The 72,089-nt window shown below is 46.0% G+C and overlaps 1 protein-coding gene across 1 annotated transcript; it reads right to left on the bottom strand.

Moving 5' to 3' along the window:
- Window positions 1-10,973: 10,973 nt before the first annotated feature.
- Window positions 10,974-33,900, bottom strand: ZNF532 (zinc finger protein 532). Its single transcript, XM_044283450.1, has 9 exons — window positions 33,813-33,900; window positions 26,482-28,823; window positions 23,607-23,788; window positions 23,146-23,322; window positions 20,291-20,453; window positions 19,229-19,513; window positions 13,983-14,095; window positions 12,678-12,825; window positions 10,974-11,548 (listed from the first exon to the last, which is right to left on the bottom strand). Exons 1-9 carry the CDS (start codon window positions 33,898-33,900, stop codon window positions 11,054-11,056), a joined length of 3,993 nt encoding a protein of 1,330 aa, XP_044139385.1. The 3' UTR covers window positions 10,974-11,053.
- Window positions 33,901-72,089: the final 38,189 nt, after the last annotated feature.

The following is a 72,089-nucleotide window of genomic DNA, read 5'->3' on the forward strand; positions in this document are numbered from 1 at the left end:
CGCTACCTGGTCCTGGTGGTCAGGGATGAGGACTGTGTTTCCCAAGGACCATTTTCTACTGGGAAATACAAGGCACAGTATAATACACTAGAATCTATATAATATAAATATATTAGCACTACCCCTGAATGATAATACAATTAGGTGGTCATTTATTATATAGAAATATATGTTAGGCATATTTCTGACACAGATTGTGGTGCAAAGGTCCTTAGAACCGCAATCTGCATATTGTTCCCGCTCATGCCAGGTCTAGAAAAGGATGGCGTGGGCAGGGAAAGGGATACAGTTATGGCCATCCAGTTATTGGATACCACGACATACATTGACAGGATAACACCTCTGTACAGTGACAGGATAACAGCGCCATACCGTGACCGGAAAACAGCGCCATACCGTGACCGGATAAAAGGGTATAGGAGGGCACAGTACAGGGAATGACTAGGGGCACTGCACAGGGTGTGGTAAGAGGGCACAATGCAGGGTATAAGGGGGCACAGTACGGGGTGAGGGGCACAGTACGGGGTGGGCGACACAGTCACATGACCCTGTGACATTAAAAGGTCCTTATGGTGAATGCGGATCATAAGCCACCATAATGAGAGGCAGAGGAGTGAGACAGGGGTGTGATTATGTGGCTAGAGATAAAAAAAAAAATGTAACTGTCGGCCAGTACAGGCCACAAAAATGAGGCAATAGGCATTCACCTTACAGCAATGAACTTTGGATTCTGTGGCTGGAGGTACATTAGGCGGTCACAAGATAAATATGTAACTGTAAGCCAGTACAGGCCCCCAAAATTGGCCAATAGGCATTCACCTTACAGCAATGAACTTTGGATTCTGTGGCTGGCGGTGCATTAGGTGGTCACAGGATAAATATGTAACTGTCGGCCAGTATAGGCCCCAAAAACTAGGCATTCACCTAACATAAAAGGCCTTTTATGCCGCTGTATATACATAAGGCAAGGACCATTTTTTGTTCTGGGTGGTGGCGGATAGGTGGGACCTGGCATAAGGAAATTCAATTACATGTGGTCATCACAGGTGTTGAATTCCTCCGAAATCCACGCCTCATTCAATTAAAAAATCTGAGGTAGTCCACACTGTCGTGAGCTAGGCGAGTGCTCTTATCGGTCACGATCCCCCCCCTGCTGCGGACAGGACACTCGACGAGGGGCAAGCCAAGAGTTCAATGGCAAATTTTGCCAGCTCTGGCCACAGGTCAAGCCTGCACACCCAGTAGTCGAGGGGTTCCTCGCTTCTCAGAGTGTCCACATCGGCCATTAACCCGATGTAGTCGGACACCTGTCGGTCTAGGCGTTCCCTGAGGCTGGATCCAGATGGCGGCTGTCGATGGGTTGGCTGCAAGAATTATCTCATATCCGAAGTGACCAACACATATTCATACTGCCCTCTTTTGCACTAGGCAAAGGCCCCCATTTCCACTAAATTGGAAGCGTTGGTGCGCCCTGGCTCCTACTCATCACCCAGGAGAATATCGTCTTCGGTCTCCCCCCCCCGCCACAGACAACACCAGGGATCCCCGAAAGGTTTAAAGCCTGCTCTTCTTGCTCCTCCTCCTCCTACCCCAGCCACCATCCTCCTCTGACTTCTCTTCAGACTCCTGCTGAGTTGTCTCAGATGGAGTAGCCCCCCCTGGGAATTCATTCAGCATTGCGACTTCCTCATCTTCCAGCTCCTGCTCCTCGACGGCTTGATCAATGACACAACACAATGCACAGTCCAGAAAGAAGGCGTAAAGGTACGATGTCACTGATGGCACCCTGGCTGCGACTGACCAGTTTGGTGATCTCATCAAATGGCCGCAGAAGTCTGCATGCGTCATGCATGAGCAGCCACTGGCACAGAGAAAAAAACCAAACTCCCCAGAACCTGTCCTGCCGCAGAGTTTGTACAGGTAGTCATTAAAGGCACGTTTCTGCTGGAGCAGCCTATCAAGCATATACAAATTGGAGTTCCAGCGCGTCGGGCAGTCACAAATCAGACGTCTGACGGGCAAGTGGTGTTGCCGCTGAACGTCAGCCAGGCGAGCCATGGCCATGTAAAATCTTCTAAAATGGCCAGAAATTTTCCTGGCCTGCTGCAAGATGTCCTGGACCCTGGGGTATTTGGCAATGAATCGCTGCACAAATAAGTTCAGGACATGTGCCATGTGTGTAATTTCTCCCTGTTTCAGTACTCTCAGCAGATTGGCACCGTTGTCGCACACCACTTTACCAACTGTCAAATTGAGCGGGGTTAGCCACTGATCGGCCTGTGACCGCAGAGTTGAAAGCAGTGCAGGACCTGTGTGGCTCTTGGCTTCCAGGCACAACAACCGCAGCACAGCATGGCAACGTCTCACCTGGCCCGTCGAATATGTTCTGGGGAGCTTGGGGGATGCAGCGGAACTGGCGGTAGCAGTGGAAAAGGAGGAGTCAGCCAAGGAGGAGACGGAGGATGGAGTAGGAGGAGGAGAAGAAGAGGCAGGCCTGCATGCAATCCGTGGCGGTAACACCAAATCCACATGGGTGCCATGGGTTACATGCTTGACGGCCGTCAGAAGGTTCACCCAGTGGGCAGTAAAAGTTATGTACCTTTCCTGCCCGTGTTTGCTAAACCACGTGTCTGTGGTCAGATGTATCTTGGCACCGACACTGTGTGCCAGAGATATAATAACTTGCCGCTGAACGTGGCCATAAAGTTCAGGGATGCCTTTCTGGGAGAAATATTTCCTTCTGGGGACCTTCCATTGCGGTGTGCCAATGGCCACAAATGTTCTAAAGGCCTCCGAGTCCACAAATTTATATGGCAGTAGTTGGCGGGCTAGCAGTTCCGACAAGCCAGTGGTCAGCCGTTGGGCAAGAGGATTATCCAGCGTCATCATTTTTTACGTTTGAACATTTTGGCTACGGAAGCCTGCCTTTTGCCAGATGAACGCGACAACGTTCTGGTGGAAGGTGGAGTGGAGGACAAATGGGAGAAGAGAGGAGAAGGACTAGAGGCAGGATGTGAGGCTTTGTGGGTTCTGACGTCGTTTCTGCCACTGGGCTCAGTGATGGGAGGCCCAGTCATCCCTAGGTGAGTGTTGGGCTTACCACGACTTATGCATTGATAGCACATGCTGCAGATGGCAACACTATTCTCAGCAGCCGACACGTTAAAAAAAAAGCCCACACTGCGGAGCCTTGTGCCGGCGTCCTAGGAGCGCAAGATGTGACCGTGCGTGGATGGCTCGCTTCAGATACATTTGCAGTCTGCTTTTTGCCTCCTGTGCACTGCGAGTTCTGCCTTCTTCTCCTCCCTATCTGTTGCTCTGTCTCTCCCTCTGAACCCCCCTCCTCTTCCTCTCTTGTGGGCACCCACTTAACGTCCATTGACACGTCATCATCTTCACCTTCACCACCACTGACATTAGTGATCTCAGAGTAGGCAGCAACAGCGGGGACCACCCTCCTTGGGCTGATCTGGGTACTGTCGGTAGACCGCTGGGTGGTCGCCGTTGCTACCTCCTCTTCCTCATCCGATGCCAAGAATGGCTGCGCATCGGTAAGGTCTGGGAATGGATGGGAAAATAATTTCTCTGTCTCGAGTGGAGGGTCTATGGTGGTGGTGTCTTTGGGGGTGCACACAGCAGAGAGTGAGGAGGGCGCAGATTCAGAGGATGAGGAGGGTGCAGAAGCGGAAGGCTGAGTGAGCCACTCAACCAACTCTGGTGCGCTCTTTGAAGTTATCACACGCGCCTTCTCCAACTTCCCACTTAGGCTCCGGCCTGGTGCACCTGCCTGGCCCCTACCATCCCTGCGGAACGGTCTGCCTCTTCCTCTGCCTGTCATTTTCTAAATGACCCTCTGCCTAACTCCGTAGAGAAGAGCAGTATTTGTGGAAGAAGGTATATTGCAGCCCTCAATCAGTATTTGGTGGAAGAAAGTATATGGCACCCCTCAATCAGTATTTGGCGGAAACAGGTACCTTGTAGCTGGCCAGCTAAGACCTGTCCTAGGTTGCTAATATAGCTTATATGTTTATACAGCTAGACCTGCCAATAACCTTAATACAGTTCCTATGTTTGTGTGTTAAACACAAGAGCAGAGTTATTTACAGTGACTTCTTGTCTGGATGTCATATAACAGTTATATATATTGTGTTCACAGAAGCAGAAAAGATAATATGCCTTTAAGATTCATTATATGAATGTGAGGTCATCTCAATCACACAGCAGAAACAACAGAAAGCATAGAGTTAAACTGTTTTTGCTGGGCAGGAGTCACGACCAATCACAGCCAGCCTCACACATAGCAGGAGTTTTGACCAATCACAGGCAGCCTCACACACAGCCTGTGTGGGAAATTCCTCTAGCAGGAGCTGCTAGAATCATTACACCAGAGGAGAGAAGCTGAACAGACATTCACTCCACTAAGAGCTGTGTATTATGGAAGCAGAGAGGCCAAAATAGGTATTTAAACAGTTATATAATGTTCCTACTGTTAATATAGTGATTAGAACTGTATACTGAACCAGTTATACTGTATGTGTGTGTTTACTTACAGTTCCACCAATTGCAAACTACAAAGTTCACAATCCAAATTCAGGGCTAATTAGGAGATTTCTGACCTCAGACATCATGAGCACTGGTCACTTGTGTCCTTATGCCATCAAACATTTGGACTTTTACGCCACACAACTGAGGTTGTCCTGAATACTTCTGAATATGGTAAGATCGTTTCTTTTATACCAAAATATTGCAACCTCAGGATGTGGTGTTTTTGATTGTTTACTCACTGCCTTGTTAGTTGTCTACCTTTTAATTAATGAAAGTAAAAGTTACGTTTTAGTAGTATACCCGGCTCACATTGTTTTTTTAGATATATTGGGGTGAGACATTATACCTCTGCACGATTATCCCTATTGCATTGAGGTACTTTGGTCTTTTCCACTGGAATGACCAGGCGGAAGAGGCTTTTTCCGCGTTGAAGTCAGTCCTGTGCGGGTCACCGGTTTTGGCGACGCCCGACTTCAAGTGGGAGTTTGTGGTACAGACCGATGCCTCTGAAGTCGGCCTCGGAGCTGTACTCTCTCAGGAAATCAATGGGGAGGAACATCCCGTTGTTTTCCCGAGTCACAAACTCACCCCAGCCGAGACTAGGTACAGTATATTAGAGGTAGAGTGCTTGGCCATCAAGTGGGCATTCGAGTCTCTCCACTATTATCTGTTGGGGAGAAAGTTCTGTCTGGGGAGAAAGTTCCGTCTGGTGACCGACCACTCCCCTCTCAAGTGAATGAGCCAGGCCAAAGAGATGAATGCTTGGGTCATCAGATGGTTCTTGTCATTACAGAACTTCAAGTTTTCAGTGGAACACAGGGCAGGCCGCTTGCAGGGAAACGCTTTAGGGTTAAACAAAAGGGGGGGGTATGTAGGAAGGCGCAAAGGTCCGTCGTTGACGGAAGGTTTGTGTCACCGAGGTTCCTGGCCTCGGTGGATTAAGAGCTAGTTTTCATGTGTCAGCAGCAGTTGCTGTTTGACACCTTGCTATTTAGTATAGCTGTATAGCTGATCCGGGACGGCTCTTACTGGGAGTAGTCAAAGTGCTGGGTGGGTGACTACTGCCCACGTTCCAGGCCGGGTCTTGGCAGGCTTAAAAAAACCTGCCAGCACTGTCAGGTAGTGTGGATTACCTCCCTCTGACAGTGGAGCTCTGGAGATCTCTGTGAATTGACACCCAGGATACCAGGTGAACTTTGTTTTTCTGTGTGTGAACAAGCACCAAGCCTGAAAAGTGACTGTTAAGTGTGAATAAACACTGAAGATTGATTTACAACCTGGTCCTTTGCCTCTATACTGCATCCGCTAACCTGCCTACTAGAGCGAATGCCCACACTATATAATCATACCGACCCGCAGAATAAAGTCATCATGTTATCTTTACCGCATAGTGAATGCCGCAAAAACAAAACCCAATCCATAATGTCGGAACTTCATTTTTCTCTCTTTTTCACCCCCCACATTTTATTTTTGCAGTCTCGCAATACATTGTGTAGAAGACTAAATGGTCCCATTAGAAAGCACAACTGCACCTGCAAAAAACAGGCCCTCATAATGCTGTGTCAATGGAAACATTTAAAAAAAAATTAAAAAAAGTTACAGCTCTTAGGGTCCATTCACACGTCCGCAACTGTTTTGCAGTCCGCAAATTGCGGATCTGCAGAACACGGACACCAGCCGCCACTATAATAGAAATGCCTTTTCTTGTCCGTGGCTGCGGACAATAGGACATATATATTTTTTTGCGGGGCCGCAGAACGGAAGTGTGGATGCGGACAGCACACAGTGTGCTGTCTGCATCTTTTGCGGCCCCTATAAAAAATGAATGGGATGCGGACCCATTTTGCAGACGTGTGAATGGACCCTTCCAGGGTTGCGAGAAAAAATTTGAAACCAATGTTTTCAAAACTAGCCTGTTTCTAAATGGGTTAACATCTGTGTGAACACGGAGAAAGCAAGCAGTGGTACTTACTGAGCATGGCATAAGTTTTGGGCTCCTTAGAATTCAGGTCTGACAAGTAGTCCATGGTGTCTTGTAAACATTTGGCTGACAGATTCGCTGGAGCAGAGGAGACGGCAGCCAGGCTGAAAAGAAATGCAAGTATCCCGTCCGTCCACATGGCGCAGAGTGCGGCAAATCGTCAGAATCCGGCTTTTATACAGGACATCGACAAATCACAGGAAAATTCACAGCTGTGGAGCGTAAGCTAAAATCATTATGCATAAAAAATCAATTACCACCCCAGCTTTACCTGTGAATAGGCAGCGTCTCGTGTTTCCCGTCCCCTATGGAGTCTGAGCTGGCCGGACCATCCGTATGACGCAAATTCAGCATCGTACAAAGGGTTACGATATAAAGCGCATAAAAACCTCCTTCACCAGGTCACCGGCCGCACCTCCCCTCCAATAAAAATACAACATCACCGCGTCAAATACTCCATGTTTATTTACAGGTGAAATATTTTCAATACATTTATAAAGACACCGAGTGTATTAGGCGGAGGACAGCAGCAAGACTGGACGACCACGGAACGGACTCGTGCACCTTCAATATATACACAAAATACAGAGATAGAAAATGAATACAAAATAATACAGAAATACAGAAACAGGTAGAAAAATAATACGAATAATGGAAAGGAAGAGTCCCTAGAACGGTTCTGAAAAGGACTATACTGCACATATTAGTGCCCCCCCACTCTGATAATTACACCTTAAAATAACTTAGAGCAACTTCACAAGTAACTGTGCAAATGAGAAAAGAGACCTGCTTGGGGTGGGACACCGCTACGGTGCGCTCTTTGCTGGCGACGTGGTCCTTGTGCATCGTCACAACGAGGTCTTATTGAAAAAGGCAGATCGTTTTGCAGTGCTGGCTACAGAGATGATGAACTGGGGATTTAAAGGGTTATTCCGAAAACACTTAAAAAGTGCCCCTTAATGATGAAAGGATCATTCATGAATATTCTGGTTCTCCCGCTTTAAATAGTAATAGTATTTTACTAGTTTAGAGCAGCAGTTTGGCCTTCAGAGCTTCTCTTCTTAATACTAGGTCAGCCATTTTGAAGTTGTGAGGTTGAGTCCTCTGGTCACATCTACGCTAGACTCTGCTTTCTGATGGCATGTCCATCTTCTATGTCTGTTAGCTGAACCCTCTTTTGACCGATAGCTATTCCTTCTGACCCCCCATAAATAGGCACGCTACGCTTGGTTGAGCCTGCATGTGTTCTCAGAGGGGAGTGGGCCGCTGCCAGACGTCTCTGGTGGCCCGGCCTGCATGTGTTCTCAGAGGGGAGTGGGCCGCTGCCAGACGTCTCTGGTGGCCCGGCCTGCATGTGTTCTCAGAGGGGAGTGGGCCGCTGCCAGACGTCTCTGGTGGCCCGGCCTGCATGTGTTCTCAGAGGGGAGTGGGCCGCTGCCAGACGTCTCTGGTGGCCCGGCCTGCATGTGTTCTCAGAGGGGAGTGGGCCGCTGCCAGACGTCTCTGGTGGCCCGGCCTGCATGTGTTCTCAGAGGGGAGTGGGCCGTTACCAGACGTCTCTGGTGGCCCGGCCTGCATGTGTTCTCAGAGGGGAGTGGGCCGTTACCAGACGTCTCTGGTGGCCCGGCCTGCATGTGTTCTCAGAGGGGAGTGGGCCGCTGCCAGACGTCTCTGGTGGCCCGGCCTGCATGTGTTCTCAGAGGGGAGTGGGCCGCTGGATCAGGCATATTAATAATTGAACATGCTTGACCCTTCTCTCACAATTTTATATTATTTTTAGAGATGAGGATGTGCCCTTTAAATATTTTCGGAATAACTCTTTAACATTTCGGAAAACATTTTTTTTTTACATAAAAGTAAAAAATAAAAACACAGAAAGGTTATAAAACAGTCCTCCAGACATCTCCTATGTACATACGGGGCTATTCTACGGTTCCCATGTGTCATTATTCTGACTCATCCCGCACTCTGGAGCCCATATCCGACAACTAAAGTAAAAGAAAAAAGGCAGATCGGCAAACATCACAGATTTATGAGGTATTTCACTGTGTGAACATTCAACATGGACATCAGACGATGCATATCGGACGTTAAAGGGTGTGAATAATTTTGCTAACTTTTTTGCACCAATGCATCTACAATAAAAGAAGGAAGTAACTAGTGTTGATTATAATCTACTGTTTATGCAGACCTGTGTGTCTCCATGGTTACAGACTACAAACAATCCTGGAGTCATACTTCTTTCTGACTGTAAAAGGCAGCATGGAACAGACTGACTGCAGGATCAGACTACACAGGGTATGTTTGTAGTCTGTTACCATGGAGACACCTAGGTTTCAGAATGGTAGAAGGTTTTCAATCAAGACAACTTGCAAAGTTGCTTTAGATGCATTGGAGAAACAAATGGTGGATGCAAAAGTGGACATACCCTTTAAGGACAGCTTTAGCTACAATTTTCCTTTTAAACAAGGCTGAGATACACTGGTCAGGACTGATCGATGGACTAAAATGGGATCAATATAAAAAATTAAAAGTATAAAAAAAAATATCATTAAAAAATCCCATACAACCAATTCTTGGTTCTAATCGGCTTTGCAGCCACAAACATGGTGGTCACCTGTTGGGATGATTATCATCCAGCTTTGCCAGAGTCCTGAACAGCTAGTTATGTAGTTCTAGGTGCCCGGCCCCTGACCTGGTCCACAAGTTGAAAATAAAATACTGCCATTTGGTAGTCTCGGAAATTTTGGGTGGCCACCAATAGGGCTATATAACATCTCCCACACTTGATTTCAAAGATTGCTGTTCAGAACTGTGGGAAAGCTGGATTGTCACCGAGCTGTTGTAAGAAAAGATAATTCCAATAAGAGTTTTAGTGACTAGACAGGATAAGGCGGCTTCTGGAGTTACATTTACTAGGGATTGATTATTAGAAGGAAATTGGGTGGAAATGATAGAATACGCCATTCAGTATTACTGAAACCGCACTTCATGGAAAGGAGAGGGGCCTTTTAAAGCAAATACCACCCTCTCTGTCCCCCCCCCCCCCAAAAAAAAAAAGGAAAATCATGCATTTTCCAAAAGCAACCAATCAGATTACACGTCATAATAAGGTTAAACAAACAGCAGTGATCTGATTGGCTGCTGTGGGCAACTAATACATTTAAACTGGTTTTAGCTTTAGGCTGAGGTCACATCAGCGTTGAGCCTTTCAGTTCTCCTGCTCCGTCACAGGAGCAGGATAACTGAGCCGAACGGAGCCTATGGACCCCATAGACTATAATGGGGTCTGATAGGTTTACACTCAGAAGATGATTTTGGAGCAGAGACAAAAGTCCTGCATGCACTACTTTTGTCTCCGCTCCAAAATCATCTTCTAAGCGTAAACCTAACGGACCCCATTATAGTCTATGGGGTCTGTAGGCTTCGTTCAGCTCAGTTATGTGCCGAATCTGTCCTTTCTGTTCTTCTGCTCCTATAACGGAGCAGGAGAACGGAAAGGCTGAACGCTGATGTGAACTCAGCCTTAGGAAGAGATTGATTTTGGAGCAGAGACATAAGTAGTGCATGCAGGACTTTTGGTTGACCGCCTTTATGAATAACAGAGAAGCAATCCTTGGGGCGAGGAAAGATTTCTGCAACTACTTCGATATAATTTTTAGGGGCACCAACATTTTTGCATCTTCTTTCATACATTTTCTTGGGGGGGGAGCAGTACGTTGATATATTTTTTAATGCTCTCATAAATTTTTGGGGAGGTGGGGTAGAAATAAGTTGTTGTTTTTTAAGACAGGTGCCGAGATTTTTGGAACTATTTTTATACATTTCTTTCGGGGGTGGGGAAAGATTTTTTTGCAACCGCTTTCAGACATTTTTTGGAAAGTGCCAAGATATTTGCAGCTAAATTTAACAAAATTTTGCTAACAAAACTCTACATCCAGAATAGTATTAAAATTAGAGAAATATGACCCAAAGCACCAAAGAGCAGCACATTAACTGGATGAGATATTTATACTGGTTCAAAGCTGCACTGGAAAAGTGACAGCTCCGTCTGACTATGGTTACAGCCATGTCTTCCGTTGATGCGATTATCCATATACTTTCCCCTGTATCTCTAGTCCTGGTATATATCTATACGTCCGTTCTATATTCTTTCTGAAGCATTCAGAAATAGCCTCGGCAGCACATACCTGTACTACCGTTACACTGCCAATATTCATCTATCATGGAAAGCAGACTGGCAGGGGTTAAATATCCTTCTCGTCTAGGAGATATCACATATATAAAAAAAAAACAAAAAAAAAATACATCGATACAGTCACAGAGTATCAAAAACTCTTAGATATTTACATCTGCTTTACAGGAATACTGCTTAGTCGCGGGGTGTGACGGTATTAACATACAACTAAATATTGCCACAAATTTTTGTTTTCCTGTCTTTCGGTCCTTTTTTTAAAGTGACACCCTAAGAACTTGTAGCCTGGATCACCGAAAGTTCACCATGGTCAGCCTGGAGTGGTGATCCTGTCACTTCTCGGTAGAGGTCATTCTTTTAGACTTGATAAAAGCCATCCCGTGAGTCCTCATGTGGGTGTTTAATGCAGCTTCGGTTTCAAAGGTCTTAGAGCAGACTTTACACGTCTTGTCTGACGACACGTTATCTGCTGCCTCGTTCCCAATGCTTGGTTTGTTCTCCTGTTGACTGTCCTCTCCTGAACCATTCTGCTTGGAGGGTGCTTGAGGTTCCTTGAGCTTATGAACGATGAAGAGGTGTCTCGAAAGGGAGACGTGGGAGGTGTAGCACAGGCCGCATTCTTGGCACTGGTAAGAGGAGCCGTCAGACTTGTGTTGGGGGATGTGTTCATGGAACTGGAGTAGGTTTTCAGTGGTGAAGCCACAGACTGCACACTTGTGGACCTTGAAGACATTGATCTTGAGTTTCTTCAGGGGTTGAGTAATGGTGCCTCTTGAGGATCGGAACTCCAAAACTGGTTCTTCCAACTTCCGTTTTGGGGTAGGCTCCTAGTGAAAGGAACAACCAATATAAGCTTAAAATGTTTCCCATTAAATATGGTGAGAATATATTCAGCAGTGCTGTAGACAGATTATAATCACTCACACTCAGCAAAAGGAGGTGAGGAAAGAAAGGAAAGGCAAGACAGGTAAAGGAAGTGAGGGAAAGGAAAGCAAGAAGGGCGAGAAAAGGAGGAATGAAAAGAAAAAGGAGTACAGGGAAAAAAGGAAAGGAAGGGAGAAAAATGAAGAAAGGAGTGAAGGAAAAGGGAGTTTAAAAAGGTAGTGACGGAAAAAGGAAGAAAGGAAAATAAAGGAGTGACTGAAAATATATCAAAGGACGAAAGGGAAAAGAATCAAAAAAAGATGTTAAGAAAAATATATGGAAGGAAGGGAAAAAAGGAACAACTGGACATACATCAAAGGAAAGAAGGAAATGGAAGGAAAGAACAGAAAGGAGCAAAGGAACATAAGTGGAAGGAGGAAATGGAAAAATGGAAAGAAAAGAAAGGTGTGAAGGAAAATAAATGGAAAGAAGGTAAAAGGGAGAGAAAGAAAAGGAAGGAAGTATGGGGGAGAAAGGAGGAAGAAAGGAATGGAAAAAAAGTTAAAAGGGAATGAAGGAAGAAAGGAAGGAAGGACTGAAGGAAAAGGAAAAATGTATGTAAAAGATAGGAGTGAGGTAAAATAAAAGGAAGGGAAAAAAGGGAAAGAAGAAGGAAGGTGCAAGTGTTACATATTGGATTTCGCATGTACCATGCATATATTAATAAGGTTACCTCCACTTTTCTAGGTGTCTAAGGCTTTGTTCACATGTGAGTCACAGATTCTGTTAAAAATGCCAGACTAAATAATACAACATGCTGCACTATTTTGTTCAGTAATATAATGGACACCATGTTAGAAACCTGATAGATCCCATTATAGTCCATGGAATCCGTCAGGCTTGGTGGGTGTCCATCATGCCACAGACCCATCTTTGGCCTGCACCCTGTTTCTCAGTTTCTAACAGAAGAATGTAATGCTTTTGATGTAGCTGTGAACAGAAGACTTCTACAGGTGCTGCGTATCCCCTGCTGATCCAGCGTCTGTGCAGATCATTGCTGTGCGATATCAAGTATGCTTTTGTAAATCCTACCTGTGGGTCTTCTTCGACTTCCGACATCTCCTCAGTCTTTATTTCTCCTCCAACTTTCCCTTCAGGTTCTTGCATTCCATGCATGAGCTGGATATGTTTTTCTAGCATTAGGCGTTTAGTGAAAACCCGCTTGGAATCTGGACAGTGCCTATGTGGAGAAACATGCACTTAGGTCACCCAACAATAAAGACAGGTCCGTTTATACGTAGGACTGTGCTTTTTCATCATTTTAATGTTAATGATAGCTATTGACTCTAATTGGAGTTGTACAAGTCTGCAGTGAGCTCCCTCTAGTGGTGGCTGCAAGCAGCAAGAACTGTGAGTAGGAATATCGAACTAACTTATCTGCGCTTATATAGAGAGGAGGCAACAAATACAACTAATATAGCTAACTCCAGCATAACTGTTAAGTTTGATATTGATCACTAACATCTGAATGGACATGTTATGATAACCAACATGGGGCAACACATGGGAATGATCCCCAATGCATATTAAGTGATCTTCATATTCCTAAACTTACTGGAGATTAAATAATATAATCTGAAAATAATAGGTAACATCAGCTGATATCATTGTGATAACATTCTAATGCGAGAGATACCACTCAGTGTTGCATAAAGAGACATTTTAAGACATATTATATACCCACTTGAATATGGATTTATGCTGCGCAGAATACACCTTGGATACTGTGTAAATTGGATGGACTTTCTGGAATCTATTGCATTATTGTCGTTTCTATTTATACTTGTAGACTTTTTATTGTTGTGCTCTATCGACTTTTATTGATTTTTAGCTTAAGTTTTTCCCGTGGATTCTTTTATGTTGTTATTTATATGAATTATTATGTACTCCGCTTAAATAAATTGATTCTCGGAGTGATTCTGAAATTGGAGTGCCGATCCTCAATTTTATTTACAAGAATTGTATCATGTAGCTCTATGATCAGGTGAGGGACAGCAGGAGATTTCTATATTATATATATATATATATATATATATATATATATATATATATATATATATGTGCAGGTGCATTGATATACATGAGAGTTTCTGTATTTATGCATTAAGCCACAGCTGATGGGAGTAGTGTTCCATACAAATTCTGTAAGGGGCCCGATGATTACTTGTTATGCCCCTGTCACATGCAGTCAACCTATTAAGGCAGATTTTCCATGTGGCTTAAATACTGTACAGAGAGATATCACATATACAAGTAATATCCTAAAAGGCTTATTTCATCTCCATGTGGTCACCACAATAAGATGAGTCACTTGGAAGCCAGTGGCACGATACTCACGGGCAGGTGTAAACTTTGCGGATGCCCTTGTGTTTGATGCGGTTGTGTCGACACAGACTGTGAGATGAACTGAAGGACTTGTCACACTGCCGACACGGGTGTTTCTTCATGTGCTGTGCAAGAGAAAGACAGCAAAAGAGACTGGTCAGAACCGTAAAAGCAGAAGCCAAAAAGATGCCACAAGAGGGGGCCATCGGTGACCGTCACCCTATCGGAGCAGTGGTCTACTTTACCACTTTGCAAACCAAGCAAATGCTTGGGCCCCAGAGGTTAGTGCATACCATCTTTAAGTATGGTTCAGCTGTACAGGGGCCCGCGGGCACTTCCTAGCTGTTATGCAGTAGCAAAAGTGCCCAGACTAGTCCGAAAATGGGGCTTAGAGGCATTGTGGAGCTTTAGTGGTGTTATAGCGACCCCCAGACAAAACTGTTCTTGGAACCCCAGAAGTGCCAAATCTGCCCTTCTATGGAGTGCATTTGTGGCATACAGTGGCAGGAGCCATATGGCGGCATCTGTGGCAGACAATGTATGTGGACATTGGTGAGACACACTGGATCAGGACATCTGTAGTAGGCACTATATGCAGGCATTTGTGGCAGGCACTAAATGAGGTCATCTGAGGCACGGTAACACTTTACATTGACTATTTTTGAATTTTGGAGGGTATCTATATGCTCTAGAGCAGGAGACATCAACCTCCGGCACTCCAGCTGTTGTGAACCTACAACTCCCAGCATGCACACTTGCTTGGCTGTTCTTAGAACCCCTGCAAGTGTGAATAGAGCATGCTGGGAGTTATAGGTTCACAAGTGCTGAAGTGTTGGAGGTTGTTGACTCCTGTTTTAGTGTATAGTTTCCATACTCTGTGTCGATTAGACAAGTTCATTTGATGTCATTGGAAGACGTGGGGACAGTTTTTCCATTGGGGCGCTGAAGCTTCCCTGAACCTGAATATATCTACATCGAATGAAGACACATATTAAAGCTGAAAGAAGAGAATGTGGAAATTTTACACACATGGTTCCACTTTTCTTCACTTAATGGCTTCTGTCCTCAGCTGAACTGTCTGATTTTTTTTCTACCTAAGCCCTGTTTCCATGTTTAAGCCCTGGTAGGGGGTTCTGCAATGGAGAATTGGCAACTTTAGATGATACATGATGCATCTCATTAATTCCGTTCCTGTCTGGCCTGGTAAGATGTAGGTCAGACTCTACCGTCTTCCCACAGGCTCCTTTATAGCCTATAAACCAACCGCCCCCCTCTGAGTATCACGCTGCTTTCCTGTGTTCAGGACTAGAAACAGAATCATGGCTGTACTTTCCTTGCAAGCTGCGAGCCTCCGATTGAAGTTACCCTGTACAACCGGAGACTTAGAAGACGCAATTGGAGACTCTGCTTTGTAGCTCGACAACGGGCTCATCTCTCCCCTCTCTCGCTTACCCGCCGCCGGTTAGATCTACATTGACTTTCTCTCAGCTTTTAGAGAGGGAATAAAGTATTTCATAAAAGATTAAGAAGCACTTTAGCGATGCAGCTGTTCAATCCCGCGTGAAAGCTCGAAACTCGCGGGGCAACATGTAAATCCTTTTTTTTTTTTTCAAGGCAAATTTATTTCTGCTTGTTTGCTCATTAACACCACCAATTCCAAATCAAATACAGCCAACCTTTCCGAAAAAAGTAACATTTTTAAATGAAATTCCTTTTAACTATAACATTTAATTTAATTTGTTTTAACTTTAACATTTACTTTTGGAAAATCTATTGGATTAAATCAAGGACTTGCAAAAAAAAAAAAATAGCAATTCCTTAAAGGGGTCGTTGAGCTTTTTGGACTTTATTATTATTTTTTTTAACTGTCAACCCCAAAATCATAGTTACCTGCTCCATTCTGGCTCCTTGGCTCGCTTCACTGGTCTTCTAGTTTCCATCTTGTAAACTTCCTGCACGGATTGGGTCACGTGCACCGATGCAGCCAATAACTGGCCTCAGTGTCCCCAAGCTGCTTCTCAGTGCTAGGACACATGCTGTCTGGGGACACTTCACCAGTAAGCCCAGTCATTGGCTGCAGCAGCACATGTGACCCCCATCCGCGCAGGAAGTTTACAGAACAGGGACCAGAAGACCACTGAAGGGAACCAGGGAGCTAATGGAGCGGTAGGGAGCAGGTGAGTGTGCAATTTTTGCAAACGAATACTATAGACTGGGGTTTATAAAAAAAAAAATCCAAACAGCTGGACGACCTCTCTAAGTGGGTAATCCCATCTTAAAAAGTAATGCTAGATTGCCAGGATATGCCATCACTTTTCGACTGACAGAGTGCCGTCGATGAAGAAAGAGGAGGGAGAGCGCTCCATAATGCAGGAGGTGCGGAGTTGGTGCAGAGCGGCTTACGGTACATCAACAGGTTGTGCAGAAGGCACACCACTTTGAAGAGCAGAAGGAAGATGATAATCCCATGGGCTTGCTGCGCGTCCAGTCACAAGTGCGGGCTGACTTGAAACTTGAGTAACGGAGAAGAACAAAAAGAGAGAAAAAGTTCAGTGTGCTTCTCGTGGTAGGAAGGTCTGTGGGACAAGATAGAGTGTATAGAAGTTCTTTTATTAGGACGTCAGATAACGCATTTCGGAGCCGAACAGGCTCCTTTAGATCACATCCAAAATCTTGGATGTGACCTGAAGAAGGAGCATGTTCGGCTCCGAAACGCGTTCTGACATCCTAATAAAAGAACTTCTATACACTATCTTGTCCCATGGACCTTCCTACCATGAGAAGCACGCAGACATTTTTCTCTCTTTATTTCTTCTCTGTTTTTTGAGAGTGCTGTCGATGTCAGTCCCATATAAGTGAATGGATCGGTGGCCTGACATGCACACTACCGCTCTATTCAGAAAGGGGATTCGGAGACCGTTCAATTCTTAAGAATGATCCAACAGTTATCACCCATCCGGTGGAGCAGCACAGTCACAGAGTCACCCAGGTTTGATAGAAATGCATAGCCCCAGCGTTCTCCTCTCTGTCGTTGTTTGCAGCAGCACTGATTTAACAGAAGGGTCCCCTGTATTTAACTTCATGTGTCCTAATAGGGAATACATAGAAAAGTTTGTTCTACAAGGAGACGATTTTGGTGATAGGGACCCAGTTATCACATATTCTTACACAAAGCAGAATACTATGCACTGTGACATCTGAGGACATTACAGAAGTTAAGGAGAGTCTTTTATTCTCCATAAAAGATTAAGGAGTCGGGAATGCACAGAAAGAACACTATAGGGGGGGGGGGGGGTGTAGTCTGTCATATTCAGGAATACGGCTTTGACAGGTTGCTCTGTATTCTTCTTCATCTAGGGCACAGACTGGTGAGGGGGGCACAGATCAAAGCTATACAATACAATTAATCATTATAATCTACTAAAGAGAAGCATTAAAGGGGAACTCTTCCCTCCCATATGTCATGACAGGTTAGGAAATGATTGAGGGCCAGAAGCAGGGACAATCCATACTGTCCACTGTATTCTGTTCTGCATCTCCAGTCCACTGGTACTGTCCGGAGATTTCCTTCATGCCATCCCTCGCTCTCCTCGTCACTCCTGAAATGACGTCAAGTTACAGGGCGCGATGACATTAGACTAGACCCACTGCTAACAGGATCCCCAAATACATACCCCAGACCAGCCATTTATACAGACACCACTGGTAATAGACCTCCTGTATGCAGACCCCAGACCAGAACCAACTTTTCACAGACACCCTGTATAAAGATCCCAGTCCAGACCCCTATATATAAACCCCTGACCAGTTATTTCTACAGACATTCGACCAGATGCCACTGGTAATAGATCCCCTGTATACAGACCTCAGATCAGAACCCCCCATTACATACCCCAGACCAGACCCCCTGTAAACAGACCTCAGACAAGAACCCCTTATTATATTACCCAGGCCAGATTACACAGTTAACAGACCCCTGTATACAGACCCCAGATCAGAACCAACTGTTACATTACCCAGGCAAGACGGCACTGTTAACAGACCCCTGTATACATTGTGTTAGGACCGATATTACGTCCAACACACATACCTATAATGGCCAAGTCCTAAATAAGGACACATATAAGCTGCCAAATAGGGACACACATAAGCTTTCCCAGAGACCCCTGAGAAAGCTGTTGATATGGAGATACGCGTAGGGCGTTATACCTTTACACCATGCCTGCCTATTTCTACATTTGATGAGTATTTACACTATTTTGATGTCATATTTATTCCATATCATGATTTTGTACTCTTTTGGCGGCTTATATGTGTCCCTATTTAGGACTTGGTGATTATAGGTATGTGTGTTGGACATATTGTTGGTCCTAACACAATGTTGTAATTGTATACAATGTTTTTAATTTTTGCTTTGTGTTTCTAAATGAATTTTAGATTTTAATATCAAGATGTGCAGCCTTTGTATGCGGTTTTGCTTTTTCTCACTTTATATAGTTCTATATTAATACCGCGCCTTGCACTCTGAGGCTTCCATTTGGTGTGCCCCCTGACAATATCTTTTGCCTTATAGACTCCTGTATACAGACTCCAGGCCAGACAGCACTGTTAACAGACCCCCTGTATACAGACCCCAGATCAGCCATTTATGCAGACTTTAGACCATAGCCAATCCACACTGTCAGCAGACCCCCTGTACACTGACCCCAGACGAGAACCAACTGTTAACAGACTCCCTGTATATAGACCATAGGCCAGCGATTTATACACAGTTTAAACCAGACCCCACTGTTAACCGACCTCAGACCAGACCCTCTCCCATTTACAGTACCAAACTAGACTCCAAAACTTTGCCTTTGCAACGTTCAGACTAGATGTTCAGCTTCTCAGCTTTGCCCGTTTCTGTACTTCACTCAAGTGAGGCGAGACAATAGCAAGTAATTGTGCACCCAGGAGTGGAGGGAAGCGCAGGAAAAGGAAGAGGCGAGTATGTGGGGCACCTTGGAAATGTGTTGGCTCTTCCTGAGAGTGCAGGATATATCCTTTTATCCTGAGGAGATTTGTACAGCAATGAGGAGAGCCTGGAGAGTGGCCGGAATATCCCTGGAGGGATCAGGGGTCCTCAACTTCCAGTTGTGTAACTACAACTCCCATAGACATGTCTATAGGCACTACTATATCACATACATCTCCAGTGCTCAGGATATGTGGGCATTACATCAGCAGCTCATGCTGTTAACTGGTGAGGACGATCTTACCTTCCCATGCTCCTTCCTCATGTGTAATATATAGACGTCTCTCTGGTTGAATAGCTGCTCACACTCCCAGCAGGTCCAGCCTGGGTTTCCACTCTTCTTGACCAACTGGTTTGTCTTCTTCTCTGTGATGACGGCTTTTTTTTCAGGTTTCTCGGTTCCATTGACAGGCTTGGTTTCTTCCTTGCTGGCGCTTTTGGAGTTCTGGGTGGTAGGCTTGGTGCTCAGAGGTAAATTGGAAACGAGTTTTGGGGGACCCTCTATGCTCTTCAATGTCCCATGCATGGACTACAAGGAGAATGAAACCAGGTTTAGAAGTTCAGGAGTGAAGCAAACAAGCTATTGATTCATATAACAGTGGGAATCCTCCACTTATGGGCAGGCTGGTGGCTAGAAATGCACTGGTGACATCCCCGTCGAAAAGACCATGTAGGGAGTGTATCCTCAACAACCAGACTGTCATACAAACCTGGACTTGAACTGTGCCGACAGCAAAGGAAAGGAACAAAACTTTGGAAGTAGTCAAGTCATGCCCTTTTCCATTTACGGCTGCTTTATTAATTCGATTTTTCTAAATTTGGATGTAGCGTAAAGAGTTTTTCCACCATAGACATTTATGGCATACCTACATGTGTCTGAACAGTTTTCATTGTAATTATTTTAATTCAGGTTTTCGTCAGACTTCCTAATTAATCATTATTTCACCCCAACATTTGCTAAGCAGCCGATGTGTTTGGACCAGACCACAGAAATGTCAACCGTGGGCTGCAGGTGACAGACAGACCTTGTCAAAAGCAGAGAGATCTATCAATGTAATTCATAGTCACTGAACGTGGTGGTATTGATACATATATATCAGAACTTTCTTATCATAAACAGAATGCCAGACGTGCAGAAAGAACTGACACAGGCCAAGCAGTAAAAGATCCTAGGAAAGCAAATCTTATTATGCCATTTGGGATTAGTAGAAAGTTGAGAGACAGTGTTCTGTATGGGCAGCCTAATGGCTGACATCTTTGCGTCAGCATCTGAAATTAATATGTAGTTCTTTGGCCTTTTTCATACCTTGATGTGATCCATCATAAGCTGCTTCTGTGCATACAGGAGGGAGCAGTCCGGACACTTAAATACGGACACTTTCTGGTGCTCGAGATGCTGGTCAAAGTGACGATAGAGCAGCGGCTGCATCGTGAATACGGTGTCACACATGGAACATTTGTAAATAATTCTGGAAAAAAACAGAAAGAACTTTCTAAATCAGTACAGACATCCTCTACAGCTAGCAATTCTCAAGTCAGGCCTTTCTCTATCCCTCACTGCCTTATTAATCAGATTTTTGCCATATTGGGAATATGTGGGTCGGTAAAAGGTCTGAGGAATTGAGGCTGGATGTCATGCAGCTGTTATGGGGCCCATTTAAGATTGCAGAAAAATTAAGGTTTGAGAAAAAGGTCAAAGCTTATTAGCAATACTCAAGCAAAACTCATTGTTTTATTAATCAGATTTTTGCCATACTGGGAATACATGGGTCAGTAAAAGGTCTGAGGAATGGAGGCTGGATGTCATGCAGCTGTTATGGGGCCCAGTATAGATTGCAGAAAAATGAAGGTTTGAGAAAAAGCCTATTAGCAATACTCAAGCCAGGTCTTTCTCGATCCTTCGCTGCCCTATTAAATCAGATTTTTGCCATATTGGGAATATATGGGTCAGTAAAAGGTCTGAGGAATGGAGGCTGGATGTCATGCAGCTGTTATGGGGCCCAGTATAGAGTGCAGAAAAATAAAGGTTTGAGAAAAAAGTTAAAGCTTATTAGCAATACTCAAGCTAGGTCTCTCTCTATTCCTCATCATTTATTAATCAGATTTTTGCCATACTGGGAATACATGGGTCAGTAAAAAGTCTGAGGAATGGAGGCTGGATGTCATGCAGCTGTTATGGGGCCTAGTATAGAGTGCAGAAAAATCAAGGTTTGAGAAAAAGCCAAAGCCTATTAGCAATACTTAAGTTAGTTCTTTCTCTATCTGACTGCCCTATTAATCAGATTTTTGCAAATTGTTAAAATAAGCCATCAATATTTAATCTGAGGTCTGATTACAGCACACCCATTCCCCCAATCAGATAAACGAAGTAGCTTTGTTGCTCCAGCTCAATTCAACTGATCAACAGAGGTGCTGTAGTTTGGACCCCCCCTTCCCTCAATTAAATATTAAAAGTCCCTTGTTACAAGTTATGTCCTATCCGCAAGACAGGGCATAACTATTAGATCGGTGCAGGTTCAGCCTCTGGAACCCTCGCTGATCATGAGAATGGAGACCCCCTCGGGGCCCCCTAAAATGAATGGAGGCTGAGCATCCATACTGCTGCTCCATTCATTTCTACTGGATTTTCAGAGACAGACAGCTATTTCCGGAACTCCTATGGAGATGAATGGAGCAGCAATGCGCATCCCTGACCTGCTGCTCCATTCGTTCAGGGGTCCCCAATGGGTACAGGGTCTCCATTCTTGTAACCAGTGGTAGGACCCCTGCCGATCTAATAGTTATTCCTTTATCCTGTGAATAAGGGATAACTTGTCACGACTGTATTGAATGTATCCCTTTACAACCTCTTTAAACTAGAAGACCCCTTTAAAAATAGTTTGCCTAGTAAAGCTGCAAAGTTCCTCCATTTCCCGGTGAACTCAAGCGCGACTGAGGTTGTAAAAATATTGTAATTACAGCGAAACGCCGAATCGATACCTATTTTACATGCCTGTTAAAAGCAGAACAGTGTTTTCACCTCTTACGGTAAGCAATATGCTTTTTCTTATTAAATTGACTTGTGTTCCTTCCCATTTTCTTAAAAGTTTTGCATTTTTTATAAAGGAGAGAGAAATAATTAATGACGGGTGAGGCCTCCCCCACAGCCCCTCATATAACCTGGCTTTAGGAACACAATGATCAAGCGGCGGGAAAGTCTACAAAGTCCTCCCGACCCTGATGTCTGCAGCCTGGGTAAATGCCACGGGGTATTCTAATTAGGTGGGGAAATCACTAAATTTCACCTTAAGAATACCAAAAACTCGCTGTCGCTCGGCGGTCGTGGCGGACAAATAATGAAACTTACAAAAAAACTTTTCCTATGATTTTAGCTGCTTGATATTTTCTGTGATCTGAATATCAAACTAAATGTAATGTTTTCACTAATGAGCCCCCCTAAGCTGGCTATACTCACGAGATACCAGACTATCTCCCCCGACAACCCCCATACACATGCACGCTCAGCTTGTCTGAGCATGCATGTGTTCCGATCGGCGAGAGTGAAGTAAGCTGTTGCACCGGAGGAGAAGTGGATCGGTTTGGCCAATACACATCTAATGCCTGATCCTTTTGTGCTCGGCGATATAAACCGCCATCAATAGGGTTGGCAGCAGCTTTTGTCCCTCAATCTGCCGAACTGAGCATGCATGTGTATGGGGGGAAATAGCGGTTGACTGAATGAGCATTAAGCCAATAACTATCTAGAACCTTAGAACTGGGATGTGTAGATGCTATAGTATAAAGAGCAGGGGGCAGTAGGGAAAACTGGGGGAACCGCACCTGTTTCCCATCATATAACCGTTCACTGGTTGACTCGACTTGTCAACGGAAATCAGCCCAGGGGTCACTGATCAATTTGGCTCATCTTCAGAAGCATGCTGCAGGCCACACACCTGCCATACTACCACAGAAGCCCCCTTCGTCGGCGACCCTCCAATTTGGCTCATACTGTACATGGGGGGGGGGGGGGGGTCCCGACTCATGGGCGTATAAAAATGTACCTGTGCAGGTGAACCCAAGTAACCAAAAGAATAAGTTGCATGCCAAATTCAGCTCTGCTACATCAATACCCATGAATACGTCAGAGAGAAAAAAAAAAGATAAAAGATGCACAATACATACTTGGGTTCTCCAATCTTCACCCCTGGGTGCTGGGTGTACGCGTGAGTGTGGGTGCTGGGGGCAGATTTAAATGCCATCGGACAGATAGGACATTTGTAGAACACTTCACAATGGGAGCCTTGAATGTGACACTTCAGAGCAGCGATTTCGGAATACACCACATTGCAATGAATGCACCTGAAAAGTAAAAAAAAAAAAAAAAAAAATGTATAAAATCTCTATGTATGCTTTTATTTTTTTTTTTTACTAAAAGGATTTTCTAAGACTTTTCTACTGATAACCTTTCATCTAGATATGTCATGTGATAGGCGGGGGTCCACCGATCAGATACTGATGATCTATCCAGAGTACAGGTAATCTAAACAAAATAAGGCCATCATAGAAGCACCCCCACCCCCATTATCTACAATGGAAAGATGATGTTCTCCCGCTACATTTTCTAGAAACAACGGTAGACTTACCGGAAGCCGATCCTGCGGGTGTAGTGCAGGCAGTTCTTGGTGATGTGATTCTGGAAATGTGCCGACCTACAGATGGCGCCACACTCGGGGCAGGTGAAGGGGGACTTGTGTTGATGGACGCGCTGATGACATGCAAAGCTGCACTGGTTCGGTAGCAGCATCATACAGACGCTACACGTCTTCTGCAAGACAAAACCCCAAGGAATCGCCATTATGGGGAATCCACCACCAGAAACCGACCTGTTACTCAGATTTTATTTCACATATATTTTGTGTTTTTATTTAAAAAAATCCTAAGGGGGTCATCACATGCTTCTATTCAGGACCGGTCAGTTCTCCGTCCTGACGTGTCTGTTTTAGAAAACACTTGCAATCTTCATGAAAGAACAATCCTGGAGCATCTTTTTCTTACACCTCGAAGCTGTGCCGTTCCTCCGTTTTTCTTCCTGAAAATTTATGAATAAACTGCAATGGGTGTTACCACTAGAGGGTGTGTCCTTGCATACTCAAACTGTCTAATCAGAGATGACAGTGTCAGGCCACGTAGGGAAACACCCCCTTGACAGGAGGCATCTAAAAACCTAGTTGGGTTGATTCAGAAGTTTGGGCATGCACCAGGGACAGGTGTAGTTCTGACCCCGTTCACAGTGGAACTTCAAGTGACGTCTCGTCAATAGCCCAGGCTGGAAACCTGGTAAAGGACGTGTCGTCTGTGGAAGCTGGATCTTCAGAAGAAAAGTCTAACATGTCTGGGAGTCCTGGACAGGGGTGCACCTACCCATTCTGCTGCCTGAGGCGAAAACTGAAACGGCGCCCTCCACCCATGCCAATTTCTTAACCTAACCCCTTTGCCACAATGAAAGCGCTCAATGCCCATGGCCCTTCTGTTTCCCCCCTCTTCCCCCTTCCTGGTGCTGCCTGAGGCGTTCGGATCGCCTCACCTGGCCTTATTGGTGGAGCACCCCTGGCCCTGGAGGTCAACCCACTCAAGTTCGGAAAGGTAGGTGTAAACCTTTTCCTACAGTTTGGTCCTGGATAACCCCTTTAATATTGTGGTTACAAGGGAAGAATTTACGCTACACCCTTATTACTTCCCTAGTTCTTGTCATCCGGCGTAATTGTTAAAATCATTGTAACGTGAAAAGTTCAGCATTTTTTAAAGATTGTTTACATGTCAATTCACTGCCATTTTTTAGATCTTTTTTGCTGTCATTGAATAGAAGCATTCTCATTTGCATCTTTCTAGAGGCCAAAATGCTGTCCTGATAATGTCTGATACAGGTGCACTGCCCATTACCAGTTGCAATTCAAATGAATGTAACTGTACTATCGCTTGTGGCCAGCAGGTGGTGCAATTCCCATTCATATCTATTTTAATATTGTAGGGCTGTAGCTTCCTCATAGCTATTGAATGTGTGTTACTGAATAATTTATTACTTTCCAGGATTATATAAACCCAGGGTCGGTTCTCTGATACTCTATATATTTGTTTGTGGAGATGCATTAATAATTTTATTACATGCTGCACCAACAAGGAAACAGGCGACTGCTATAGATTTAAAGGGGTTGTCTCATCACAGACGATGGGAACAAATCGCTAGGATATGCCCCCATTGTCTTATAGGTGTGGGTCCGCACCTATGTTGAGAACGGAGCCCTGAAAGTGGTGGAGAGCGTACTGCGCATGCGCTGCCGCCCCCCCCCCCCCCCCATCCCATTCATTTTCTATGGGGCTGCTGAAAATAGCCGAGCACTGGCTCAGCTATTTCCGTCGGGTCCATAGAAGTGAATGGGAGCAGGGGCCGGTCATGCGCTTCAATTCATTACTATGGGGAGAGCGCTTGGTGGTGGCCAGACCAGAGTCCTCCAGCCACCACCTTGCGGGGTTCCGTTCCCGATATAGGTGCGGGTCCCAGCCCTGCACCTATCAGACAATGGGGGCATATCCTAGCAATATGCCCCCGTTGTCTGAGATGAGACAACCCCTTTAAGTCGTTATCAGAGGGCAGGCATGCAGTTCTGTTCATTTAAAACGGGCATCCTCAAACTGCGGCCCTCCAGCTGTTGCAAAACTACAACTCCCAGCATGCCCGAACAGCCTACAGGTCTCAGCCTACAGCAGGGCATTTTGGGAGTTGTAGTTTTACAACAGCTGGAGGGCCGCAGTTTGGGTATGCCTGATTTAAAAAGTCCTCAGTATATCCTTCTGGGAAATACTTCTGGACAAAACTATGTCAGCCATGCTGACCTCAGACACAGAGGTCATGTGTCATATAATAATAATAATAATAATAATAATAATAATAATAATCTTCCTGATTAATAATCCAGTTTTTTTTTCTTCTGGAGTATAAAATACTTAACTTTCTAGTTATTGTTGACCAATGTGTATATAAGAGGATTATATGACACTAATATAGCCTGCCTCACATGATGCCCTCCCAAGTGCCTGCTTCAGATGATGCCCTCCTAAACGCCTACCTCACATAACGCCCTTCTAAGCATCTACTTCACATGATGCCCTCCCAAGCGCCTGCCTCAGATGTTGCCCTCCTAAGCGTCTACGTCACATGACGCCCTCCCAAGCGCCTGCCTCAGATGTTGCCCTCCTAAGCTTCTTCCTAAAATTATGTCCTCCTAAGCATCTGCCTAAGCTGTTGCTCTTCTACATGTCAACCTCAGATGATGCCTTCCCTGTCAAAGTGACAACTAAGCTCCTCCCCATAAAAAATGGCAGCTGAAAATAAAGCATCATCTGACGCACAAATACATTTCCTTTCTACAATGGTCAAACCGGCTCATCACTGGTGTCCTATGGGAAGCAATGTAAAATGAAATAACGACAGGAGTATACATTAGTATACATGGTACGTACTTGCCCACTTGAGTCCACCATTTGCTGAAAGTGCGTTGCTAGGGAAGTTTCATCTGGAAAAGCTTCATTGCATTCCAAACACTTCAGACTATGCCGGCCCAACTTGGATGAATCTTCATCTAAAGGCATAGCGGGCCTGACCTGGGCACTGATGGGAGCCGATATCACTGGGCTGGAAGCTCCAGCCGCCACCTTTGCTACTGTATGTGCCACCACTGCAGCAGGGCTTTGTCGAGGAGCTGGCGTCATTGAAGTGGAAACACTATTCTGGGGTGAGGAGATCATCTGATCGACTGGGACCGGCTTTAGGATAAGGTGTGAACACTGCATGACCACTCCTTTTTCTTTATGTCCACGTGCATGTGAAAGAAGACTGCATTTATTATAAAAAACTAAAGTTTTTTTGCAATGGTTGCAGGTGACTTCGATGCGTACACTCCGACGATCATAATGTAGTAGAAGGCTCTTTTCCAAGGCAAAAGCATCTCCACATTCTAAACACTTATATCCACGTGTCGGCAGGCTAATTCCCGCATTGGTTGGTGGACTGAGATTGGGAACATATACAGGAACCGGGTTAATACTGCTCAATACTTTATTAAAGGCTTCCACCACAGAACTTTGCGAGGAAGCCACCACTTGGACTCTGGAAACCTTTCTGGTTGGTGTCACCACTGTGGTGGGCACAAGTGTTTGCTTGATTTGCTGCTGAGGCTTAGTCAACACTTGGCGAAGTTCTGTAGTAGATTGGGAACCTTGAGGCAAAAGGTTGAGGTTGGCAAAATGTACCGTCTTTGGCACAAATTTGGCATTGGCAAGACTCGAAGCTGGAACCACCACCGTCTGCTGTTGAATGGCATTGGCGGCCTTAATTATAGCATTGCTTGCACTTTGGACCGATGCAGCAGAGATGACTGTTGCTTTTACTGTAGTATTGTTACTAAATTTCAAGTTTATTACTTGAGAGCCTGACGTTTTTACCGCAGATACCGGCAGAAAGGCTGTGGCCACGGGTTTAATTGTGACCTGTTTTGAAGGAGCATCTATAGAAGAAGCAGGGTTGGTGGCAGGACTTGTTTGCACGGACGCTCTTGATGGAGAAGAAAGCACAGCGGCAGCAGACGTAGGGGATGACAAAACTGGTGAAGCTACCATTGAAGGTGACCGATCAGAAGGCTGTTTGGTCCCTTCTGGTTCAAAGTCTGGCAACACCCTAGTAACAGTCCTCTTGATTTCACCAGATGATGTCTTAATGGTCTTTATTCTTACTTTAGGGATAGCTGGAGTTGACCCACCAGAGGATGGTGAATCTTTGCTACTGTTCTCACTGGAGACACTCCTCGGGCTATCGTTTGGTTTCACAGGGGTCTTCTTTGCACCATCAATGAGGCTTTGGACAGTCAACTGAGCATCAGGACACTTGACATTTGACGATGGACTATCGCTCATTTCTTTTGGCACCCGAGACGATTCTTCAGCATTGAACTGCATATCCTTTGGATCATAGGTTGTCTTCTTAGCGCTGAGGGCAGCAATCGCAGCAATGCATGAAGAAAGTTTTGCAGAAGACTTTAACTTCAACTGTGATAGGCTTTCCCCATTGACTTCCCCTTTCTCAGATTGCACTTTTCCATCCAGCACCCTCTGGACACAGTCTTTCAGTTTTTCATCCTTTTTCACTTTCATGTCATAGGCATTTAGAGCCGCCGTCTCAAAGTCTTTTTGGCATTCTTTGCTTTTTCTACCGTTGCTGGGAATGGCATTTACAGATTTAATCAAGTGTTCCACCATCTTATCTCGCTCATAAGGGTGCTGAGAAACAGACGCGCTTAAAATGTTAGAGCTAAAATCCGTGGTTAGGTCAATACGATCGGGGGGGTCGTCGACTTCAATTTTTTCATCGTCATCAAATTCTTCAGCGCTGGAAATAGGACTAAACTGGTTGAAAACTGAGTCTTTTTGAACATGTCCAGACACCATTGCTTTTTCTTTGAGGGATTTCAGGCCTTCCTTGTTGAAACGTTCAATATTTGAGATAGTAATAAAGCCATTGTGCAGGCCATTACCTGTGGAGTGATGAGAGTCCTTCTCGGAAGCTTCTGAAGATTCAATGGTCCTTACGTTCTTAACTATAACACTTACGCCAACGTCAGAAGAGGATGCGATGTGAGCTTCGTCATCTCCTTGGGCACTTTGCTTAATATGATTAGTGTGCTCGTCATGTCCAGACTCAATAGCTGCTTTCGGATCTACCATGTCAGGAATGTCAAAGGCTGCAAGAAGGTCATCAAAGTCCGGAGTCTTCATATCTCCCATGATCACACGTTTGTGTTCATTCAATCCTGTCATACAAAATGAAGAGGAAGTCAATGAAAACAATTAACTGGGCAGAGTCCCAGCCTCTGGTTGTAATAAAATGACCATTTATATTTGCTGAAAGCAAGAGGAATACTGGAAAGGTCTTTTTACACATAATCAAAACCATCATTGATCTTAAAGACGTATTCCTATCTGGTTCCTATCTCATATAGTGATGGACTATAACTGGGATACAACATTTCTTCGTGACTGTAGGAGTCTGATCTCCAAGATCCCAACCCATACCACGATCTTGTTATTGATGGTCATCAATATCAGATGGGCACCCCTCCAAATCAGCTGTGTGAAGAGGCTGTGGAGCTCCAGTGAGTGCTGCAGACCCTTCCTAGGCCTGTGATGTCACATTCATCATTAACATTCCCTATGTACAAGTTCAGTCCCATTCAAGTGAATGGGCTGAGCTGCAATACCAAGCACATCCAATGAACGGCGCTGTGCTTAGTAAGCTCTGAGGAGGCCGCGCCTACTCAAACAGCTGAAAGGCAGTGGTGTCGGACCCCACTGATTAGATATTGATGACCTGTCCTGAGGATAGGTTATCAATATTAAAACACCCCGAAAACCCCTTTAACTATGCAAATAACGTCAAGACATTTTCCAAAGTATAACACTGAAGGTTTATCTCTAAGATAAGCCATTAATGCATGATCAATTGGGCTTCCTTCCCCCCACCGATCAGCAGAGACTAGGTCTGAAATGATTACTCGATTAAAATCGGGTAATTCGACACAAAAAAATCCTTGATGCAAATATTTTGTATCGAGGATTCGTTTGCGTCATGTGACCATGGAGCGGGAGTGAAGCGCTTGCTATTACTCACCACTCCGTGGTCATCAGCCGGCCCTCACCGCACTGTACTGTATCCTAACACATCGTCAGGTCATAGTGCACGTAAGCGCGCACTATGACCTGACACTGTGTGACATCAGGACGGAGAAGACGATGAGGAGCTGTGGAGCTGCGCCTCTGCAGGAAAGGTAAGTACTGGCGCTGGGGACATGGCTAGGAGGGGGGAGAAGGTGGCTGGTGGACAAGCTGGTGGCACTGAGGGGGGCAAGCTGGTGGCACTAGGTGGCACGGTGGAAGGGCGCTGATGAGTTTTTATAAAGAAAAACGTTCTTTTAATTAGTTTTTTGTTATTAGAGTACTTGATTAATCGTTGGATTAAATCGATAGAATACTCGATTACAAAAATAGTTGATAGCTGCAGCCCTATACGAGACAAGGCAACTCCACCCTATTCACTTGATTGCTGCCTGCATTACCAAACCCAGCTTCTCTGACATGGTAGGCCCCGTGTTGTGTACTGCAGTGCTATACAATTACACATCACAATTCTGGCAGCCAGCAGGCTGCCACTGGAGGGAGCTTAGGGGCTTCCTGGAAAATATTCACAGTTGAAGTGTTATCTCCACCATGCTTTACTCTGCTTGTTTAGTTTGGCTGACAAAAGCAAGGGAAGTCAGCACATGAAGAACCGTCTGCTTATTTAACCATTTAGCTGGGCAACAATATAATAGAGATGTGTCAGGTTTTTTTTGGTCCTTTTTTGGACTTGCCTTTCAGGAGTCTGGAAAAGCCAGCAGGGGACTGTATTATATAACAGCCATACCGCCTTTCATCCAGCTTTCCGAGAGAGATATGCAACCAGCATAGTAGAATATTTTGTATTTTCTCATGTTTAAGGTGGAATTGATTTGGAATACGCAGACACTCACGGCAAGGTAGAGCCCCATCCCCCACCCCTCCTGCACAGGAAGGAGGCCAGACAGTCTGCCAGGATCCGCTCTACTTCTCCGAAATACCAAACTGATTACACATCTGTATCCCCTCCCCCAGGGTAGTGCAAGAGCATTCTTGTGCAGATGCAGAGTGAAGACTTTTGATTTTTGATTTTTTGATTTTTGCATAAAGTGTTTACTATGTGATATTTCCTCCTGCGTCTGAAGGCACTTTCCTGTGCTGGTTACTGGGTGACTGTGAATATGGCAGCCAGTAGGAATTATCATCACTCAGCTTTCCCAGACTCCTGAATGGCAAATCTGGAATCAATGCCCCTAAGTATATCACTACATAAATAATTGCTCTTTTTAGGGATCTGGAAAAACAAGATGGCGCTCCTGTAAAAAACAATACTGGAGGTCATTGGTGCTATAACCCAGCTTTCCCAGACTCCTGAATAGGATATGTGCACAGAAATAAAATGACTCTGGAAAAGCTAGGTGACACTCCTGTAAGAGCTATGATGGAGGCATTTAAAGGGGTATTCCAGCATCACCTCAACAATCCTCCAGCAAGTCGCCACTGCCCTCCACTTCCTGTGGACGTCATGACAAGGCTGGAGATGGCTGGGAATGCTGCTCAGCCAATTACTGGCTGGGGCGGGTCATCACTGGAGACAGTGATTGGCTGAGCAGCATAACCAGCCATCTGCTGCCGCGTCAGGACAGGTTCAGAAAGTGGAGTTTGGGACCTGGGTAAAAGCGATTGGTGGGTATAAGCTTTGTTATTAATTGACAAACTTTGTATCCATGGCCAGTGTTTTTTTTTTATTTGGCTGGAACACCCCTTTAACTTTAACCCAGCTTTTCTGTATGTAGCCAAGCATGAGCCAGTTGTGCTCTGGCAGGCCAGGCCATCCGTATAATACCCGGTCATCCATTCCCACTTCCTGCTCAGCTACAGACACTAGAAGAAGTGTCACATGGATTGACAGAGGATCAGACTACACAGGGTTTGTTTGTAGTCTGTAACCATAGAAACAGAGAGGTCTGGACAGGAGCTGTCAATATAAAACAGTAGATTTTTAAGCAAGGCTATTTGCAAAAGTTACCCATTGTTTTCTATCTGATGCACAGAAGCAATAAGACCATGATTTTAGAGATGAAAATACATATTATAAGGTTTAAAAGGGTTCTATACCTTTTTCTTACTGATGATGTAGCCTTTGCAGGGCCCGGGTGAGCATTAGGTCGCCACCTTGCTTCCCGTGATAGGGGCGCCATCATGGCTGCTATCAGCTTCATAGGCTTCAGACCACTAGGCCTGAAGCCTATGAGGGAGTACAGCAGCGCAAGAGGTCACTGCGGGGGAGCAGGGATGTCATGTGGACCACGTGCGCCAGGACATGGCAACACAGGCCACAGATTGGAGGAGGTCTGTGGCCTGCAGCGCAGATAGCAGCAGGGGAACAGAGTGAAGTAAGTGTTGTTGTTTTGGCATATTTGCACTAAAAGGTGAAGGAGACAGAAGAGCATTAGATACTGATACTAGGGGGGGGCATTATGTACTGGCACTAATAAGGGGCATTATATACTTGCACTAATGGGGCACTTTGAGGAGTATTATCACTATTGGGGGCACTATTACTAATCAGAACAGTCTGGGAGTATTAGGGGCCGCACACAACTGACCAAAGACTTTGCCTGTGATGGTCTGGACCAAGTGGAGAAGAAAAGGGAAGTGATGAACAACTAAAATCCATGGAGACATCACCTGTAAGTCACTGGATCTGCCCATGTTTTTACCTTTTTTTAGTAAGTAGGGTCACTCTGAATTGATTTGGGAGTGTTGGGCGATGCAATTTGCCTGCTCTGCCTAATGTGCCGAACTACCTCGTCCTGGCCCTGATCCTTTGGATAGGTCGTCAGCATCTAATCGGTGAGGGAGAAAAAGGTATAGAACCCATTTAATGCGACGGAAACATGACACGTAAAGAGCTCTGGCTACTTACTGGAGTTTACTTATTGCTGTCCTCCTGCACGCCTTGGTGGATTTAATGCATCCTGCCTGACGGACAGCATGGGCCTCTATCAGTGGGGTCCTGCAGCCTGCAGGATGGCCGGTGACCCGGTGCATCGCACACCCTTCATTTTGCACTGCAAACAAAAGAAAAATATTCTTTACCTGTAAGAATTACTTCAATGAGATGTTTGGTTTTACCACAAGCAAATATAAATTTTTCACTGTTAGATCAGTTCAACAGAAATTTCAATTGGAATCATTTAAAAAAAAGAATGCTCCTGTTATATTTTTTTATTTAATTTTTTATTAATTCAAACTTTTATTCAGATCAGGAGAAATGTACAAACTCCTTTTTTCAGAAAGGAAAACACTGATACAAAATATCATCAGATATCATCTTAGGCTAGTACTATATCTGAAGTCACAAATGAACTATGCACGTTATTAGTTTCCAATATAGATAACGTGGACCAACCTGGTGTCCTGATCCATTTTTATATCCCTCTTTTTATTTAGCAAAAAACACAAATATAACTCTCTCCCCCTTAAAACCCATTTCCCGCACTGTGAATTCCTGTCACCCCCTACCCCAGTCAAGCCAGTAGTCTGCCCAAGCGATTGGCCTGTTTTTTGAGGAACCCGTAAAGGGTTGTAATACTTCCTGAATCTCATACTCTGTGAGAGATGTTTCAATAAATGATCGCCATTTTTTTAGGAACTTAATCGTGGCCTTTTTCTTATTTCTTACAGTTTCCAACCTATTCATAAAAATCACTCTCTTCAGTGTCCCCATCATCTCCTCTATTATTGGAATTTGAAGTTGTAACCACTTTCTCAGAATGCACTTCTTTGCCCCCAATAGGGCAATGTGTGGGCTCTTAGGGTCGTTATAATACCCTGGGGTTCTGCCTCCTGGTTACGGGGTAAGTAATGAAAAATACATTGCTGATGGGTTTGCCCAAATCCCACCTTCCAGACCTTAGTGACATAATCACAGACCTGTGTTCAGTAAGGCTGTAGCTTGGGACATCCCCATAAACCATGAAGCAGATTTGCTCTTGGTTGCTCACAGTTGGAACATTGTCTCAAATAATGCGCTGGTGCGTTCCTATAGGATAAATCAAAAGCGTATGTAGCTTTATGAAGAATTCGGAACGGAGTCTCACGCCACTGTTCATTATTTATCGCTGTCCTTATCTTATCCATACCTTCTCTCATCTTAAGTGTCAGAGAAGAGTCTCCGAATTCCTTTTCCCAGGGTTTAAATACTGATCTCTCTAAACCCGCATATTGCATGTTGCAGATCTTCCTGTATAGTACCAATAGGGACTTGGCTTTTCCATCTTCACCTATTCAATTCTCAAAGTGGGCCAGATTATCCTTCTCCCCCAGTGATCTCACCTGAGAGTTACAAAAGGGAGGTAAGTTGTAGGTATTGCAGCCACTGGTTTAATAAAAGCTGATATTTATCTTGCAGTTCTTGCCATGAGCTTATCTTTTCCTTTGGTCCATTAAGGAAACTTATAATTAGAGATGAGCCGGTCCACCGAATTTTTTTGAAAAAATGTGGTTCGATCTGAATATATTTGCGGCAAATTTCATAAAAAAACAGCTATTTCCTGGCTGCCGAGAGCCTTTATAGTGGTGTAGAACATTGTGCCTTGCTGTAACACGCATAGGGAGTCTGCTGTGGTAGTGAAATAATACTGTGAGTCAGTATGACATGCAGATGACAGGCGTCACTCTTAGGCCTCTTTCACACGGGCGTTGCGGGAACATGCACGATTTTTCTGCGCAAGTGCAAAACATTGTAATGCGTTTTGCCCTCGCGTGAGAAAAATCACGCATGTTTGGTACCCAAACCCGATCTTCTTCACAGAAGTTCAAGCTTGGGATCGGTGTATCTGTAGATTGTAAGGGAAAATAATAGCATTCTGAATACAGAATGCATAGTAAAATAGCGCTGGAGGGGTTAAAAATTAAATACAAATTTAACTCACCTTAATCCACTTGATCGCGAAGCCCGACATCTCCTTCTGTCTTCATCTTAGCTGTGTGCAGCAACAGGACCTGTGGTGACGTCACTCCGGTCATCACATGATCTTTTACCATGGTGATGGATCATGTGATGACCGGAGTGACGTCACCACAGGTCCTGTTGCTGCACACAGCTAAAATGACGACAGAAGGAGATGCCGGATTCGCGATCAAGTGGATTAAGGTGAGTAAAATTATTGTTATTATTTTTTTAACCCCTCCAGCGCTATTTTACTATGCATTCTGTATTCAGAATGCTATTATTTTCCCTTATAACCATGTTATAATGATCGGGTCTCCATCCCGATCGTCTCCTAGCAACCGAGCGTGAAAATCGCACCCCATCCGCACTTACTTGCGGATGCTTGCGATTTTCACGCAACCCTATTCATTTCTATGGGGCCTGCGTTACATGAAAAACGCAGAATATAGAGCATGCTGCGATTTTCACGCAACGCACAAGTGATGCGTGAAAATCACCGCTCATGTGAACAGCCCCATAGAAATGAATGGGTCGGTATTCAGTGCAGGTGCAATGCGTTCAACTCACGCATCACATCCGCGCGGAATACTCGCCCGTGTGAAAGGGGCCTTAGAATCACTGTACACTTCACTTATTTGGGCAGTCACAGGGCCGAAACTGACCAAATAACTTACAGGTCGATGTTAGCCCCAAGAAGAAGCACACTACTTTTACACCATCGTCAGCTGATTCCACATAGATGTCTACAGAACCTGTTCTATAAAACACTTATACAAGTAGAGCCCCCCCCCCCCCCCCCGACAGAGTGGAGAGGGTTTCAGCAGTAAGTTTGTGTTGACGTCACTGATTATTTTGCCCTTCCTCTGATCCGTCAGAACAATAACCCACTAAAAACGGATCCTGTCTGTGGAGCATACACCTTCACTCGGTCAGCATTTGGTCAGTAATCCATCGGTATTGCTAATGCCAAAAAAAACAGGAGTGGATCCAAAACAGAGATGACACATGAACGGAATATTTGCAAGTCTTCTGCGTTTTGTACCCACTCCTGCTTTTGGCTACCAAACCACAGGCCAATATTGATGGGATCATACAGGCCTTACAGCTGCTACACAGACAGGATCTGTTGTGTGTCTCATTTTTCCTTCCTTCTGACAGATCAGAAGAAGGGTCCAATAAATGATGTCAGCCAGGCCGAAAGGCAAAATAGTGGCCCAGTCATGAAGTGGGAAGGGTGGGAACAGCATGAGAAGTCCACAGAGTGGCTCTATGACATAGTGGTGAGGGGGAAGCAGCATGAGGAGGCCACAGAGTGGCACAATGACAGTGTGAAGGTGGCGGCGGCAGTATCAGGAGGAGGCCACATATTGGCACAATGACAGTGTGGAGGTGGCAGCAGCATGAGGAGACCACAGAGTGGCAAGGTGACAGTGTGGAGGTGGCAGCAGCATGAGGAGACCACAGAAAGGCAAGGTGACAGTGTGGAGGTGGCAGCAGCATCAGGAGGCCACAGAGTGGAAAGGTGACATAGTATGAAGGTGGCAGCAGCATCAAGAGGCCACAAAGTGGCCCAGACATAAAGTGGGGAGGGTGGGAACAGCATGAGAAGTCCACAGAGTGGCCCTATGACATAGTGGTGAGGTGGAAGCAGCATGAGGAGGCCACAGAGTGGCATAATGACAGTGTGAATGTGGCGGCGGCAGCATCAGGCGGCCACAGAGTGGCAAGGTGACATAGTATGGAGGTGGCAGCAGCATCAGGAGGCCACAGTGTGGAGGTGGCAGCAGGATCAGGAGGCCACAGAGTGGCAGGGTGACAGTGTAGAGGTGGCAACACAGAGTGGAAAGGTGACATAGTGTGGAGGTGGCAGCAGCATCAGGAGGCCACAGAGTGGCAAGGTGAAATAGTGTGGAGGTGGCAGCAGGATCAGGAGACCACAGAGTGGCAAGGTGACATAGTGTGGAGTTGGCAGCAGGATCAGGAGACCACAGAGTGGCAGGGTGACATGGTGTAGAGGTGGCAACACAGAGTGGCAAGGTGACATAGTGTGGAGGTGGCAGCAGCATGAGGAGACCACAGAGGGGCAAGGTGACAGGGTGGAGGTGGCAGCTTCAGGAGGCCACAGAGTGACAAGATGACATAGTGTGGAGGTGGGTGGCAATACCAGTTCCCGCTGAAGATGGTGGGTGAAAGAAGGAGCACTTGGCATCAGATGTGTGGCATCAGACGGGTGACAGCATCAGAACAGTAGCTGAGGCAGGTAGCCAGAAGAAACCGGTCTCTTTTGTCAGTGTTGGTGTGGCACCATGGATGATCTAGTCTGATGCATCAGCCATTGGTGGGTGGAAATCCGGCTGATCCACGCCTGATTCATCTTGACAAAGGTCAGTCTCTCCACATTTTTGGTGGACAGGCTTCTTTAGGTAACTATGGCCCCCGCTGCACTAAACACCCACTCTGATGCCACACTACTGGCTGGGCAGGACAGCTTTTCCAGGGCAAACTCGGCCAGTTGCGGCCATAAATCCAGTTTGGCTGCCCAGTAGTCCAGCGGATCTTCAATGACGGCTGGCAGGGTGCACTCCAAGAATGCCACCACCTGCTGGTTCAGGTTCTGCTCCAGGTCTAGATGCTGCTGCTAGTGAGTAGTTTCTTCAGTAGACAGGTGAAGAAAGCTGCTCATCAGCGACTCTAGACTCAGTGTCACGGACGGTGTACAGGAAACAAGGCAAAGCAACATGTATAAATGACTCGCTGGATCCAAAAGCTAAGGAACCAAGGGAGACCCCTGCAGAAGACCTGGCACTTTCCCTGGCTGCTCAGCCTATGCAAAGATCCTAATGGTGGAGGTTTGCATATCCACGAACCTTGACTATAAAGCCCTGAGCACCCTACAATAGTGAGGGGACACGACCACCGGCTCCCTACACAAGATACGGAGGGAGTCAGGGTCACCTAGGATCCAGCAAACAGAAAATAACAGATAAAGGTACAACACTTAGCTTTGAAGCAAACAGGAGAACAGAGTCAGCATGCACACACACTCCAGGAAGTAGTATAAGCCGCCCAGAAAAGCCTTCTGGGGAGGAATTTAAAGGGAAGCAATTAGTCCAACACATGACAGCTGAGAGAGGCTAACGAGAGGAGGAACTGAATACCACAACACAGAAACTCAAGGAGGAGGTTCTGAAAGGCCTCTGTCAGAGCTTCTCAGCTGTCTGGTTGTGACAGTACCCCTCCCTCTACGAGTGGACTCCGGACACTCAGAACCCACCTTCTCAGGATGGGACCTATGGAAAGCCCTGATGAGACGAGAGGCCTTAATGTCCGTCACTGGGACCCACATCCTCTCCTCAGGACCATACCCCTCCCAATGAACAAGGTACTGAAGAGAACCGCGGACAAGACGAGAATCCACAATCCTAGAGACCTGAAATTCAAGATTCCCATCAACCATAATCGGAGGAGGAGGCAAAGGCGAGGGTACAATGGGTTGAACATAAGGTTTCAATAAGGACTTATGAAAAACATTATGGATCTTCCAAGTCTGAGGAAGATCAAGACGGTATGCAACAGGATTGATGACAGACAGGATTTTGTAAGGCCCAATAAACCTAGGACCCAACTTCCAGGAGGGAACCTTCAATTTGATATTCTTGGTAGACAACCACACCAGATCACCAACATTCAGGTCCGGACCAAGCACACGTCTCTTATCTGCCACACGCTTATATATCTCTCACTCATGCTCTTTAGATTATCCTGAATCTTTTGCCAAATAGATGACAAAGACGAGGAGAATCTGTCCTCATCAGGTAAACCAGAAGACCCCTCTCCCGAGAAAGTCCCAAACTGTGGATGAAACCCATATGCACCAAAAAATGGTGACTTATCAGAGGACTCCTGACGACGGTTATTTAAAGCAAACTCAGCAAGGGACAAAAAAGAACACCAATCCTCTTGATTCTCCGCCACAAAACAGCGCAGATATGTCTCCAGATTCTGATTGACGTGCTCTGTCTGGCCATTCGACTGCGGGTGGAAAGCAGAAGAGAATGACAACCAAACCCCCAAGCGAGAACAGAAAGCCTTCCAGAATCTGGAAACAAACTGCGTGCCCCTATCAGAGACTATGTCTGAAGGAATACCGTGCAATTTGACAATGTGATCAACAAATGCCTGCGCCAGCGTCTTAGCATTGGGCAAACCAGGAAAAGGGATGAAATGCACCATTTTGCTAAAACGGTCCACCACCACCAGAATCACAGTCTTCCCCGAGGAACGAGGCAGGTCCGTTATGAAGTCCATGGACAGATGTGTCCAAGGACGGGAAGGAATGGGTAAGGGAAGGAGAGGACCTGATGGCCGTGAATGAGGGACTTTGGCACGAGCGCAAGTCTCGCAGGCTGCCACAAAACCCTCAACCGACTTACGAAGCGCAGGCCACCAGAATCTCCGAGCGATGAGATCCAGTGTGGCTCTTACCCCCGGGTGCCCAGCAAGGACCGTATCGTGGTGTTCTTTAAAAATCTTGTGTCTTAGAGCGAGAGGCACAAACAACCTCCCAGGAGGACAAAGATCAGGAGCCTCTGACTGGGCTGCCTGCACCTCTGCCTCCAATTCAGGAAAAAGAGCAGAGACCACCACACCTTCAGCCAAAATGGGACCCGGGTCTTCAAAATTCCCGCCTCCCGGAAAACAACGTGACAGGGCATCTGCCTTCACATTCTTAACTCCAGGGCGGAACGTGACAACAAAATTAAACCTAGAAAAGAACAACGACCATCTGGCCTGTCTCGGGTTCAGACGCTTGGCTGACTCCAAGTAGGCCAGATTTTTATGGTCAGTAAATACGGTAATAGGGTGTCTGGCTCCCTCTAGCCAATGGCGCCATTCCTCAAAAGCCAACTTGATGGCCAACAATTCCCTATCTCCCACATCGTAATTTCTCTCTGCGGAGGAGAGTTTTCTTGAGAAAAAGGCACACGGTCGCCAATTGGCAGGAGAGGAACCCTGAGACAAGACCGCCCCCACACCCACCTCAGAAGCATCAACCTCAACTATGAAGGGTAACGAAACATCAGGTTGCACCAAGATGGGAGCGGAAGCAAAACTCTCCTTGATATCAGAAAAAGCCTTACGCGCCTCTACTGACCAAGAAGAAAAATCTACCCCCTTTCTGGTCATATCAGTGAGTGGTTTAACAATAGAAGAATAATTCAAAATGAACTTCCTGTAATAATTGGCAAAGCCCAAAAAACGCATCAGCGCCTTCTGATTCTCAGGAAGCTCCCACTCAAGCACAGCGCGGACCTTCTCGGGGTCCATGCGAAAACCAGAAGCGGAGAGAAGAAACCCCAGAAATTGAATTTCTGGAACCGCAAACACACATTTTTCCAGTTTCGCATATAATTTATTCTCCCGCAGGATGAGCAAGACCTGACGTAAATGTTCCTTATGAGTTTTGAAATCGGGAGAAAAAAATCAAAATGTCATCCAAATACACCAATACAAATTTTCCCATCAAATGATAAAAAATGCTGTTCACGAAATGCTGAAAAACGGCTGGGGCATTCATCAAACCAAAAGGCATAACCAAATTTTTAAAATGGCCCTCAGGGGTATTGAAGGCCGTCTTCCATTCGTCCCCTTCTCTGACCCTGACCAGGTTGTATGCCCCTCTTAAATCTAATTTGGAAAAGACTTTAGCCCCAACAACCTGGTTAAATAGGTCCGGGATCAGAGGAAGCGGATAAGGGTCACGAATAGTGATACTGTTCAGCTCCCTGAAATCCAGACAAGGTCTTAAAGAACCATCTTTTTTCTTAACAAAGAAAAAACCAGCGGCAACAGGTGACTTCGAGGGTCGTATGTGTCCCTTTCTCAGACTCTCAGAGATATAAGCACGCATAGCGATCCTCTCAGGTTGGGAAAGATTGTATAAACGAGATTTAGGCAGCTTGGCGTCTGGGATGAGATTAATAGGGCAATCGTACTCCCTGTGCGGGGGCAAATCCTGAACTCCACTCTCAGAGAAGACATCCGAAAATTCAGAGAGAAAAGATGGTACAGTCTTAGTAGCAACCTCAGAAACAGATGTCATGAGGCAATTCTCTCTGCAAAAGTCACTCCAACCATTTATTTGCCTCGCTTGCCAATCAATGGTGGGGTTATGTTTAGTGAGCCAGGGTAGCCCCAACACTAGAGGAGTAGGCAAACCGCTAAGGATGAAACATGACACATCCTCAACATGAGCATCACTCACAATTAAACGGATATTGTGAACTATGCCCTTTAATGATTTTTGAGAAAGTGGAGCGGAATCGATAGCAAAAACAGGAATATCCTTTCCCAAAGTGCGCACCTGGAAACCATGAGTTATCGCAAATTGATTATCAATAAGATTAACCGCTGCTCCACTATCCACAAAAATCTCACAAAAAATGTTCTTGCTCTCTAGCGCCACCCTAGCCGGCAGGACAAAACGGGAACTACAAGCAAATGGAAAACCTTCAATTTCCGCCTCAACCCTGCCAATAGTAACAGACGGAACATTTTTAAAAGATTTTTTCCTGTTTGTTTCTTTATTACTCCCAGAAAACTGCCTGAATCTCCTAGAGGGACAAATATTTGCCAAATGATTTATACCTCCACAACAAAAACAAACCCTCCCATGCGAGCTGAATCTTCTATTGTCAGAAGCAATCAACCCCAGCTGCATGGGCTCCTGCTCAGAAGGGGCTGACGGCGACTGAGACCCCTGCGCACAGAACGGGACCGCTGCACTGTCCTGGGACTGAGTATGACAGGAAGGGGACATCTCTCCTCTCTCTCTAAGACGCCTGTCAATACGAACAGCCTGAGACATAGCAGAGTCCAAAGAAATAGGCCTCTCATGAAAGGCAAATGCATCTTTCAATCCCTCTGAAAGACCATGGCAAAATTGACTTCGGAGCGCAGCATCATTCCAACCAGTATCAACTGCCCATCTCCGAAATTCTGAGCAGTACATTTCTGCGGATTGTTTACCCTGGCATAATAGACGTAGTTTAGACTCAGCCAGAGCAATACGATCCGGATCATCATATATCTGACCCAGGGCTAAAAAGAATTCATCCACTGAACGGAGAGGCCGTGCCCCCTCCGGCAGCGAAAAGGCCCAGGACTGAGCGTTACCTCTGAGCAGCGATATAATGATCCCCACCCTCCGTTCCTCATCACCAGAGGAGTGGGGAAGAAGGCGAAAATGGAGTTTGCAAGCCTCTCTAAAACGCACAAAATTCTCACTACCCCCGGAGAACGTATCCGGGAGCGAGATCTTAGGCTCAGAACAAACTCCATGAACGCAAGCTGAACCGGTCACTTGAAGCTGAGAAAAAGTCTTACGGAGATCAGCTACCTCCAATGAAAGACCCTGGAAGCGTTCAGCCAAAAGTGAAACCGGATCCATGCTTGAGACGGTTATGGCGGCTTATAATGTCACGGACGGTGTACAGGAAACAAGGCAAAGCAACATGTATAAATGACTCGCTGGATCCAAAAGCTAAGGAACCAAGGGAGACCCCTGCAGAAGACCTGGCACTTTCCCTGGCTGCTCAGCCTATGCAAAGATCCTAATGGTGGAGGTTTGCATATCCACGAACCTTGACTATAAAGCCCTGAGAACCCTACAATAGTGAGGGGACACGACCACCGGCTCCCTACACAAGATACGGAGGGAGTCAGGGTCACCTAGGATCCAGCAAACAGAAAATAACAGATAAAGGTACAACACTTAGCTTTGAAGCAAACAGGAGAACAGAGTCAGCATGCACACACACTCCAGGAAGTAGTATAAGCCGCCCAGAAAAGCCTTCTGGGGAGGAATTTAAAGGGAAGCAATTAGTCCAACACATGACAGCTGAGAGAGGCTAACGAGAGGAGGAGCTGAATACCACAACACAGAAACTCAAGGAGGAGGTTCTGAAAGGCCTCTGTCAGAGCTTCTCAGCTGTCTGGTTGTGACACTCAGGCTGCTGCTGATGGAGCTGATACTGCTCCTGCCACCCCACCCCTCCCCAGCAGCCATGGCAGTGGAACGTGAGCGCAGAGGGCCCCCCTGGTCAGACCTGCGAGAGGATGGATGATGGCGCAGATAGGCAGCGGCCAACTGACTACATAGGATGTCTTTATAGTAGTTCAGTTTGTCCTCCCTCTCAGCGGGTGTAAAAAAGGCCCCCATTTTGGACCGGTAGCGAGGGTCCAACAAGGTGGAGAGCCAGAAGTCATTCCTCTGCCGAATAGTGACAATTCGGCTGTCACTGTGCAAGCAAGTGAGCATGCAGCGGGCCATTTGTGCAAGTGACTCAGAAGGACTTCCTGCCTCCATCTCCACTGCATACCGCCATTGTGTGTCTGGGTCCTCTGCTTCATCACCTCATCGCCCTGTAGCTCCTCTGGCTGCTCCTGCTCCTCCTCTCCGGTCACCTGTGTAGAAAAACCACCCATTTCGCTACACATTGCTTGTGCTCTAATGTCCTCCTCCAGTTCAGCCCCCACAGGGCTCATGTGGCTGTAAGATCTAGGCGCCACATCTCCAGTCCCCTAACCAGCCATTGTTACCAGCATCTGTTCCAGGACATGAAGCAGTGGAATGACGTTGTTCATCCCGTAGTCCTGGCGACTGACAAATAACATGGCATCCTCAAAGGGCCTGAGCAAACGGCAGGTGTCACGCATGAGCTGCCACTGGCTGACATTGAAGTTACACAGGGGAGTACTCCTGTCCGCTAGGATCATCAGGAAATCGTTTATGGCCTTTCTCTGTTTGTACAGTCGGTCCAACATATGGAAGGTTGAATTCCAACGGGTGGAAACGTCGCATATCAGCCTATGTTGGGGGATGCCGTTCTGCCGCTGCAGCTCAAGGAGGGTGTGCTTTGCGGTGTACAAGTAGCTGTAGTGCATGCAAAGTTTCCTGGCCATTTTTAGGATGTCTTGCAGATGGGTGGAAGATCAGGAACCGCTTGACAACCAGATTGAACACGTGTGCCATGTAGGGCGCATGGTATCAACCCTCCTTGACGCAGCGCTGACACCATGTTCTTCCAGTTGTTGGTGACCATGGTTCCGATTTTGAGTTGTCGCGGAGAAAGCTAGGATTCGATTTCTTGCTAAAGGACACAGAGCAGTTCCTCCCCTGTGTGACTCCATTCGCCCAAGCAAATGAGGTGCAGAACAGCGTGAAAACGCCGTGCCTTGCACATGTGGTATGCTGGAGGGGCACTGTGAATTATTCCTGCAGTGGAGACTGAGGACACGGTGGAGTTACCTGGCCAAGTTGCTAGTGTGGCTGTGCAGGAACCACGTTCACCCAGTGGGCCGTAAAGGACATGTATTGTCCCTGACCGTAGTTACAGCTCAACACGTCGGCGCTGCCGTGCACTTTGGAAGACACCGACAGGCTCAAGGACTGGCCCACCTTCTGTTATACATGTGTATGCAGGGCTGGTACTGCCTTTTTGGCAAATAAATGATGGCTTGGGACTTTCCACCTCAGCTCGGCACAAGCCATCAGTTCTCTGAAAGGTGCAGAGTCCACCACTTGGAAAGGGAGGGACTGCAGCACCAGCAACTTGGACAGGAGCACGTTCAGCTTCTGCCCCATTGGACAAGTGCACGCATACTGTTGTCGCTTGGCAATTGCTTTGGTGATCAATTGCTGACGGAATGACTGACAAGGAGTAGGAGGAGCAGGAGCATCAGGACCAGCAGATGATGGGAAGGACAGACAGCTCCCTTCGGCTGAGTCTGTGGAGCCTTGACTGCCTGAAACCGGGTGCGTGCCACTGGGTGATGCAGCAGGCTGGACCACCACATCGGAGCCACGGTTCTCCCAGGCCACTTTATAGCAACGCTGCATATGTTGACCCAGGGCCATAGTGCCAACACTGGCACCCTGGCAACGCTTCACCATCTGCCCACAGGTTCTACATATGGCCAGGTTCACCTCCTCCGACGGCTTAACAAAAAACTGCCACACTGCCGAGTAGGCAATTTTACCCCCAACACTACGCACCGACTGACTGCTACCGCCACTGCCTCCGTGAACCCGTGCGTCGCTACTTCTCAGGCAGCTAGGCTCCCGCGAAGTGGGTGGTCTACCCCAGGCACGTTTGGCTCCCGACCTCCCACTGCTGCCACCCTGCTGACTCCCGGCCACGCTAGTGACTTGCTGGCTTCGCTGCTGCCTCACGGGCAAGCTGCCACCCTCTTCTCCAGATGATGATGAAACCCTTTCGTCACCCGGCTCCCAGGTGCGATCAGCTACATCATCATCATCGAGTACTGTCTGCACGTCACTGATGTCCTCCTCAACCGTCTCTGGGTCAGGAGCCTGACCGCTATCAACACCAGCTCCCACGCCACTCTCCTCATCACTACTTTCCCGCCTACCGGAGGATGCAGCGGATTCCTCTCACAGATATTGGCTGGTCAGAAGAGCAGCATATAAAATACTTCTCGCGGCGAGGGAACTGAAAATGACAGAGGAAGGTTCAGGACAGGTGGGGGCACCGGGCCTGCTTCCGGGCCATGCCAACTAAGCGTTGTGTCAGAGGAATCCATCAGCTCTTGGCTGGGGGTGTCTGATGTCACTTGGGACGAAGTGGATGACCGAGTCAACCATTCAACAACCGCTGGGTTGCTGGTTAAGACGTGACCGCTAGATGACACCAAGAGCTCAGGCCTCTCGCTGCGACTCCTGCTGCCACGCCCCCTTACTCTGCTGCGACCTGTGCCAGAAACATTTAGGCCTCTGCCCCTCCCCTGTGCCGGGCCTGGCACTTCTCTGTCCGACATACTGTTAGATCAAATAAATAAAAAGGAAATTAAAACACCCCAAAAAACACTCAGTAATTTTCTCACTTCAGCACACAACGGCTAATAAGCCCTTTTTTTTTTACCACTAATAGATGCCAAAAAGGGCAGTCATTTTCTCACTTCACCACACAATGGCAAATACTTTTTGTGCCACTAATACACGACAAAATAGGCTTTAAAACAGATAACTGCACCGCTGACTGGCAAATATATTTTTTGTTTTTCCACTAATACACGCCACAAAAGGCTTTAGAACAGATAACTGCACAGCTGACTGGCAAATATATTTTACTTTTGCCACTAATACACGCACTTCACCACACAACCGCTAATAAGCCCTTTTTTTCCCCCACTAATACAATCAAAAAAATGCTTTAGAACATATAACTGCACCGCACAAGGGCAAATAAGATGTAGAAATATTTCCTTGTAATAACCCCTGTTAATGCCTGTATCACACAGCACTTGCACCCCAATAATAAGAACGGTTTGCTGGAATTACAGAGCTGTATAATGGCAATTTGTATCCGCAGTCAGTGCAGCAAGGTGTAATAGGAATGTTCCTATTACCCAGGCAGTAACCTCCACTACTGATCCCTGTTCAACATAAATATTGCGGAATGATTCCTCCCTATCCTTTCCCTACACCTTGAATAATCTTTCCCTGCACTTGTAAATCTTTTTTTTTTTAGCACAATGACGTTTTTTCACCACAATCAAGTCTTTCCTAGCACTGTCCCTAGCGCCTGCTGACATCTCTCCCTGCGCTAAGTACGCTGGTGAATGGCAGAATCCAAGATGGCTGCCGCTATTTATATGGCTGTGACATCACAGGACTGGCTGGCTGCCGATTGGCTGCATGCATGGCATTGTGGGTGATCCTGCCTTCCCAGAGTTCCTTTCTCCATGTCCTCACACGTGCAGCAGACATTTTAGAAAAAAAAAATTTGATTCGTTACCACGAAGCACGAGGAAATTCGGCTTTGGTGCGAATCAAATTTTTCCTGAAATTCGGATCAAATTCCACTTCGGCAGCTTCGATTCGCTCATCTCCACTTGTAATACTCCAATCCCCTTCTGCCTCCATTCCCCATAAAACTTGTTTGTGGATCCCTGTGGGAAGGCCAGGAGAGACCATAGCGGCATGTATGCCGAAACATACATCGTAGTTTATACATCTTGCGTATATGTCTCCCTGTTGCTAATGTATCTGTGATCAATATACTTTGTTTAGCAGTATCAGGGAGCAGGGCCCGTTTAGTATGTAGCAGTGCCTTTAGGTCAAATGGTTCCACTAGTGCTTTTTCTAATTCCCCATTAGAGAAGTGTGAGGTATTCCAAATCCAATCCCTGACATGCCGGATGCTAAATTATATCCCCTAATGTTGGGCATTTGCAGTCCCCCCTCCAATTTCAACAAGCATAGTTTATTGTATGCAATACGAGGAAGTTTTTTTCTTCCATAGAAAGTTTATGAATGCTGTTTGTATTTTACAGATGTCGGTATGCTTCAGTAAGAGTGGTATGGTTTGTAGTGGATACAGTAGCCTTGCAAAACTAGTCATCTTTATCAGATGAGCTCTTCCCAGAAGGGATAGTGGCAAATCATTCCACCGATCTAACTCTTGGACTATTTTATTTATTAAAGGGGTATAATTTAATTTATAAAGGGATGTCAGAAGCCTACTGATCTTAATACCCAAATATGTAATAAAGTCCGACACTACTACTACCGCCACCTTGCCGAGAGCCTCCAGCTCCGAGTTCCTGCCCATTAAAAGTAGTAGCTGACATTTTGTTACATTTATTTTATATCCCGTGAATGATCCTATATTTTCTAATTCACTTAAAGGATAACTGTCATATTTTCATTAAAAAAAATAATAATTTTAGCCTATGTTACTGCTGCAGCAGCATTATGCATAAAGCAATCTTTAGTTTCTTCACTTACCACTGTTTTTCTTGAGTTTTCCCCTTCGTTATGGCTGTCTGAATCCTACATTATGAGGATCTTCTCAAGATGGCTCCTCTGCCAGTTCTCTGAGGCCAAAACTGCATTTCCTCAGGTCACATACAAAAAGCTGTAGCCAGCAGCTTCCTGCCAGCCAATCAGATTGGATTACTGAGAGACACGCCTCCTCACACCTGAAGCCTAATACAGGCATGCAGTATGAAGGACCGCCCCTCTGTCTTACTAGCCGTAGACAGATGAGCCATAGCAACGGTCTTTTAAGGGAGCAGTGGAAAGGGACAGAGGACATTAATAAAAGCTCTTATTATAAGGTAATTACAGATCTTTTGGCAATCATTGACAGACTAACTCAGGTGTACATGCCTAGCTCTAATAAACTAGCAAATAAAAAAAATATATTACAGTTATCCTTTAGGATCGTATCCAAGTAATATACTAGGGTATCTAGGAACAGTAGTATATCATCTGCAGATCATGTCAACTTTCTTTTCCTGGGAACCAACCTACCTTTATACCTTGATATATACTAGATTTCAGCAAATATATTGCTAACGGTTCAAATGCTATATCGAACAGGAGGGGCGATAATGGACAACCCTGCCTAGTCCCCTTCTGGAGATGGATCAGAGCAGACAGGAACCCAGGGAGTCCAATCCTGGCTTGTGGGTTTGCATATATTGCTTGAAGAAAAGTCCGGAAGCATCCCTGAATACCTATCCGGTCCAGAACCATCCCCAGCCATTCTCAATTAACATTATCAAATGCCTTCTTCGCATCCAAGGCCAACAAAGCCGGGCACCCACCTCTCACATGACCCCCCCTGACCACCCAGTCCTGTACTGCTAGGAGCGTTGGTATATTGGTGACTGCTGATCTTCCTTTTACAAAACCTACCTGATGTTGTCCTACCAATTTTGGTAAAATGTTTGCCAGACGGTTGGCCATAATTTTAGACAAGATCTTCAGGTCTTGATTAATCAAAGAAGATGGCCTGTAAGAGCTCGGGTGTGTGGGGTCTTTATTGGGTTTGGGCAGAACCTTAATATAGGCCTCATTTACTGACTGCATGATAGCTTTACCCTGTAGTATGGAATTAAAGAGTAACACTAAAATGGGTATGATGTCCTTACCCAATCCTTTATAGAATTCGGACTGGATATCCATTTGGTCCTGGGGCCTTTCCATTATTTAAGGATTTAATGACCAAGCTCACCTCTTTATCAGTGATTCGGGCATTTAAATTAGCTAAATCTCCCTCTACCATACTCGGAAGGTCCAGCTGGGCCAAAAAAATCATACCCCATATTTGCATCATATCGCCCTTGGGTGTAGAGACCCTCAAAATATTGCCTAAAGACCATCAGGGTTTGTCTAGGATCTTCTAGTTCTAGTATAGTAATATCAGTCGATTTAAGTTTGGGCATTACCTGCTGGGTTCTTTGTCCGTTCGCTAACCTGGCTAGTAATTTGCCTATTTTATTACCATATTTAAAATTTAAATTTTTGTTGAGGCGCCCCCTACTGATATATACTTGTTATGGCGGTGTCACGGAAGGTGTACAGGAAACAAGACAACACAAAATGCATATACGACTCACTGGATCCAAAACTAAGGAACAAAAAGGGAGACCCCTGCATCAGACCTGGCACTCTCCCTGACTGCTCAGCCTATGCGAAAATCCCAATGGTAGATGATCGCATATCCTCGTACCTCGACTGTATAACACCTGAACACCCTATAATAGTGAGGGGACACGACCACCGGCTCCCTACACTAGATACGGAGGGAGTCAGGGTCACCTGGGATCCAGCAAACAGAAAAACACAAATGAATGCACAACACTTATCTTGTAGAAGACTGGGAAGTAGGATCAGCATGCACACACACTCCAGGAAGTAATATAAACTGCAAACTGATGCACTATGGGGAGGAATTTAAAGGGATGCAATCAGTACAACTATATGACAGCTGAGAGAGGCTAACGAGATGAGGAACTGAAAGCAAAACAAAGGAAGCTCAAGGAGGAGGTTCTGAAAGGCATCTGTCAGAGCTTCTCAGATGTCTGGTGGTGACAGGCGGCCCTGTAATTTTTATTTTTATTCCCTTTCAAAACCCACTGCCAGTTGTCACTGGTCAGCTCAATCACCCATTTCCTCCTGTATACGAGCGGAGCAGTAATTGCTGCTACTGTACATTAGTGTTGAGCGCGAATATTCGAATAGCACATTTTTTTAGCGAATATTGGCACTTCGCTAATTCGCGAATATTTCAAATATGGTGCTATAAATTAGCTATTTCGAATATTTTTTTTTTTTATTATTGTTATATTTCTTTCTTTCCCACTTCCCAAAAGTAGTTCTTACCTGTCCTGAGGATTCCTGGCTTCCTGGCTGCTCCAGTCAGTGCCCGTTGCCGCTTCTGCCGACTTCCGTGCTCATGGAGCGTCCCCGTCACCATGGGAACGCCTCCATACTAGAATGTACTGTCGGATGTGAGAATTAAGTTGAAATCGCAATGCGATTAATATAACTTGAAGTAATCGCATTGCGTTTTAAACTTAGACCTGGTTTACTATGGTTGGCTTGGTAGAATTAGCAAAGATGACAAATATGACGAATGTATTTGTCATATTCCTCAAAACAAAGTTAACGAAATATTCTCCATCTTCGTTTTAGCTCCATATTCGTAAACTTCGCTAATTCTAGCAATCAAATAGGAAAGTTGACTATAGAGATAGCTGTGTTTAATTCGCTATGCGATTATATTACTTTGCTTATTTATTTTAATAAATAGAATTATAATAATTATCAAGTATTATAATTATTCTATTTATAAAAAAAAAAGCTAAGTAATATTATCGCATAGCGAATTAAAAAAACTTAGCTGTCTCTATAGTCAACTTTCCTATTTGATTGCTAGAATTAGCGAGGTTGACGAATATGGAGCTAAAACGAAGATGGAGAATATTTCGTTAAATTCGTTTTGAGGAATATGACGAATACATTCGTCATATTCGTCATCTTTGCTAATTCCAGATATCAAACTAATAGGAAAGTTACCTTAAGTTACAATCGCAATACGCGATTATTTAAATCGTATATTAATCACAATAACTAGAATAATGACGAATATTCACTAATTTCGTCGAAATCGAATATGGCACCTTCCGCTCATCACTACTGTACATCCAGCCAATAGGAATCAGAGCTACAGGTGACTTCTTCTCACCGGCACTGGACACATGAAGTGGGCATTCTGAGAGAAAAAAAAACTGGAAGTGCCATAACAAGTATGCAACACCAGGGGGCACCATAACAAGTATGTAACACCAGGAAGCGCCATAACAAGTATGTAACACCAGGGAGCGCCATAACAAGTATGTAACATCAGGGGGCGCCATAACAAGTATGTAACATCAGGGGGCACCATAACAAGTATGTAACACCAGGGGGCACCATAACAAGTATGTAACACCAGGGAGCGCCATAACAAGTATGTAACATCAGGGGGCACCATAACAAGTATGTAACATCAGGGGGCACCATAACAAGTATGTAACACCAGGAAGCGCCATAACAAGTATGTAACACCAGGGGGCACCATAACAAGTATGTAACATCAGGGGGCACCATAACAAGTATGTAACACCAGGGGGCACCATAACAAGTATGTAACACCAGGAAGCGCCATAACAAGTATGTAACACCAGGGAGCGCCATAACAAGTATGTAACACCAGGGGGCGCCATAACAAGTATGTAACATCAGGGGGCACCATAACAAGTATGTAACACCAGGGGGCACCATAACAAGTATGTAACACCAGGAAGCGCCATAACAAGTATGTAACACCAGGGAGCGCCATAACAAGTATGTAACACCAGGGGGCGCCATAACAAGTATGTAACATCAGGGGGCGCCATAACAAGTATGTAACACCAGGAAGCGCCATAACAAGTATGTAACCCCAGGGAGCGCCATAACAAGTGTGTAACCCCAGGGAGCGCCATAACAAGTGTGTAACACCAGGGAGCGCCATAACAAGTGTGTAACACCAGGGAGCGCCATAACAAGTGTGTAACACCAGGGAGCGCCATAACAAGTGTGTAACACCAGGGAGTGCCATAACAAGTGTGTAACACCAGGGAGCGCCATAACAAGTGTGTAACAGTAGGGGGCACCATAACAAGTATGTAACAGTAGGGGATGCCATAACAAGTGAGTAACACCAGGGGGCTCCATAACAAGTGTGTAACACCAGGGAGCGCCATAACAAGTGTGTAACAGTAGGGGGCACCATAACAAGTATGTAACAGTAGGGGATGCCATAACAAGTGAGTAACACCAGGGGGCTCCATAACAAGTATGTAACATAAGGGGGTGCCATAAGTATGTAATAGGGAGCGCCACAACAATCCCTTTAAGGACTCATGCTCACGAACAGAAATTAGTACAGACTGTCATAATTTATCATTCCATTTTTACATTCTTTTAATTAGGTGCAACTCAAGGTTTATCAACTGCAACAAAAAAGGCACAATAGGGGTAATTTATTTAACAGAAATACGCCTAAATTAGGCGAATTTCTGGCACAGATTGCGGTGCAAGGTCCTTTGCGCAGCAATCACCGACTTCTCCCGGCTCAGGCCAGGTGTAAAAAAAGTGGGTGTAGCGTGGGTGGTGAAGGGCCGGAAGGCCCGTCTTATTTACCATTTTCAACGGCGTATTTTTTGCAGCTCAGGTGCAGACCCATTCACTTCAATGGGGGCCGCAAAAGATGCAGACAGCACTCCATATGCGTAGAAATGGTCTAAAAGTCAGACAGCTAGGAAGCTGTCTTGCATTTATAAGTGGCGGTGGATCAGCCGAAGTTATGTAGAGGCCGGCGCCTCTTCATAACCCCCGCGTAACACAGGCTTCATAAATTCCCCTTGTGATAAACTCTCCAGGACAGACAATGCTTCCTCATACTTCCATACAGAAGGAGCGCAGTGGAACGCGCAATCCATAGGGTGAAACATACAGTAAAATGCACAGCACCAAAAATTTACACAAAATGATCACATGCACAAAAAAAAAAGAGTTAAAAATAAGGTGGAAAAGTGATCATTATGTTCACAAAAGACAAGTTAAAGGACAGAAAATGGTACATTTTTTGGCGCATATCTCCATCTGCTGCTAGCATGCATACATTTTTATTTTCTGGCTTTCTAGCACCCCAAATTTATTAGGAAGTTTGCTGCAAACTGCTCCAATGTGTGAAACACCTGTGTAAATACAGTGTAAAAGGCCTAAGGCCATGTTCACACAGTCAAAACAGACATTACAAGAATCCGACATCCATTTGTTATGGAATTCGCAGCAGAAATCTGAGGCTGAAAGTCGGTTTCTCATGTGGTTTTCCAGTCTGCACATGCTGCGGACCCACCGGTAAAATACATGCCCTAGCACTTCTCACAGCTGAAGATTTGCTACAGTTGAATCCAGTCTAGACAATCCTCCGTGAGCTAACCACATCAGCAGCACAAAACTTTGTTCCGTCAGTTTGTTACAATGTATCAGTGCAGATAAAATCCATTCATCCGGAATCCAGGGCGGTTAGTTTCAGACTGGATACAAATGTAACAAACCACCAGCAGTGACTGTAAGGCAAGTACAGATTCTAGCCTCTGGATGCAAATATTTCCATTCATTGACAACATGTAGAGATTTTGAAAATAGTGTTTAAAACACAAATAGAGAAATTTTACCATTTAAATATATATATATATTTTTTCTTCATTTTCCCATAATTCCATACACTGCAGAATTCCTCTTCCTGGGGGGGGAAGATATAACACTGTTTATTCAGAGTTTACTGACCCGTGAATATAATGCAAGATCAACAGTTAACAATGACATACAAACAGGACTCTGTGAGACTGGGAGAAATGTGAGGCTACATTCATACTGCCATTAAAAACGGAGTCACTGTCAGTTTTTCATAGACATTCTGCATCCATTTTCCGTCCGTTTGTTTTTGATGGCCGTTTTGCAGCCATTTTTCATTGTTATTTTGTTTTTAGCATCCCAACCTCTGCGGTGCCCTCAGAACACCCACACAGTGCCCTCAGTATCTATAATGGCACCCCTGTAGTGCCCCCAGTGTCTATAATGTCCCCCATATTACGGACACTTTTTTAGACCTGGCGTGAGCGGGGAGAAGTCGCAGCGACTATTTTGGAACTGTGATTTGGAATTAGGGCACATCTACATCGTGATTTTAGGCACGTGCTTTTGGGGGGGGGGGGGGTTCTGCATGTCACACTGGCAGCACAATGTTACCCCATTCATTGCTATGGCAGCCCTGCTACACTGCAATACTTGGGTGTGACACATGTAGCCATACCCTTAAATTCAGTGGAGGAAAAGTCACGCCTGTCATGTTTGGAGTTTTTGCAACTGTTGCGTCGCAGTTACTGCATGTCGTGTGTCGCATTGGGACACCAGTGACAAACATTACATGAAAGGGTCTCGTTGCAATGTACTCAAACTCTAATGCAGTTTAAATTTCCCATCATGCCTCTGGATTTGCAGAGACCAAGGGGGGGGGGGGGGGGGTGGGGGGGGGAGTCTCATCGCACTGCACTTTTTCTGTTCTCAATTATATCTAAGGGCAGAAAATGATAGATATGAGACATAGGACTGTTGTCTCCTAATTCACTGCAGAGTCTCAGTGTATCCTAAGTGAAGGATCTTCAGCCTGTGTCCCCTGACTCCTCCTTGTGATGTTTTTTTTCCCGTTAGCGCTTGCAAGCACGCGGCAGGGGGAGCAATGTGAAGCTGCTTATCAGAATACACAGGACATTCTGCACACAGCACACATAGGCCTCATGCACACGACCGTTGTTGTGTTCCGTTCAGCAAAATGGGGTTCTGTTGTTCCGTGATCCGTTTCCATGTGTCTTCCTTTATTTTTGGAGGATCACCAGACATGAAGGAAAGTAAAAAAAAAAAAAAAAGTCAAACCATGCCATTTGCCATGCAAATGATAGAAAAAAAATGGACGCGGACGACAAACTTGTGAATGGGTCCGCAAACCGTTTTCCGTGAATAAAATAGGACAGGTTATATTTTTTGGACGGACTGGAACCACGGATCACGGATGACAAACGGTGCATTAGCCGAGTTTTCAACGGACACGGAATGAAACAACGGTCGTGTGCATGAGGCCATAGTATAGATAGGCAGGGTGAGTCAGGGAAGCAAAGAGAATTGGAGACTGCTGCAGCTAAGGCTAAGTTCACACTTCAGTTATTTGGTCAGTTATTTCCATCAGTTATTGTGAGCCAAAACTAGGTGTGGGTCAAAAACACAGAACAGGAGCAGATATTTCCATTATACCTGATCTCTAAGTAGGCTTTACTACTGGTTTTGGCTCACAATAACTGATGGAAATAACTGACCAAATAACTGAAGTGTAAATTCAGCCTTAGGCTACATGCACACGACCGTATGTGTTTTGCAGTCTGCAAATTGTGGATCCGCAAAAAAAAACGGATGACATTCCGTATGGCATCCGTTTTTCTTTGCGGATCCGTTTTTTTTGCAGATCCATTGTAATAATGCCTATCCTTGTCCGCAAACTAGAAAAAAAATAGGACATGCACTATTTTTTTTGCAGAGCAACGGAACGGACATACTGATGCGGACAGCACACGGTGTCCGTTTTTTGCGGACCCATTAAAATGAATGGGTCCGCATCCTATCCACAAAAAAAAGGATCGGACACGGAAACAAAATACGGTTGTGTGCATAAGGCCTTAGGCTACTTTCACACTTGCGGCAGAGTGATCCGGCAAGCAGTTCCTTCGCCGGCAATCTGCATGCAAATGGAAAGCATTTGTAGACTGATCCGGATGAGGATCCGTCTCACAAATGCATTGCAAGGATGGATCCGGAATGCGCAGACCGGAAGGACGGGTCCGGCATTGCGGTATTTTTAATGCCGGATCCGGCACTAATACATTTCAATGTAAAGTAATGCCGGATCTGGCATTCCGGCAACTGATCCGGAATTTTGGACGGAGATAATACTGCAGCATGCTGCGGTATTTCCTCCGTTCAAAACGCCGTTCAGTGACTCAACTGAAGACATCCTGAACGGATTTCTCTCTATTCAGAATGCATGGGGATAAAACTGATCAGTTATTTTCCGGTATTGAGCCCCTATGACGGAACTCCGTGCCGGAAAAGAAAAACGCTAGTGTGAAAGTACCCTAAGGGCTCATGCACAGAACCGTTGCTGTTTTGCGGTCTGTTTTTTCACTGATCCGTTGTTCCGTATCTGAGGTTTTCTTTTCTCTGATTTAAGTCCTCTTCCGTTCCAATATTTCACAAAACATATCCGTATGGTTTCCGTATGCGATCCGTTTTTTGTGGATCGGAAACAGTAACTTATTATTCACCAAACACATGAGCAAGATGGGCTGGGCATAGCATTTCTACAGTATGGATCCGCAAAATACGGATGAAATACGAATGTGTTCCATGTGCGCTCTGTATTTTTTGCGGACGCATTGACTTGAATTCGTGAATCGTGTGCATGAGCCCTAACAGTGTGTGTTTTCTATCTCACCAAGTGCTTTATTTACTTCAATACTGCTCCGTTTTTTCCATATGTCCTATATGGTAAAACTGAATAAGGGTAGGTTCACACCTGCATTTAACTGATCCAGCAGGCTGTTCCTGCAGAGAACATTTATGTCGGAAAGCAGAGATTTAACTGATTATTCTGTCTTGTTCATCTACAGTGCATGGGAAACCTCAAAGAAGCTCATATCTAGTGGCGTGCAGCCAATATATGATGCTATGGGCTGACACTCCTATTTGTGAGGATCCCTGTATAGACCAACACCGGATTTTCTGCTCCCTCGAGTAAGTGCCACCACTCTTCCAGGGCATTCTTAATGGTGAGTAGTTCCCGCTCGCCGACGTCATAATTGTGTTCAGCCCCGGTGAGTTTGCGCGAGTAGAAGCCTACGGGGTGTAACAATTGCTTCTCCCCTCGGCACTGGGAGAGCACTGCTCCGACCGCCCCCTCGGAGGCGTCCGTCTCCAAATAGAATGGGTGAGCGGCATCTGGCTGTGCCAAGACAGGCACTTGTATAAACATGCGTTTAAGGCGCTGGAACACCTGGTGGGCCTTCGGGGTCCATGTAAACGTTGTGCCGTTCTTGGTTAGTGCCGCGATGGGGGCACAGATGGCCGAAAATCCCTGGATGAACCGACTATAGAAATTGGCAAAGCCAATGAATTGTTGGACCATCCGGCGGACGGGCCACTCCAGGACTGCCTGGATCTTCCTGGGGTCCATCTCCACCCGGCCTCGGGATAGAATGTAGCCAAGGAACTCGATGGACGTTGCCTCAAAGGTGCTCTTTTACAGTATCCCGTAAAGCTGATGTATCTGGAGGCGATGGAGGACCGACTTGACGTGTTTATAGTGTTGCAACAATGTCTGGGAGAAGACGAGTATGTTGTCTAGATATACTACCACATGGGAATCGAGAAGGTCACGGAACACGTCGTTGACGAAGTGCTGAAACGTGGCTGGGGCATTACGAGATACTCGTAGTGCCTGAATCGTGAGTGAAAGGCCGTCTTCCATTCATCGCCCTGCCGAATGCGGATGAGATTGTAGACCCCCCGGAGGTCGATTTTGGTGAAGAACCTGGCGTCCTTCACCCTATCCAATAAGTCCGGAATGAAGGAAAGCGGGTACCAGTTCTTTTTGGCGATATCATTGAGAGCCCTGTAATCCACACAGGGGCAGAGGCCGCCTTTTTTTTTCCACGAAAAAGATACCGGCCCTGTTGGGAGAAGTACAGTAGAAGGGCGGATAAATCCCTTTGCCAGGCTCTCATCTATATATTCCTTCAGGGTCTTGGATTCTGGTTCCAAGAGACTATACAGGCGCCCGTATGGCAACGGGGCCCCAGGGAGTAGGTCTATAGGGCAATCATACGGCCTGTGGGGAGGCAAGCTATCAGCACCCTTTTTCTCAAACACATCCGCGAACTTCTGGTATTTGTCTGGCAGGGTGGGCTCAAGGTTACCCAGGGTCGTAGGAGGTTTGTTGATGGAAAGAACGCTCTCCACGGAGCTGGGAAGGAAGTGGAAGGTGACAGATCCAGTGGCCCAGTCAATCAGAGGATTGTATTTCCGGAGCCAGGTGATACCCAGGATGACAGGGAACAATGGAGAAGACACGATATCCCAAGTGACTCGTGCGGAGTGATGGTTGCCGATGCGGAGGAGCAATGGATGGGATTCCATGGCGATGGGACCGGTCTGGAGGGTGCTGCCGTCCACCATGTGCAGCTGGGATGGATTACTCTTCGGGCGCAGGGGAATCCCCAACTGCAGGGCCAGGTCCTTGTCCATGAAGCAGCTGCTGGCGCCGAGTCGATGATGGCAGAGAGGTTAATGCCATTCTTGTCCAACTGTAGGAAAACAGGGATGGTAAGATGAGATGACTGGTTTTACACTGGAGGGGTAACCCAGGGTGGAGATACATCTGGCCTACCTGCCGGAGGTTTGGTGGGGCAGTCCTTCAAGAAGTGGCCTGGTTTGGCGCAGTATAGGCACAGACGCAGTGCCCGCCATCTGGTCCTCTTGACCGCAGAAAGGGGGCCACGAACAACCCCAATCTGCATGGGTTCTTCCGGGGTGAAGTCTCCGAGTGTAGGCGCAGGAACCTGCACTGGGAGAGGCAGGAGGTCCGGTCGTCGTGCCGGTGGGTGTTGTGTCAGCTGCCTCTCCTGACGCCTCTTGCGGAAGCGTCGGTCCAGGTGGGTGACCTGCCGCATCAGGGACTCTAGGGTATCGGGTACTCCGACGCAGGCGAGCTCTTCCTTCAAGGGCTCCGATAGTCCGATCCGAAACTGGTCTATGAGAGCGATCTCGTTTAGTCCGGTCTCCGGGTCGACCTCACGGACCTTGGTAATATAGTTCTTTACTGGACGTCTGCCTCGGCGGAGATTGCGCAGAGTACTCCTGGTGGTGGAGGCCTGGAGCGGTTCATCATACAGCCTCTGCATGGCAGTGATAAAGGACTCCCAAGTAGAGAGCACCAGATCATCGGCCTGAAGTAACTGGTGTGCCCAGGTCTGGGGAGGCCCTGAGAGAAGAGAGATAGCCATGCGTAACTTGATATAATCAGTGGGATACGTGCGTGGCTTCAGGGCGAAGAGGAGCTCACGGGAGACGATGAATGAGCGGTACTTCTTCCGATTGCCTGCGAAGAGCTCCGGGGGGGCGATCGATGGTTCACTGGCGACAATTTCTACAGCATGTGCCAGAGTAGGTGGAGGTGAGGGTGGCAGTGCAGTAGCTTCTGCGCTACGTCACTCCTCTGCGACCACCCTTTGGAACAGATGCTCGTGACTCGTCTGAATATCCTGGAATGCTTGTGTCATCAGTCTCATCTGTTGAGAGAGGGCCGTGATGGCGTCTGCGGCTCCTGCAGGTTCCATGGTGGGCTGAGTTATTATGTCAAGCTCTGACACGTGAGCTTGAGGGAGAACAGCGAGGAGGGAACGCACTGGCGGGTAGCAGCCAGAAAACAAGGTACCAAATGCCAATCCAAAAGAGTAGTTAGGCAAAATCCAAGGTCGAGGCGGGAGGCACAGCGTCAGAAGCGGTGGTCGGTACACGGGAAGTCAGCAGGAAACCGCTAACAAGGCACCGCTAGGAGGCTTCATATGTCTCACCATAAGGTGGAATAACTTAGCCAAGCTCTGGTCAGGTTTTTATAGCCAGGGGGTGCAAGTCGGCCCCCTGGTCTCCGAGACGACCAGGAGGCTTCCTCTCCCGCGGGCCAATGGCAGGGGAGGTGAGGTGTTTTGGCCAGGAACCTCCCCCAGCAAGGCCCACAGTTAATGTCTAAATGGGCGCATGCACATCTCATGCGCAGACCGTGTACTGCGCACGTACACAGTAGCTGCTGGGGCGCCCATGGGTCTGCCAGGCCGAAGGGAGGCCCGTCCCCCATGCCGTACCATCCGACCCCTGGGGGAGAGGACGTCCCCGGGTTCCTGACACCATCTGGGTAGTTTAACCCCTTAGTGACCACCAATACGCCTTTTTACTGATGTAAACAAAGAGGGTTTAAGGCCGAGTTCACACGAACGTGTGTGACCCGTGCTCGTGCTGCGGCCCGCAAACAGCGGGCCGCAATGCACGATCGCCGGCCGTAGGTCAGCCGCATCGGATCGCGGACCCATTCACTTTAATGGGTCCGCGATCCGCCCGTTCCGCTAAAAGATAGGACATGTTCTATCTTTTTGCGGAACGGAGGTACGGGACGTAACCCCACGGAAGCACTCCGTAGTGCTTCCGAGGGGTCCCGTCCCGTGCGGCCGTTCCGCTATTCCGGATTTGAGGACCCATTGAAGTGAATGGGTCCGCATCCGTGAATCGGAATGCACACGGAACTGTGGCCGTGTATTGCGACCCGCGATTTGCGGGCCGCAATACGGCCACAGATCACACACGTTCGTGTGAACTAAGCCTAAGACAGATAGCTGGTGTTAATCAATGATTATATGTACCCAAAATGGTGCATTAAAAACTATAACTTTTCATGCAAAAAATAAGGCCTCATAAAAGGTATAAGAAACTAAAATGTTATAGCTTTTAGAATGCAATTTTGAAAAAAATGTGCGTGGTCATTAAGGGGTTAAAGCCCACTTTATGTCTCTCCAGAAGCTCAGACTGCTGTTCTGTCCTCCATGCTTTACACTGCAGCTGCAACATACTGTATTTAATTAATTCAACAAGCTTTAGTAATAGAGCAGTTTAGACACCTGCTTTATACAAAAAATGTAAATTAAATTCAGCAATTTTTAACCTGCACAGCAAACCATGGAAGTCAGCAGAGAGTGAAGACACATTCCAAGATGTAAGATGAAGGGGCGGCAGGAAATGACTTGTGCTGAGCTGTCAAGAATGCAGCTGCAATGCAGAGCGGTGGGGCACAGTTCACTGATGTGAAGCCTGCGGCCGGCCAGCTGTTAAGAAACTACACCTCCCACCTTGCAATCATTTATCAGGGCATGCTGGGAGTTGGAGGGCCGCTGGTGTAAGGCATACATTACCAACACTCACAATTTTGGCAGGACAGTACTGCAAATTCGAACACAAAGGGGATGAGATTTATGCAAATTTTAGGGGGCCTTTTTGGCTATTCCTGAGGTGGAACTTAAATGTCCTGATTTTGGGGATTTAAATGTTTACGTTTAAAGTATGGAAAGACGGGTCCACACGTGATGGAGTGAATCTTGGCCCAAATCTGCAAAGGTTCCATTAAAATACATAGCATGCTCATTTTTTCACCTGGAATTTCTCTGCTATGCTCTCAAACCCCCATCCCGTACAGAGGTGCAGAATCAGCACCTTAAATCTGCAGCAAGTATGCCATGTGTGAACTCACCCTAAGGCCTCATGCACATGACTGTATGTATTTTGCGGTTTGCAAACTGCAAAATATAGAAGTAATCCGTGGGCTGTCCGCATTTTTTGCAGACCTATTGAGTTCAACGAGTCTGCATTCTGCGGCCAAGTAAAGGACAAGCAACCGTATGTCCGTTTCAAAAAAAAGTTTTCTCTGCAAAATGTGGACCACGGACCCATTGAAGATAAAGGGTCCACGGACTGCTCCGGTATTTTGCAGATCCACGATTTGCAGACTGAAAAACGGATACGGTCGTGTGCACGAGGCCTTAGGCACAAGATCTCCTGTCTACACAATCCTCTGTAAACTAAATACAGTCCACAAACCTCTCTGCTCTCCAGGACTGTGTAAACCAGACTACAGTATACGGTATTATTTGGGGATGGTACTGTAGACACAGAGACTGGTGGCGTCATTCACTGGAATCTGCTCTTCAGACCAGCATACGAAGGGCAGTGGAATAGTTAAAGGGAACCTGTCACCAGTTTTATGGTGTCCTAACTAAGGGCAACATAATTAAGTGACTGATTCTCTTAGCAAAATGCTGGGTCACTTTCTTTAATTGACCCAGTCAATCTGCCAACATCTTGTATTGAAAAGCTCCAGCTGATAATGATGAGTCATGAATATTTATGAGCTCCTGACTCTCCCCGCCCACCTGCTGCTGATTGACAGTTATTTTCCATATGAATCAGCAGTAGGTGGGCAGGGGAGTGGCTATAGCTGTTAATTAAATAAACGCTGGACTCAATGACATCACGCTGGACTCAGATCAGCTCATTAGCATGCGGCATGTGGCATCTTTGTGTGTATATTATGAGGTAACCATCTGTCACACTAGTAAGTGAATACATCTAAGGCACTTTTTAGTAGTTAATGATTGTATATAACTAGTTGGATTATAATTAGAGATGAGCGAACTTCTGTTTTAAGTTCGGCGTCTAAAGTTCGGGTTAGGATTAGCGGAGAATCCCGATCTGGAACCGGATATGGATTCCGACTTCCGTTGTGGTCCGTGGTAGCGGAATCAATAATGGCCGATTATTGATTCCGCTACCACGGACCACAACGGAAGTCGGAATCCATATCCGGTTCCAGATCGGGATTCTCCGCTAATCCTAACCCGAACTTTAGACGCCGAACTTTAAACAGAAGTTCGCTCATCTCTAATTATAATCAAATATCCACATGACAGGTTCCCTTTAAGCAATATATATATATTTTTTTTAATGTAAAACAGTTTACTTTATAAATGGAGGCCCATGAACGGCTGTTTAGTGAAAACTTGGTTTAATGGAGGTAGACTGTGCTGATGCCCTCGCCCTTCTAATTAGAGATCAGGGCTCCTATTCTATTGGCAGGGGACACAGTTGTCAGGCTTGTAAAAACAGAGAGAAAAAAAATCTAATATATATCTTACTACACAGACAGTAAAGAGTCCCCGTGTGAGAAACTCTGCTCTGCCTGCTGCATGGTACAGCACACAGACGGAGGAGCAGGGGGCTGCACTGTCAGCGCTGGTTGTGACGTTGCCAACTTTACCCTTCGTTCACCTTTGAACAAATCCATATGAGACAGACTGGATGCTATGGATATCCTACCTAAGGGTACGTTCACATCTGCTGTAAAGGTAATCAGGTGGTCAATTCCCGTGGAGGAACCGATTATCATAGTTACTGTATCCAGCACAGTCTGATAGCTACGCACGGCGCCAGATCCTCATTGACCATGATGGAATTCGGTGTCTTTCCCGCATAAATGGGAACTTTCAGATGGACAAATACTGCTGCATGACGGTATTTATGCCAGAAAGCTGCCGTATCCCATTATAGTCAATGGTGATCCAGTGGTATCGGGCTATGCCTCAGCCGGACTAGACTACCGGATCACCTTTACCGCAGATGTCAACCTTTTAAAAGGCTAGGGCAGAGCCAAAGCCCCCCCCATCACTGCCGGTGACGTCACCGAGAACACTGCTAGGTGGAAGCCTCAGCCTAGCTTTACCCATGGAGAGCCCGGTACATCACCAGATCTCCAGAAAAAGCCTTTGCCCTGTGCGATTCAGAGCAGGGCAAAGGAGAGCATCAGAACATGTAATGCTCCGATGCTCATATCAGGGGGGATGCCTGGGTGAAAATGGGGATATGTCGGGGTTCAGCTCTGCCACTCAGCTCACACTGCTGTGTTTCCCCAAAAATGAGCCCTACCCCGATAATAAGCCCTATCGCTATTTTGCAGGGTTTTTGGAGTAGGCTTAAAATATAAGCCCTACTCCAAAAATAAGCCATAGATACAGCCGTATTTTATTTTATATAAAGGGAAGGTGTGGGAAATGTGCGGGCTGCAACAGCTCTCACTAGTGGCTCCTGAGCTGCCATGAAACTGTGGGCAGGCGGGCAGCGCAGGCATACATCGCGGCACTAAGTAGCACCTGACGGGCGGGCTGGCGGCCTCACTAAATGCTAAATTATGCCGGCGGCCCGCGCTTCCCTTCACTTTCACGTTGGGCGGGCTCTGTACTGCCGCCAGCCCGCACGTTCTTACTTACATGAAGCAGGAGGATCTCCTTCTCCTCTCTGCTGCCTGGAGGAGCTCCCTACATTTCTGCCGTGCCATATCTGCTCTCCCTGGTACCGTAGATTGCTGCCTAGGTCCCTTGGGTAAGGAGAGCTCAGGGGCAATATACGGTACAAGAATGAAAAATGTGTGGCAAATATGACTATAACCCCCCCCCCCCCATCCATAGGAATGCACCTAGGTACTGCAGTATATGGGTGCATTCCTATGGATAAGGGGGGTTATAGTCATATTTAATATAAACACTGTCCAGGGACTGTTCTATAATTGGCATGTGTCTATATAAAATATGTTCATGGAGCCAAAATAAGCCCTACCCCAATAATAAGCCCTAACCCTTTTTTCAGAGAAAAAAAAAATATATAAGACCCTGTCTTATTTTGCGGAGAAACACGGTAGTATCTGTGGGCGCTATGTGCAGGATCTCCAGTGTACCCTAGGAGATGCTGTTTCACACTGCTCTTCCCTGCTAATAGTAAAAGAACTTAGTGGACCATGTGATGAGCGCAGTGACGTCACCAAAGGTCCTTTTCCTCCCAGGTCCTTAAAGAAGAAGAAAGAAGACAAGCCGGGCTGTGCGAACAAGTGGATGAGGCGAGTTTAATATTTTTTTTTATTTTTTTAACCCCTTCATCCCTAATTTACTTAGCATTCTGAATTAAGAATGCTATTATTTTCCCTTCTAACCATGTTATAAGGGAAAATAATAAAGATCGGGTCCCCATACCGATCATCTCTTAGCAACCATGCGTGAAAAATCACACCGCATCCGCACTTGCTTGCTCATGTACACAGCCCCATTGAAGTAATGGGTCTGGATTCAGTGCGGGTGCAATGCGTTCACCTCATGCATTGCACCCGCGTGGAATTCTCGCCCGTGTGAAAGGGGCCTTATACTCATTACTTAACGGGTTCTCTGGTCCTTTTATATTGAAGTCCGATCCTCAACATAGGCAATCAAGAGCTGATGGGTGGGGGGCCCAACAACCTGCATCCACACTGATCAGATGTTCAGGAGTATCTCTGGCACAGGAAGTACACAGCACTGTCCATTGTGTGGTGGATAGAGCTGGTTACTGCAGTATTTACTTCAATGGGAGCAGCGCTGCACTAATCAGCTCTGTCCATGACGCAATTGATGGAGCTACTGCTGAGCAACTAATTGGTGGGGTGTCGGACCTCCACCAATCAGATATTGATGGCCTATCAATATGAATGGAATGGACAACCCTTTAATCCCACGCTGCTTCCAGCACTGACAATCCTGTCAGCACTTCTGGTCTGCGTTTACAGGCTGCAGCAGTGACTTAGCTGTATATGGCATGTCACTGCTGCAGCCAATCACTGACCTCAGTGGTTTCATGCTGTAGCTGTATACCGCTGAGGCCAGTGACTGGCTGCAGTGGTCACAAGCCTCATACCTCGACGTCACCGATGTAGCCTGTAAACACAAACTAGGGGTGAGAACAGGAGTGGCAGTGCTGGTAATGGCAGAGAACAAGTGCTGGGCATATGTTATTTTATTATTATTTTAAATAAGGGACAACTACTTTTTCAATGCAATGCAACCGCATATCACGACGTCTATGATATACGCAAACACTGATTATAAACATATTTGTAAGCTACGTTACTGCTATATTTACTACACTTTTAAATGCAAAGTTCTGGAGCTTACATGCAATACCGTACACAAACCCAACCTATGGACATGTGTGGAGCTGTTCCAGGAAGAGAGCAGCCTTGCTTTTCTAATTCTGCACAATCCCTTCAAGATGAACGTTACAAGTAAGGGTGGGGTCACATCATGTTTGATGACGTCAGTGTGCATTCCGTATTTTGCGGAACGGAACAGCTGGCCCCTAATGGAACAGTCCTATCCTTGTCCGCAATGCTGTCAATAATAGGACATGTTCTATTTTTTTTGTGGAACGGACATACGGGAATGGAATGCACACAAAGCAACTAACGTTTTTTTGCGGACCCATTGAAATAAATGGTTCTGCATACGGTCCGCAAAAAAAAAACAACAAACATACATGTTACTATATTTGCATGGCCCCGACACTCCCCCCGATCCACCTCTATCTTTTCAACAACGGCCGTGTGACTTAATATTGTCGCATGGCTGGTCGAAAAGGGGATTTGCGACTGTGGATCTATTTTACATCTAAAATAGTTGCAAGACCCTTGATATAACCCCCTACAGACTGTTTTAGAGCCGTGATTTGGCAGTGAAAACACAGCAAAGCCGCAGGCCATTCGCGTGAAACATTAAAGTCAATGGTGTAAAAGTTGCGCGTGACTTGCGACCTGCAACAAAAAATCCATCATGTCTGTTTTTTTGCGAATGTATATCCTCCTGGCTCCCAGTATATGTGAGCCAGGAGGATATATACCACCCGCGATCCATGATGCCCATATGACTAAGGCCGTGAACAAGGTCCATGTTGGGACCGAAACGTTGGCCAGTAACTAACTATGCACACATGCGGATGAATTAAAATAATAATAACGAAATGAAATAAGAATAAAAAATAAATTACTATATAAGTTTCTTGTGAGTGCCATGGTCTCAATCATTACTGCAAAATACTGCCTCAGCAGAAGCAAATACTATGGCACAGCACAAAATAATGCTGCTGTCACCACAGTATTCAACCATATCACCATCCTGAGGACGGTGATACAGTTGAGTTCAGGAGGGTTCGTGCAGTAGTTGGTCAGGTGCATAAGTTAATTAATGCTAAGAGCATCAGATCACCATGTACCTGGCCAGCGGCCATGAAAGGGGCTTGGGCGGCCCCCTGGGCATCAACCCACCTGGAAATTTCCTTGTAGGCTCTTTGGTCAGTCCACCTGTGGGTGTAAGTCAGGGTCAGCAGCCTTGGGCACTCCAGCTATGGTGAAAATGCAACTCCTGGCATGCTCTATTCACTTCTATGGGATCTTCTAAGAACAGCTAAGCAAGTGTGCATGCTAGGAGTCTTAAAAGAGTTTTCTCATCTGAGACAATGGGACCCGCACCCATCTCCTAACCGGAGCCCTGAAAGTGATGGAGGATGCACTGTGCATGCGCCCTCCATTCATTTCTATGGGGCCGCCGAGAATAGCCGAGCGTTGGCTTGGCTATTTTCGTTGGGCCCATAGAAGTGAAAGGGAGCAGTGGCTGGTCATGCGCGGTGTGCTCCCATTCACTTCTATGGGAAGAGCGCTTGGTGGTGGCCGGACCGGAGTCCTCCAGTCACCACTTTGCCCGATCCATTGGCAATATAGGTGCAGGTCCCAGTGGTGGGACCCACACCTATAAGACAATGGGAGAATATCCTAGCGATATGCCCCCATTGTCTCAGATGAGAATACCCCTTTAAACCTGTATTACACCGCCTGATTTTTCGGCAAATAATTGCTAACGAGCATTCACATGAACTCTCGTTAGCGATCATCTGGCAATGTAGTACTGCCGACAATCCAAATCTTTTGACACGTTTGCAGGCGGCAGATCGTGGGACTAATAGCGATGCGCCGCTGGCAAACCACTATACAGCATGGGGACGAGCGATGACATAGCGATCAGGCGATTGCCGGGAAGGAACGCTTCCCTCCCGACAACCATCTGCCACATTGGGCTGTGTAATACTTTAGTTTCACCATAGCTGGAGTGACGGAGGTTGTTGATCCCGAGTGTAGGAGCATGTTTCCGCCATGGACTTTTTTTTTTCTCTCGTGAATACCGGGAACAGATCCTATACAGGGAAGTATGAAAGATTTATGATTCTCCTCTTGTTTAGGATGCATCCTCGATACGTCCTTATGAACGAGGGGCAGATTGATTGGCGTTAATTACCTGCAACATACTTATACTGCATGGGGCCAAATGATCGTTAATACGATCATTCATCCCCCATAAAGTGTGCATGTGTCGGCAGCACATCCCTGTTTATACGGGAAGATGTGCTGGCGAAAAGCAATGATTTCTGTTCCTGCAGAAAAGAGGTGAACAGCTGACCAACAAGCGTTTGCTCCTTTGGCGGCCGATTGCCGGACATATTTACACAGCGTCTGGCGGTGTATGAACATGGCCTCTAAATTGTGACAATCCTGAATTACATTCAAAGTCAACATTAAAAAGCGACTGTAGGACACATGGAGGTTCCTGAGCATCACAATGGCTTGTTTACTATGGATTTTCAAGCGTGTAGACAATCACAACCCTCAGTCTCCACACCCGTACAGACAGAATACACAATTATCCAGGCATTCGAATGTAAATGCATTGAGGTAAAGCTGCCTATCTGTCACCAATCCACGACCTGCCATAATTTAACCCATGCCTGTCTGCTCTCCATGCAAAACCCATGCAGAACACAGAGCAACCTCCCTATGACTGTGGGATCTCACCATGAAACATAGCAAGGCCCTTCTGACAAATAACAAAGACCTCCACAGCTTCAGAAGGCCTGGATTTTTCACATAAGGCCTACTCCCCACCAGGCCGTGCACGACACAAGGAGCATCCGGTCCCTGATCCTCGCATTTAACCCTTCAAGGAAAGAAACATTGAAAAAATTTGATTGCTTTGGATGGCAGCACTTACATTTTCTTTTTAATTATTCGTGTCATTCTGGTCACCTCTTCCAGCCAAACCCACACAGATTTCATGTGGGCCGATGTTGGTTCCTGCTCGAATACAGCTGTAGGAAATCACAGTGAAGAAGAAGAGAGGAGGAGGGGGGGGGGGGGACACAAATCCCAGGCAGGGCCTGTCTCTGCAAAGCCAGCAGTAAACAGGAGGCCCTCAAATATCAATCCAGTGTCCTTTTAGTCAAGCCACCTAGATGCATGTGTCTCCAATTATAGCTACACGGTTCCCCGTGGAACCTTGGCAGATGCTAAGGTGGTGGTGGTGGTGGGGGTGGGTTGGACGTAGGGGGTAGGTTTAATAGGGAACCATCCTCAGTAATTCATAAAAGCCTGCTCCACAACACATTAGGCACACAAATGTAAGGGCAATGCAGACGTCTGACAAAGAGCTGAGGCCTTCTAGTCAATCCTGAGTGTATGAAATCAGCTTTGGAAACATAGACAAACCCGACGACAAGAAAAATCACACACAAGACACATGTCACATCATTCCTACCCCCCCCAGAATATCTAGACTCCATGATAAAGCCTAAGGTTATGTAAAGCCTTGATGATTCCCCTAGGTTTTCCTTAAAAACAAGTAAAAAAAAAACAAAAAAACAAGACCACGAAAGACAATCCCATCTGGGAAACAAAACACAGAGGAATGCAAGGAATGTCCTACTCTAAATCATGGAAAATTGCAAACTGAGTCCCATCCCAAGACAAGAAGGCCACTCTGGTATCATCACACACCACTTACCCAATGCAAATATCCCCAAGGCTCTATGGGTTGCCTTATGGTGAGGAGCCTAGTTTCACATTGTGGAGACATTTTCACTACTGTTCTCCATTTTTCTTGATTGAAGCTATTAGAGACAGGCTGGGGCTGGCCAATAGACTAAAGCGTCAAGCACGGGGGGCTGCTGATTTCCTGTTCTAGGAAGTAACAAGAGATGCCTCTCCAAGGCGGAATATGTTTAGAGGTCCAGAGCCGTGCAAGCCTTTGTCCCTGTCTTCTCATTCATTACAGCTGCCTCTTGTGTGTCCCTCGTCTGCCACGCTCTCTCCTCTCTCCCAGGCCTCCAGCTTATAGACAAGATGCACAAGCCAGCTCACATGAATGCATGCACACTTTTTTTTTTTTTTTTTTTTTACAAGACAGGTTTTTCTTTTTTCATTTGCAGCTCGAAAATTGGACGTAATTCGGACTCATTCCTGGCGTTTTCCAAAAAGGGGAATCAACGGGGACCTGATAGAGATGGAGGGGGAGGGGGAGAAATAGAATTAAAATGGGCAATTGTTATGGGTGTGTGTTCATGAGATCAAAATATATACGTTGTCGGGTGTCGGGAAAAGTATTGATGGGGACCAAAAATATTATCGATAAATCGTAAGAAGGCAGGATTTGTCAGTTTTGGTAAACTGGACATTAAATTGACTATAATAGGACGCAGCATACAATGTAATATAATGCCGCATGTTATATATGATCTGATACAATGTAACAAATGATATAACGAAATGCGATATGTAACATGATAGAATGTAGAGGACGATATGTAATCTAATATATCATAGGATATAATGTAACATGCAATACGATACTGATACTATGCAACACAGAACATCATAATATATGATTTAATGTAACATAATATGATCTGCATATGTGGCGCGCGATATCTACTGTATGATATACAATCAGTCATCTGACCCTATAACAATATATATCCCAATCTGTAGTTTTGCATAGGACTGCATGTCAGCCCAGAGTTTCATCCTTCCCATGCAGCTGCCTATGACAAATTCAGCTTTGTTATCTTTCTAGAAGTATTCATGTACTATACAGTCATTGTATGCAAATTCCTACGTGAAAAGAACAATCGCCCTCTGGCCCATTCACCTCCAATCACGCCCTTTAAACTCTGACCTTTTCAATGTGGCCCTGCAGTGGCTAAGGGGTTAAAAAATAATTCCAAGGTGCCAGTATATTACGCCTTTGATAAATGGAGTCATACATGTGCATTGCAGTATTAACCACCAAAGACACAACATACATCACATCGACAGTACATGCAATTCGAAATTTTACGCCCCAGGTCTATCCGCCCTTTTCCCTCTTCTCTTTTCACCTGCGCAATTTGCTGCTCTTTGCAATATCATTATTATAATTTTTTTTCATTCTATTTTGTTATCCCCTTATTGCATCTAGAAAAATCCTAGAAAGCCGAGCTTTATTGCAGCAGATTAGAAAAATGTCGCCCTCCCCGCCCCGTGTTGGGACGCCCAATACCGTGTTTTTATTATTGCAAATGTCACGTACCGAGTGCGGTGTGTCTTACAGTTAAGGGCATACTGAGTGGAAGAGTTACCTTGTTGCAATCTCTTCTCCCTGCCTTGTAGAATCGTATCCCAACGCAGCTCAGGCACCGCATTGTTCATGAATCTGATCTGCCTCAAACCAGTTCCAGCTGGATCTGGACACCCTACATAAAAGGGGCTATGGCATCCCTAGGACACAAGCAATTAGTCCCAAAATCATAGGCCTCTGCTTATCAAATGCTAGCAATATTTCTGATTTATCCCCCCTCCCAGCAGTATTAACCATTTAACCTGCATTGGTAATAAGAGGTTTTTGCAGGGAAGGACGCAGCAGTGTGGAGCAGGCCCCCTCCGGACCGTGCTGCAGTATCTATGGCTCCTTTTACACCCGAGAGGAAATTTAAAAGGGGTTATTATAAGGACAGAGGATGGCGCTTATATTTACGTTAATTGTTGAAATGCAGGATAATGCATTTGTAATAATTCAGAGAGATCTATGGTGCCTGCAAGCAGAATACTCCTTGCAGGAACTACAACTCTCAGTAGACCCTGGCAGCCACCATTTTTCATAACAGCTAAGGAGTCAGGAGGCGGCTGTCAGATACTAAGGGTATTCTGAGTCAGAAGCCGCCGCAGGACGGAGGGACACCAGGCCAAGGAGAGAGACGTGTCCCTTCTTGACCCGGTCAGTACGGCTCTCAGACAATGGGAGGCGGACACCACACGCCCGCTGGCAGAAATCCCCAGTCAAATTCCAACGGCTAATTCCATCATATGAATGAGCCCTAAGGCCCCTTGCAGACGCGGGATGCGTTCAGTGAAAAATGTGCGATTTCGCAAGCAAGTTCATTCAGTTTTGCCTGCGATTTAATGCGTTTGCACGCGGTGATAAAAAACTGAAGGTATACAAAACAACATCTCTTAGCAACCATCCGTAAAAAAGCATTGCATCCGCACTTGCTTGCGGATGCGATTTTGACACAGCCCCATGGGGCCAGAGTTGGGCGAAAACTGCAGAATATAGAAAATGCTGCGATTTTCACGCAACGCACAAGTGATGCGTGAAAACCAACACTTATGTACACAGACCCATTGAAATGAATGGGTCCGGATTCCATGTGGGCGCAATGTGTTCGCATCACGGAATACCCGCTCGTGTGAAAGGGGCATGTTCAGAGGGTGCAGTTGTGGAGTAGTTTTTGCTGGGCAGCCCAAAAAAATGCTGAAGCTTTCACTATGGTTCTGCGGCTAGTACAGACGAAGCTTATTCAAACTAGTGCATGATGTGTGAATAGGCCCCTACATAGAGCGCACCTCCCAACCTGGGCCTTTTGAATCATAAGTATTGCATATTAATTGCTTATAACACCCCAAATATGAATATAGTCTCCGAACCAGACCCCTGAACACATATGTACCCCAGATTAGACGCCCAAAATAAATGCAGGCCTCAAACCAATACCGTAAAAAGACATATAACCCTTTAAAGTGGTATTCCAGTTGGTAAAGTTGGATAGAAGATAACTGTTAGATCGGTGGAGGTCCTGCCGCTGGGACCCCCACCAATCACCCGTAACCCCCTGAAATGACCGGAGCAGCCTGCCGCACATCCG

This window comes from Bufo gargarizans, chromosome 1 (genome assembly GCF_014858855.1).
Source record: "Bufo gargarizans isolate SCDJY-AF-19 chromosome 1, ASM1485885v1, whole genome shotgun sequence".
Taxonomy (NCBI): Eukaryota; Metazoa; Chordata; class Amphibia; order Anura; family Bufonidae; genus Bufo; species Bufo gargarizans.

Coding starts and splice junctions, on each gene's coding strand:
- ZNF532 (XM_044283450.1), bottom strand. CDS start 33,900: ATGCAATATGCGGGTTTAGAGAGATCAGTATTTAAACCCTGGGAAAAG. Junction 20,454..23,145: donor GTGAAGATTGGAGAACCCAA/GTATGTATTGTG, acceptor GTTTTTTTCCAG/AATTATTTACAAATGTTCCA. Junction 14,096..19,228: donor TGAGGAAGGAGCATGGGAAG/GTAAGATCGTCC, acceptor TCTCTTGCACAG/CACATGAAGAAACACCCGTG.